The sequence below is a fragment of the Seriola dumerili genome, unplaced genomic scaffold, assembly GCF_002260705.1.
Source record: "Seriola dumerili isolate Sdu_G_001 unplaced genomic scaffold, Sdu_1.0 BDQW01000230.1, whole genome shotgun sequence".
NCBI lineage: Eukaryota > Metazoa > Chordata > Actinopteri > Carangiformes > Carangidae > Seriola > Seriola dumerili.
The window spans coordinates 3,511,619-3,583,284 of NW_019174485.1; the positions used below are offsets into that span (position 1 = coordinate 3,511,619).

Here is a 71,666-nt window from a genome sequence, read left to right on the forward strand (position 1 = left end):
TGAGTCACTGTCTGTCAGCACAGACCTTACATAACACTAAAGCAGTTACTTTGGAAACTGGGTCAGGCATCATCATTGTGTTGATGTAACAACAAGTTTGCAGTTCAAAGTAAAAAAGTAGTGATTATTATTGAAATGTTTTGTGCTTTTTAGCTTTAATAGCAGTGTCATAAGTGTTTTTCAGTTCAACGCAAAATAATCCTCTTCATTTTATTTTTACACGTCACTCATTGCTGTTATTTAACTCTAACGTGCATGCACATATGTGTGCACATTCATACACTAGGTAAGATGTATTGATCACACCTGTTCTTTGGTCCAGACTGTCTAGGAAAAGTTTGCAGATTGTTACTGCATATCTGCATTTGTTTTTTGCGTCTCTCTCGGGTTGACATTTTGGTGGAGGATGTTCAATCCATCAAACTTTCAATTAACTTTTAACTAAGCATGGTGGACTTGTCCTAAGTCTACCCTCTCTGGGATTCATTCTAGACAAGAATGATGTATGTGATGTGATGATGTGGCAAGAGGGAGAGCTACAGCTGAGACTGTCAATGGAAACGAGCAAGTTTGCTGCGTGACAAAGCTCACAAGTCCTGTATTGAAACTGTATAAATGTTTGCTAATTAACAATAATAATATGATAGAAAAAATTATTTGTAATTTTTTTCAGGTATTAGAGCACAAAACATGCCTAATGGACATGAACATGGACATTAGTACATGTTTGCAGCTCTGCCTGGAATAAAAGCTTAATGAGATAACGCGTCTATATCATAAAGACAACTTTGCCTTTCCAACATTATCTCATGGTGCTGGCTCCAAGGTAGAAACAACGCTACATCAGCCTCTATTCCTGGCCTCTGCAATCAGCCTCTCTATTACTGGTATCATCGAGTGTCGGGGATGAATGAAGAGATCTCTGAGTGTGTGTCTCTTGGGGGTGGGGGTGGGGGGTTATAGAGAGAAAGAAAGTGGGAAGCCAGAGTGGGTAAAACAGAAAAAGCTTTATACAGGAAGAGTCAGTGACAGAGGGGTGTAGATGCATACACAAACAAAAAGAAGATAATAGAGCAGTGCTGTCATGCCTGGCAGTTTGAGGAACATTAGAAATCAGGCATGCTAATGGACTACATAAAATACTCACTGCGATGAGGGAGGGAGGGAGGGAGAGAGTTTCTGTTTGTCAGCACGAAGTCAAAACCCATACAGAAGAGCTTCCTGGCGATTAACCTCCCAACTAATCAACTGCACTTTAGGGAGACTGGTGGGCACAGATGGCGGCTTCTGACTTCCTCTTAGAGACAACTGTTATTAAGTAACTGGCTATAATTGCATCGCTGATATGAATCTGTTGTCTCCATTCCACGTTTCTCTGAGTAACATGAACTGTTGTAGGTAAAACCTATAGAGTTAGAGTGTACGGTGCCCATGAAATAAATAAAATTGCATTCATGTTTTCGTGTGTGGGTCTGGAACAGTTCAGATACAGCTGTCAGTGAGTCATAAATGCGAAGATAGCAGGGCAGTAACTTTCCTGCCTCCCCGCAGCGTGTGGATTTGCCAGTTTACCCTTGCAAGATAAAACTTTAAGATAGTCTACTGATGCTTTATTTTCTCTGGCTCTGGTGGATTACAGCTATGATATTAAACATACTTTCTCTCTTATCTCTGAAATGTTGATAGCTTTTGGTTTTATTTGAGACTTCTGCTGATAAAATTCAACATGTCTTTTCAGAGAGTGTCTTAGTTAACACTGGGTATTCCTCAGACCCTTGTTTGAACAGTTTTTATTAGAAATACTTTTCAACCAAAGAAAAAGTTCCTACAAAAATTGTTGATTGCAAGATCTGTGGATTATTATAATGATTATGATAATGACACTTGATCAAACAAGCCTCGGTTTCATAATCAATAACCAAACTGTTTGAAATTGAGTATTCACAGCATATGAGAACAGTGTGACCTGCTGATCAACATCAAGTAAACAGGACTAATCAGTTTACAGTACAGTCATTTAAAGTCTCTGAAAGTTGGTGTGCAGTCTTACCTAGTGTTGTTAGTTATCAGTTATTGAGTTATTCATCAACATTGTTTCATGTTTTTTGACTGTTGTTTCACAGCTTTTTCACTGGTTTTAGTAATAATCTAATAAACTGCAGTTTACATTTCCTAACTCAGGAACTCTAGACACACTCTTACCTGCAGTTGCAACTAATTTTATTTCTTTGGTCGTTGGTCTGTGAAAGACAAACTAACAAACAAAAGATTTTTTTCATTGGTATCTGTTTAGCCAATGGTGATAACCACAAACATTTCCCAATGGGAAATTGGTCTTGAACTTTTGGACCTCACTGTATATGTAACTGTATATTGTGTAAATCTGTGAGATATATTAAGTCAGGATTTAGGATAAGGCCTTTACTTTTATATGATTATAATTTTGTGTTCAGTGGCTGTGGCCTGTTTATAACACAGTCCTGTATTTGTGGTTATACATGTACAATATACTGTATATCTGTATATACTGCACATATATACGTATGTGTGTAACAGGTTTTTCAAAATACTTGCCTCTGAAGAAGGGGATTATACAAATTCCTCTCTTATAATGCACTCACTTTTTTATGAGCACTTTCTGAACAAAGCAAATCCTACCATGTAATTTTTCTTCAGATCTGACATGCTCAACCTTCGTCTCTGGTTTCCCCAGTCTCATATGTTGTGTGGGAAAAAAAATTATTTCAATAATTTTTTTGTTTAATTTAGTATGATCATGAAACTAAAGCTAGATATTGATACTATATATTAGTGGTAAAATAGTAAAATACAAAATGAGAAGTCTTATTATATCACTTCTGTTTGCATTATGTCAATAACCAGGCTCCACAGAGAAATCCCTTGATGGTCATTACTCCAGTGCATAGCCAACCCATTCTGTTCACCAGCTTTGATGGGGATTTCTCACTTACACTGGAGTTGTGCTGGACGACTTTCTCTTTTTCCTTTTATCTCCTTTTGTACATTTGTCATTTTGGGGACTGCAGAGCAGCTGTTGGAAGAGTTGCTGAGTTCACTCACTTTCATTGTTTAGGCCAATTTGTACTAATGGCTATTTGAGCAGCCTGTAATGCCAACAGCTTCCTGGAATGAGACATGTTGAACCATATGGCCGCTGTGCCCTCCCTGTCACTGTCAGACCTGCATTGGGTTCACCATGTGTGTGTGTGTGTGTGTGTGTGTGTGCGTGCATGATTGGCTGTTTTCCCCTAAATGCTTTACCCATCTGTTGTCTTCACTTTGAACAAGATGCTAATGTGATTTCAAGACACTCGAGACAACCATATTAATTCATTTTCATTGTTAATAAAAGATGACTGAACTGTTGTCAACACATTTTAATTGAACGGTTTTCAGTATTGGAATTTAAACAGAAATGAGCGGAGAGCAAGAGATTCTCACATCTATTATTTAGTCCTCATAGCCTCCCTACTCTGTCAATATTTAACAGTCAGTTGCCCCATAAATATTGAACTTATTTATTTGACTCAATAATAGGACATACAATCATTTATCATATTAAAACTTTGTCTTTCTCTGTCTTGCTTTAGACCTGTGTGCATGGTACTGATGTTACCAAGAAACATGTATAAAAACAGTAGAGATCATCTGTTATTTTAAAAGTAGAAGTTCAGAGCTAATCACTGTATTTTGTTGAACCTGAGGCCCTGAAATGATCCCATGCGAGTTCAACTCAATTATAACAGTGATAACTTCATCTTAAAATATTGACATTAGGCACTTTGTGTACATAATTCTTAGTTGGGAAAGTGTGAACGTGGCTTTTGTTTTTCTTTTCTGTGCTTTTCATCTCATACTGAATTAATTGCTTGACAAAATGGAACAATGTTTATATGGAAACGTGTTTATTATTTTACCTGACTTTTTAAAATCATCAAATATATTTAAAAATATATCATTTTAAATATATCTCTTCTGCTTTTTTCAAATCAATCTTTCAACCTTCAAGTAGGGAATCCTGTGCAGGCTTGGTTCACTATCATTGTCAGCCACGTGCTTGGTGTAAAAACAGAATTGCTAGGGGTGAGTGACCGTAAACCAGCATGGAAGTCATATGACAGGTTTTACAGTGTGGTCCAGGCACATAGACATATAATAATGAAATTTCCTGCGTGAATTGATGGGAGCATGTGGAAGCTGGGAATATAGGATAGCACTCTTATTTGGGGTTTATATACACTGAGTGAAGATGAAAACATATATTGACTACTGTTGCAAGGATGTTATTTGTGATCTTTTGTTTCCTGAACAGTCTCTTGAACCACAGGGCTCCTTTTGGCACTCGCGTTCAACCACCTGTCGTAGTGGATATGGGCTTGGACTGGATTTTTACTCACAACACATTTTTTGGATCATCAATACTATATTTTGATTTTCTTTCAGTATATCAATTTTTGCTGATTCCCCACAATACTCTAAAAATAAAACAGGAAATCCTAATGCTAGCCTAAGCATTGCTCAAGGGGCAGTGAAGTAATTTAAAAGAATTATTGGGTGGTGAGAAGGGAGCTGTGCTGCTATTGGTTAGATAGTGAATGAGTGTGACAGCACAGCTGGGTTTGATTGGTATTTGTAAGAACGGCAGCAGTGACAGATGGTAAAATGCGATGCTTGCTTTGGGCAGAGACGGAGGAGAGTAGGAGTGAGGTAAGAATGGAGAGAGAGAGAGAGAGAGGGTGAGAGGGTGATACTGAAAGGAAGGAAGGACAGAAGGACTGAAGGAGGGGTTGTGGTAATCATTGCTACGTCACCATGTACACCAATATAGCTCCGATGTTGCTGACCACTGTTGGGGAAGACTCATTTTAGGTGTTCCTTACTGCAGCTACTCATGAATAGTGAGGCTGTGGTCCATAATGCTTCATTTATATGTTTATATTTGGAACTGCAGAATTTCATGAAGAAAAATGATAGACTCTTCATGTGTCACCAGGCAGCACAGCAGCAGCATTGCCAGTGAAAAAGAAATTTACTGTCTACACCCAGGCAGCAGCTATAAATAACTATTTCAGAGCAGCAGGAAAAATGGCTGCTCGGGCTCAGTCGTCAAAGCCAATACAATCCTCACCCACTCCTCATATTACTTCACCTCTGAGTCTTGTGACGCTTCCTCTGCTTTAATTCCTGCCTCACAAATATTTCTGCAATCCAACTTAAACGACACTAACATGCTAACGAAAAGAATCTTTCTTTCTGTTTTTTTTTTTTACCTGATTTGGGCTCACCATGTAATACTCCCACTAATGTAGTTCACTCTCCCTCAGTTTTTTAACGGACAAGGACCTTTTTTGTAACAGGAGCTATAGCTGCTGTAAGTTTAGACTTTCCCTGCAGCTTGTGCAGTCGCCATCCTTCTTTTTGCCCGCAGCAACTTTGACAAGCCAGATGGATCTCTGATGTCACTCTGTCCTAAGTCCAAGCAAGCTGTTCAGAGATTCAGTCACCTGGCCCCGAGCTCTCAGCACCCATTTTGACACTCAATGTCAGCGGATCCCAGGTAACTGAGGGGCTTTTCTAAGCTCTTGTCAGCACTCTCTCATCAAAGCTGACCACAGAACACCTGATAAGAAAAGATAGGCAAGTGTTGATAATCTGTCAGAAAAATGGTAGTGTTGGAATTTATGGTTTACATTTGAAGGCTTTGCTAGTTTACTTTAGAAAAGTGCATCATGCAGTTTCTTGAGTCTTTCTTCTTTTCATCTTTCAAGGTTCCTATGATATTTTATTTCTTAGCAAATGACTGAAGCAGCTGTCACTCTCAAGTCCTAAAGTGGGCACTATGTCAGCAGAACCTTAACGACTAATTGCAGTTTTCCTGCTAGGGGACATTTTTGAAGGATTGCTCGCTCCACAGTTGGGAGGCAGCTGTCAAGTCAGAAGGTTTCTTTTGACCTGTATGTTTCTCTTTGACCCCAGTATCCCATGTTACACCATCTCAATGGGTGAAACAAGATCATCTACAGCTACCATTAGAGAGATGTGGGGAGAAATGTTTCTCTAGCATAAACCTCTCGGGGTTTAGTTGCACGTCTCTTGGCTGAACGTGTGCTTGTGCGTGACTCAAGCAGTGACTTAATGTCAGGCATGTGCACTTACAGGTTTATTTGACAGTGAATGGCCAAAGCCGGGTACATGCGGTTCTAGTTACCTCACAAACTTTCGTTTACCTTGTGATATCACTTCATAAAACCCGTGACTGATCCACAGTATAAATCCGACCATTTTACAAGCATCATCAGAGAAACACTGTATGAATCAAAGTGATGCATTACTGTGGACAGGCCAGTCTAATGGGGGTCGTGATGAGGCCAGACCCTATGTCTCTGTGGCCAGGATACCTCACCCATTGCTAGGGTGCCATAAATCAGGAACCACTCCCCCCCTGCAACTGTGCCAAATGTGGAGTAAAGCAAGCTGACCCTGCATCCTCACCCATACCTCGCCCCATGCAAGCGTCTCTCATGGCATGATGGTGGCTATGTGTTGACTTTGCAGGTCACAGCTACGTGTCTGATTTGTTGAAAAGTTAAATTAAGGCTCTGGCATGTCAATAACAGTTTATGCCATATTGGGAAGAGTAAGGGTTACATGGTCTCCTTCTGATTAGTGCCTTGAGTCACATATTCTGAAGTTCATGCATATGTCCATTTGTCTCTGTGTATTAATGAAAGTGTCCACATTTGCTTGTGAGCATTTGTTGTCTGTCTGTATGGCGGTTTAATCAGGGTTTTGTCAACTCTGTATAAGGAATTCAATTCAAAGTATTTCTCAAGCACTTTCATCTTATTCCAAAAGTGACATTACATTATGAGTCACTGTATGACAATAACTCTCTGCTAATGTAAACATTGTGACTCCCATTCTAGCAGGTTGGAATAGGACCTGCTGATTAAAATGAATACAGTGCCCTCATACGGCAAGCCAACACATCCCTGTCAGACCTCCTGGGGCCAGTTATGGCAGCATATGGCACCACCTAGTGGGCCATGGAAAAAGTGTTTCATAAGACGTGTGTGTGTGTGTGTGTGTGTGTGTGTGTGTGTGTGTGTGTGTGTGTGTGTGTGTCACTTAAAGGGAAGTTTCTACAGCTTCATAGAAAGAAAGTAGGAAGAAGTTGAGAGCTTTTTGGTTTTAGGTTTTACGAGTTACTTTTCTGCATCTAAGATTTCAGATTTTCAAAGCTCTATTTCCAGCTGTAGTTTTGAAACAAAAACTCCCACGAGCACTAACCACCACCTACACTACTTGCATTTACAGTTGCTCACCCAACGAGGATGGTGCTAAAACAGAGCATCCAGCATCACAAAACATTTCTGCTACAAAAGCTTAAACAACTGTTAGGACCTGTTAATTTCTCAAGTGAAATTAAAAAACTAAGCACAAACTAAAAAATATATATATGTATATATATATGTCAAAAAAGGATTGCATGGTACAGTAACAAACAGTATTATTCATTGCATTTAGATAAAAAAGATATCTTATTGGTCTCAATGTCAGAAATGTATTTATAAAAATATACCCTGGCGTACATAATTGTTTAATAATTATAATTATAATGATGATGCTGGTCATACAAGTTTCTACATTAGTATTAGTATTGGAGCATAAAATTGGGCCTGATGGTTGTCGTTATTGATGTAACCGTACACCTTTCTCTATGTTTAAATTAGTTCACTGCATTAGTGGGCATAATAATGCTGATGATAATAATGATGATGAAGATGATGATAGCAATAATAATGATAAGAAGAAAAAGAATGATTATGATAAGAAGAGGAAGATGAAGGAGGACATACTCAGATGATATCCCTTTTGATGATCATATAGCACATATGGTCGCGGTACAGGATAAAAAGTGACTTTTTTCACTCTTTCCTGTCTGGGTGTGACGCTAACAGATGGACTGACAGTAAATCTGTCAGTGTGATGCCTCTTTGAAAATTAAATTCTTGTGTGCTTAGATAAAGCACTCATTTACAGCTGCTAAAAATCTACAGATAGAGCTCTATAGAAGAAGGCAGAAAAGAAAAATAATAGATACAGTAGATGAAGTTGTAGACTTATATATATTATGCTGTAAGATTATTTTATTGTGTGGTACTGTTTTACAGTGTATACTTTTTTTTATTGTTGTCTGCAATGGCACTGTTTAGAGAGGGGAGATAATGAGAAGAAAAAGGTAATAGAACATATAATAGAAATCCTATCAGTACTTTTATAAAATTAAAGTTAAAACAGGGAAGAAATTAATGACACATTTATGCAAACATATTACATTATTATATTTTCATATAAAAACTATAAAACTGAATATAATAAAGAATATTATTATAATATATATAATATAATGTTAGGAACACAAAAACAAGTAGGTACTGTTGTTGCAGCGTGTCTCAAACTTGCTGTCCTCCGTCTGTCAGCATCCTTTGGAAAAAGCAGAAACAGCTCTGCATATGTTCATATCATTGCATAAGAAATAAAAGAAATGTGTTTGTACAAAAATATAACCATAATAACCATTTTATAGCTCCAGCTTCTAATGCATCACCTGTGATATTTAAAATTATTCCCCTGTTTTTTTTAAGGATTTTACTTGCACTACTATTTTAAATGTTGTTGAACATTCAAAAAGTATCTTGTGTAGTCATTCGCACAGAAGAGTCAATTTAAAAAAAAAAAATTATTTAACAATAAGCCAGCATATTGTTAAATAATTAATTTTTTTAAATTCCTCTTAATAAATACCCTTTTTTGTTTGACTGTGTTTGCATTTACATCTTTTCTGCTTCATCAAGCAGTTTTAATTTTTTTTGTTTAGTTAGATTTAAGATGTCCTAAATATTGATAATGATTTGACATTTTAGAAGCACAGCAAAAAACACATTCCATCTCCCCAGTGTTGAGTGCCCCCGTCCCACCGGTGGATGTGCCGACTGCCACCCCCCCACCCCCACCCCACTTCTTCACTCCACTTCACTAGTAATAGTAAATAATCGTCAAGTCAACTTTATTTCTAGAACACATTTAAACACAGCTTGAGCTGACCAAAGTGCTGTACAAAGGACATTAAAATAATTAAAAACACAAGAAAGCATACTAAATATAACACTATAATACTAACAAAAACAAGAAAACAACCATAGTGCATCGCTAATTATACACACACACACACACACACACACACACACACACACATGGATACCCCATGAGTTTTGTCCTTAATAAAGATTGAATTGAACTGAATATATATACATATATTATCTCTATATATATGTTTGTGTGAGGACATTTTAGAAGCACATCAAGGTCTGAACTAATGAGGAAATTTTTCAATTTAAAATGGATTTGCACTTTGATGTCACATCAGTTTTTTACTGTAGTTATTTAAACCTACAAGGAGGAATGCCAGTTTATTATTATTATTCATATTTAGATAAATTTGTGCCAGTCACCAAGGTACTATTCTCCTTTTGGCAGCATAGTTGGTGATATCAGAGCATCTCACAGGAAGAAAAGAGGCCATTTATAGATTATAAACAGTTCCAGAGAGCTGCAAAATCCATTGCTCGAAGCTGTCTGCCAGTCACCAGGCACACTGAAAATGAAAATCTCTAAGAGTCCATTATAACCCATGTTGTCTCATAGAGTAAATGGGCTTAATGGCTGGCAGGTAGCATATTCTTCAGTGTTCTTTAAAGAAAATTAATTTTATATAGTTTTGAAAGGAGTGGCAGAACATTTGATTTAATATTTTATGTGAGTCAAAAGATGGATGTGGTAGTTGGTCAGTAGTAATCAGATATTTAGTTGTTTTCTACTCTCCTCCTCTACCCCCGTCCTCACACACACATGCTGAGCACTTGTGACTTTTCATCACATGTGTCTCTTCTGCCTGTCCGGTTAAGACAGGGAAGCAGCGTCACTCACATAGGCAAAAGACCACTAGCAGTGATGTTATGCTAGTGTACATGTGCTAGCACTAGTCGTCATGTTAAAGGGAAGAGACATATGTCAGTTTCAGCTGCTGGGCAGAGGTCAGACTATAGAGAAGCAGTGCAGTGTAGTGTCAGAGGTGTAACTTGGACCTCCGCTTCCTGTCTTTTCAAGGTTTGTGTGTTTCTTCCAATACCACCAGGTGTGCTTTTCAATATAAGCCTGTAGTAGTGTAGTGAATGTGGTAGTAAGTCTGTACAGCTGTACTGTGTTGGGGCTCTGCATAGAGGCAGGATTTATGGTTGTCTGTGGAATTGCAGTGTGTTTGGACGCTGTGGGATATTTTGTTGGATGTTTCTCTGGACTCAGTACAGGGCTTTTCTGTAGAGTCCACTGGACTTGAATCCTTCCTCTAATTTGTTACTTCCTCCGATGAAGCTCTGTGGACTGATTAGACCCATGTGGCGTTTTTGTTATGACTACGGACCTGTTTTTGATCTTTGTGAAAGTGAGGACAATGGGGCTCAGCCTTGGACTGTCAAATCAGAATGCGTTCGTTTTTTGGAGCTGTCTGAAAAATTTTGAAACAGTTTGCCAAAAGTATTTTCATAATTTATACTGTGTTGTTAGGCCACTTGGTTTACATTTGCAGAAATGTGTAAAAGAACTTGCTGAACTCTCATATTGGTTGTGATGTTTGTCAGTGTTAATGCATATTTAACTTTAAAGCTGAAGGTCTGCCATGTTTTCAATGTGTTTTTTTTAAGTACATGGTAGGAAACAGTTATCCATTAATTTCAGCCGATTTTGACATCAGCTGTTCGTGACCCACATTTAGACCGTAGAAAATCCCAGTCAGATAATTATGTTTTTTTGTGAAATGAATGATACAGCACTGAATTACACCTGTCTTTGATAATTGTCAGTTGTTGTCAGTCATTAACAATAGTTGTTTTGTTGATTGTGGAGTTATGGACGTGTATTGAGAGGTGAGGTGAGTTTTACGAAAATTTTATACTAACTAAGTTTTTTTTTTTTTAAAACATCATTTACTTCTTATGCCTTATATTATTGATATTGACTTACTATTGATATTATATTTCTCAAGTACTCTGGGTTGTTTACAGTGTACAGTGTGATCACCATTCTCTGGAAAGCCATAATTTAAAATACAATAAGAAATGGAGGGTTTTTTAAAGAGATAATAATGGATAATTTGCACACATCATGATGTAGTGTCATGCTTGTAGAGTTCTTTGTTGAGCAGGAAAAGAAAGCATGTGTTGAGCAGAGTTCCTGTTGGACACTTGGACTATCACACTTTCTCGTCAGGCTTTGCACCTGACATTAGGCTTGGCGCTGGATGAGAAATCCTTACCTCAGGAGCAGATGGGAGTAGAAGGCCATTTCAAATATTGCAGCCATTTCTCCATGTCATGTGATTATTTGTTCAACAGATTCATAAAATATTAGGTGTGTTTTCACAAACACACGACTGACAGGAGCCAGGACAGTATCACTTATAAGCAATTCTTGCTACGTTCACAATCCCTCATGTTGTTTTATTAGATAAGTCTGTAAAATCTGGCCAAAGTTTTAAAAAATAGTATCTGACAGGCAGAATTAGCCAGAGATGTCAGGTGGCGGAAGAGGAAAGTAGAAAGAATAAAATTTATGTTTCAGAATCTATTCTGAAACTGTCCTTCACCTTACACTCCGTTAAAGCCTCTGATTGACAGGTGTGTCCTACATTAAAGCCAGAATAGGTTTTAAAGTAAGTCATCACTTCTTCTTCACTTTAAATACACACAAACTTTGTTTTTAAATATGCTCAATAAATAATTTGACTTGGCTCATATTATCTTTATTTTTAAGCCTCATGAACATGTTTCTTTATCTTTAAGCTTTGTTTACCTTATTCCTTTTTATTTGTGAAACAAAACAGAAATATGTTGAAGTATGTAAATTTGGAAATCTGTTAACATGCATGAGTTTTTAAAGTGACTACAAGTCTATTCTTAAGACTGAGCTAATACTGTCTGTTGGAATAGAAGCTCTGTCGTGACATGACTGAGTGTGACACTTTTTTCAGCTGTCAAAGGTACAATATAGACCTTAATCCAAGCTCTATTAGGTATTTTCCGCAAAGAGTTTATAAAATTTATTCACCCTTAAGACAGTTCTTTAGTATAGAAGAAAAGTAGAATATCTGCTTTTGCTTATGTGTTTTAAATTATGTGACTCTAAACATGTTAAAATAAGTTTGTTTCCTTCGTCAAAAACTGAGTTAATTGCTCCTGACAGGTTCCATTCTTCAGTAATAGTTTTTTGTCTGCTGCCAAAACCTAATAGCAGCCCTGGTTCCCTGCATCACAAGAATTAGCAAATATCTGATGTATAATATGTTTTTTTGATTGCTCAACAATTGACATGTCAGTGACGACGATTAATAACAAGATGTTTGTATTCCCAGTTGGGGTAAAAAGAGTCCGTTTTACATAAATAACACTTTGCTACGCTGCTCTTTGCTCTAATGCAGAGACTAAACAATGCTCATGATTTAGCAGATCTTTGGTGTGTTTGAAGAAGAGTCAGTTTCACCCAGTGTCTGAATCATTGGGTTTATCAATTTGTAATTTACATTGTTGTGTTATTTACACCTTACATTATACATACATCATATCATAAATTAACAGAATGATAAACACATCCCATGTGTGTGTCGTGGGAGGTGTCCTGGTAGTGTGGCTGTGAGGGCTGTTTCAAAGTAACATCATTAAATCACAGTGAAGTGTCTTCATTATTACATTTGCAAGCTTTTCTCTCTTGTCATCCCTGTGTGACTCTTTTAAAGTCTTCCCTTTCACACCTGGTTGAGGTTTGTTTGACACCTATATTCTCTATCGTCATCACAAGACTGGTCTGAAGTGTCTAGCACACTCTGCCAGCTGCCCAAGAGTCCATATTAGTCTATTAAGGACACTGTGTCTCGGGATGGCAGAGGCCAACTCTTGTATTTATAGCTTTGAGTCATAAGTTGGAATGGTGTAAGTGTATCTCTCCATCAACATGCTTGTTCGCTTAAGAGTGTGTACAATCGGCAGCAAAACTGGAGTTTGTCAATTGTTCAAAATGCATCAGGTATCATAAGTACATTTGCTACATCTTAGATTGTCATATGTGATTTTGCACAAGTATGGGCCTATTTTAACTTTTTGTTGATCTATCTATCACAGATGCATAAAACCTAAACCATGCAAAAATACCCATGTTGTCCTTTAACTTATTTCTTAAATAAAACTTTTCTGAACAAAAGTAGAAAGTGCCTTACAGTGCAAACTTAGGAAAATGAGGTTTAGTCTAAAATGTCTACCAGATGTTTGATCTAAAACACTTAAACTCAATCACATACATATATATAATTTGAAATAATACTTTTTAAGCTTTCAGCTTTTATACCAGTAATACTTTTAGTGACTGAAGTTGCCATAAATTACATTTTCATAAAACATGCTACAGCATTATCTATTATATTTCAAATTAGTGGGGCAACAGTGTGAAAGTGATGACGTGGTGAAAAATGGTTTTAAAGAATTTGAAATTAAAAAGCGTAATTTTCTTTGTAATCAGCAGCTTCAGCAGATTTGATTTCCACTGTTGCCCTAAGTTTTAACTGGTGAGCAGCCTGTCTGCGTCAGAGTTGACTGGACAAATATTATGGTAGTAAGCCATAACACTGAGTATGACTATTAAATGAAACAGGTATACCAAAAATAAAGGTATATTGGTGCAACTATGTCATTGTGATGTAGAGTTGCAGACATAGAACCAGTTGTTGGAAAATTAGATTCTTCTTCTGTGACAGAATTACACCTGTACTGTTAAGCTGAAATTGCACAACATTCAAAAGCCTTGACTCAATATATTGTTGTAACAATAACATTGAGTTTCTTAAGTCAGTATACAGTATATAAGTCTTTGTATTTTCAGTCATCTCAAAATGCAAAACAAACGTACATAGTTTCATTGCGTTTTCGTGCTCTAGCTCAAGAGTGTGATGCCAGTTTATGATGTGGCAGTGAAATCACAAGACCAATGACAACTAAAAAAGCCAGCCGGGAGAGTGACCTGGAGGTTCAGTTGCATAAATTCATTTTTATGTCTCTTGAACTTCTTTGTATTTTAAAGGGACAACCACAACCTGCTTTATAATATATATTGTTTTTGAAGGATCTGTGTAAACATGAGTACAAATAACCATAATGTGTCAGTATCTCCATGTGCAAAAGTTTATGGCTGACAAATCTCTGTCTAACAATTTAGAATTTCACCCTGCATAATCGGATTGGTCTGTCACCTTTCATCAGGGTTGGTAGGAGCAGTGGCTAGATAGAGGGGTGTCAGGTGCTTAACATAGATGATGTGATGAGTAGTTGAGTAGACTAAGTTTAGACAGCATGTGAGAGCATTCATCAAAAATTGAAAGGACAGACCAGTCAAACAGGGTCATGGCACCAGTGGGCGATGTGGTTTTAAGTGGTTCTATTACAGCAGTTTGTGTTGTAGGAAGCTGGTGTGCAGTACAGTATACCAGTAGGAAAATAGAGGCTTGGGCCACTAACCTTTTGATATCTGAACCATGCCCTATACAGCTGTCTCTCTGTTACTTTAACTACTCTTTCTTTATTCAAGAAATTTAAATTATGTCATACCATCTGTCCGTGGTAGAAATACTGTGAAAGATTAAATCCATTATTTTCCACTCTGGCGAAAAGTCATTGAAATGATCAGAATTGCTCCTGTTATATAATCTTGAGACATCTTGTTACGATGTCCCATGATAGCTCTCGTTTACACAGAAAGCTAGCAAGAGCAACAAGACTGAATAGTGGAGCAGACACAGAGAGTCTGTTCACGGTAAATGGACCAGTGTAATGACACAACGTAGGTGGTATCAGGAGGCTACTGGCTGCTTATGTCTACGGTTCCCTGACTTAGCGGGTGATTTTTCTTGTCAGTAAACTGGAAAATCATTTCTGCGAAACCAGGAAACAGACAGACGGGTTTCAGTATTTGTTTTACAATTACATCATGCCCTCCATATTCACATCATTCCCAGTTCAGTATACCTAAACCATTGTCCCGGGTTTTATTGCATTGGGTGGTGGTTGATAGATTTACCAGAGCAGGTGTAGGAAAAAATAAATAATATAATATAAGATATTATGGGCGTATTGCAAGTGGAAATAATGAACATTTGCTTTTTCCTTGCTACTTTCATCAGCCATACCACCAAAGGATAGGTTGAAGAACAACTTCATCAGCAAACTGCTGTGTAAAACATCTTGGCACTGATTACTTTCTTTTGTTTTATCCTAAACCCAGCAGCACTGACAGCCAGCTGATGGCTGTGCCCAACTGCCCACCATCTGCCGGTTGATCAGTTTGATTCAACGTGTTTGCTTATGCTAGCTGTGGAAACAGTTGTGTTAATATGAGGAGCTGAAACTGAAACTGAAACAGCCAATCAACAAGAATAGGAAAACAATGGTGCACTGAGTAAATGTCTATTTGAAATACCAGTAATTTATCTTTTTCTGTAGTTTGATGGTTAGTGAAAGTAGCTAATTTAACAGACTCATATGCCAATTAACCCTTTTCTACTGTACAGAAGTGATTGTTGTTGGTGGTTTGTGACATACATAAAATTGTCTGCACAGCCACAGTTTTTCCATTAGCAGTCAATAATTCTATTGTACCAATAGTTGAAAATGGTGTGGAGTTAAATGTGAGCAGGACAATGTTATTTCCTTCGATTGAATGTTCAGGAAAAGTTTTGCTACTTTAAATACAAGTCACATTTGAGACTGATATAACATTCACAATAACGGCCATGCATTGCCCTTCTGTGCCAGTTGCAGTAGGCAGCATTAAGTGTATCCAATCAGTGTTTAAAAGTTCGAATAGACATTTGCTCTTCCTCCACAACCCACGCTTCCATAACATACATAGCTTGTATTTATGTGGCAACACCCAATCTCATTGACATTGGTGGCTGCTGGCATTGTTCCTGCATTCATGTTTCCTCCAACTCCATTGGAGGGTTGCAGAGAACTCGTTGCTGTATATCCAACTTACATTCCTGAGCTGGCAAGTCAGAGTGTCTGAGCGTCTGCAGACTCAATTGACATTATGTCATTTATAATAAGAAGTAGTGAGAAGCCACTGGCTCTGATTTAGAGTCTGTTAAAAGTGCCTAGTCTGAATCCCACCTCCTTGCTTATGATCACACAAAACCTCTCAGCTATTGTGTGGCAACTAGCAAGTGATTCAAGTGGATTAGTCCTTTGAGATTCATGAAGTATGTGATGTTTTTGTTTCCTGCAGCATCAGTGCGATACCTGTGGACAGCACCGATAAGAAAGGCCTCCAGGTGGGTGGCCAGTTGCCAGGCAGTGTGCAGGCGGTCCCTGCGCAGCAGAACCAGCAGCTCCTCCTGACTCCAGCCAGCCTCCAGCTTGCTCAGCTCCAGGCCCAGCTCACCCTCCATCGCCTCAAACTGGCTCAGGGGGGCAACACAGCCACTGCCGCCACTGTTCTCAATCAGGTTCTTTCCAATGTCGCCATGTCCCAACCCCTGTTCAATCAGCTACGGACTTCGACTATGGTTGGGAATCCACAGGGTGCCTTCCCCACGGGAGTGCTAGGATTTCCCTCTTCAAATTCAGCCTTGGGGGCCTTAGTGGGTGCGGGATACCACCAAAACCCAGGGAATGTAAGACTGAACCATCCTGGTGGAGGGGGCACAGTGGGCCAACAGGGTGCGGAGTATGGTAAAAAGTCAGGTTCAGCTTACCCCTCTGATACTGACAGGCGTCTTCAGTACAACTTAGTTGGAGGGACATCTGCAGCATCAGCCACTGCTAGTGATGAACATTACACAGTGATAAACACTCAGGCAAAGAACATGAACAATGTTGGTTTTCAGAGAGATTTCTATGGGCAGGATATACAGGGGCAACAAGCTGGATTTAGTGTCAATGAGCAGAACATAAATGTTTATAACTCCCCTGGGCAGAAGGAGCAATGGAAAGGCCCCAGTAGCATGAGTCACACTGGAAAGATGGATATGGTTTCTAATGCTGCCACTGTGTGGACAGCAGCTGGGCAGCCAATTCGTTCCCAAACAGAACTATATAACCCAGAGGAGCCAACCCCTGACCCCAAGTTCAATCACAGTAGTGGGGGTTCCTCGTTGGGTTCAAGTGGCACACAGGGATTTGGGGGCTACCAGCCCCTGCATGGAAGTGAGGAAACCAGAACACTTCAGCCCTATCAAGTCAATGATTACCATGCTGTCACACCCACTCAACTGCCACACCAGTGTAGCATCTGTGACAAGAAGGTTTACAACCTCAAGGTGAGTCAACTGATCAGTCAAAACATAAATGCATGCTTCTTTTGCAAATGTTATTGTACACCACAAACTATTTTTTACTATTTTTCAAACTATTATTCACCACATGTGAACATTTGTCAGCTCATACCTTAATGATAGACAACAGAGAATTAAACAAGCAGGCAACCCAGTTTCACTAACTAACTAATCCAAGATGTTGTCTCTTTAATTGCTTTCAGCCATGAGCTTATACAAGGGGTATGTAAGAGCTATCAGGGGGGTGGGCAAGCAGTGAGCTTCCAGTGTGTCCAAGCTGTTTGAGTCTAAGTTTGGACGGTGTGTTTGTGTGTGTGTGTGTGTGTGTTTGTGTGTGTATTTGTGTGTATGTGTGTGTTTCTAGGACTGGGACCAGCACGTGAAGGGGAAACTACACCTGCAGAATCGAACATTGTACACAAACGAAAGGTGAGTGATTTGCAACTCTAAAATTCACTAGACAGAGTTTAAATTGGGTTGTGATCGCAACATGTGCTCCCCCATGTCCTTTTATTACCCTGCAAGAACTTCAGATATTCACAAAACTAGTGGCTTCACACAGTCTATTCAGTTGTCAAAAATTGAAGTAAGATGTTTGCTTTTACAATTATCTCTTACCATGGTTTGGTAATTTCCTCATTCTCTTACCAGCTGTGTTTAAGTGTGATTTTTTTTTTTTTTTTTTAGATTAACAATATATTGATCATTCCAGAGCAAATCTCTCTTGAGTGTAGGAAGCAATTTATTTTCCTTTTCCTTGCTCTATATACAGCTGTCTTAATGTTTCTATGAATATGAGCTCTGTCACAAGATATGAGTGAGCAAGGCAGGGGAGCGGCAGCTAAAATCAGCCTTCTATGATTGTTGCAGCTCCGCCGTGGTATCAGCTGGAGCTGTTCACTACGCTGTCAGCAGGCCTCCTGATGGAGGTCTGAAATCCGGAGGGACAAACTCCATGGTCTACTCTGCTGCAAGTCAAGGTAGGATAACCCATTCGTCACCACCACCTACCAAGTGTACCTTTTTGCTGGAGATGTTAGAGTGATGTTTTTCTGATGGCTGGAATATGTGAAACGGAGTGATAGATGGAGGTCAGGGAGTATTTTTAGTTGGGTGAGAGTACTAGGCAACATGTTTTTATAACTTGACGCAGTCTATTTTGATATATTGACTTATAATAAAGTGTTTTGAAATCCAAAATATCAAGACCACAGCACTAACCCAAACCTTCATTCATACTTGTTGGGGGTTTATGACTTTTAATGCACATATTATAACTGCAAACCCACAAAGCTTATGATCTGTGTTGTGCTTTTCTACACATAAACAAACTGAGCACCTGTTCTCTATCATAGCAATCCTATCTCTCCACTGTATTACATATCCCTGTGTATAATTACTTTAAGACATACATCTGTGGGTGGTCCAGACAGCAAAAAACCCTCATTGTTCACAGTTTCCATGGAGTGGGTCTTTTAGCAGCCTCAAGTTGGAGAGATGGTCTCTCACTCTGAGAACCATGGTTACACATGTAACCTTTCAATAGCTGCATTTACATGCACACGCTTTTTTTCCCATTCTGATTGAAATCATTCCGACTGAAGATTTCGGGTTTACTGTTCACATGGGATATGATTTACTATGGTCTAGTGTTTACATGCACCGGTGCATTTAATCAGAACAGCTGTGTGACATGCACAGAAGTGGTGAATACATCGTCCATTTGTCTTCCTCATTGGCTGTATTAAAACAAACTCTCTGTAGAGGGCCAAATCAGCTTTGGAGCCGCCATTTTTGGGAAGTGGAGAAACGTAAGCCCCCACGCATTTATGTCACGGCAGAGGGCATGCGCAGAAAGAATGCAGTCAGAAATCATTTACGTGGTACAATTTTTATTCTGATTGGTTTATGAAAAGGTTTAATCTATCCCCCTCCAACCACTATAGAGCATTTTAATTCTTTTGGGGCTTTTAAATTGATAATAATCTGAATGTTAGTCTCCATGGAAACATATCTGTTGGGTCTTTGTCCTCCAGTTAAGTATTCAGTGTTTAGAAATAAAATAAGAGGTGTCTTCTACTGTTAATAATGTACATTTTACAGAAATCCTGAAGCCATACTATTATAATTACAGTGCATTCAGCTAATTGTAAGTCTAGAAAAACATGTCAGTACAGTTTAAATAAACCTTGATTTAACATTTGGATGTATATTATGGAGGTACCCAAACCTTTAAAAGGAGTTTTCTAATTGTCCATTGTAAACACTAAACCACTGCTGGAACAAGCCATAGGGTATAACTGAGAAACTGAGTGTGCATTCACATCACAGGTCAGTATCACCGCCCTCCCCATCCATCAGCTCTGAGAACTTGTTTTGAACCCTTTTCTTTCAACCTAGTGTTTTCAAATAAAAGTAAGAATTTGATTGAGACATTTCATTAGCAATATTTATAACATTGAACTAATGTAACTTTTCCCCCAGATTTGCTCTATTATATGAGGACAATTTCAAATTGTTTCCACAGATGTATCCTCAGGAGCCAATACATCATACTTGCCAGCTGCAGCCATGAAGACTTATCCCATGTCAGACACAGGATTTGCCTCACACCAGCCAGAGTCAAAGGTCAGACAAATGTTTGGATTTTTTCACAGAATCATTAGAGTCTGATCTTGGCATGTAAATCAAATTTTGTGACAAGTTCTGAAGAATGTTAGCGACAAAGGAACCTCTGTCACTCTCGAATTTAATTATTCTATTTAATTAAAAAGTGATTTGTAATGTTTGACCCGTGTCTATGACTCTTGTAATAATATACTTGGGGGGGGGGGCAGTTTTCATTAGTACTCTTCAGTGCAGAGTAATAGGGTCAGACTGAGCGGGTATGTTATCATATTTTATCTCTGTTTAGGTTTTCACTGAATTTTCCTGTACACTGCATTTCTTCCATGTATCTTAAAAGACGCTGCTCTGTAGTAAGAACACGTATGTAAGGTGTGTAATGAATGGATGCCAAATGTGTTTTGTGTAATGAATGGACCCGGATCCCCTTGTTGACAGCTGCTGGGGCCCAACAGCAGGCTTTGTCCGGGCTTGACAACTCTTTTCCAGTGAACTGGATAGCCAGGCAAAGTGTGTAATTAAATACTGGCTAGAAACTAGGTGTTGAGATTTTTCATTAATCCTTAGATTACTACTTCAGGATTACCCAGCCCCTGGATACAATTTAAGCTGTGAAATATGGATATAACAGAAAAACCTCTGTATATAGGAACATTTTGTTTAGCAGTGAACATTTATGAAAATATTCATACTTTGTTTTGAACTTTTTTTCCTTTTATTCCTACTTGCATTAACAGATTCAGTTCATTTTAGGCAGGAAATATATTTCACAATTCTACTGTAAAAATTTGTTAGGACCAGACACAACTCAGCTGTGTCTGCCTTTCAGAACAGAAACGGTTTCATGTTAGCTAAAGCAGCAAGTTCTGTACAGACCGATGCGCCAACTACGTCACACGCATGTAACTGCGTAGCGAACTGCATTTCAAAAATCTTATTTTAATTTTACTTACAGACATAATCAAGCCGATGTATAATCACTATGGCTGAAATGTAGAACTTTTGTGGACACTGAAGAATTGATTAGGCTGCATGGTTGTGTCAAGACTTTGAGTCACAGTAAAAAAGAAAGAGATGAAAATGTGCACAACAGCACAGCAACAACAAATTATGGAGACCTACTTTATATAACAACAACTACAACCTGGAAAGACGCTGAAAATTTACCACTTGGATTACAGCAGAGGGTGCAAACTGTGGAGGGTTTCCAATAATGAAGCATAAGTAAATGTTAATCCCTTCACTTTGTCTTTGGCTTCAATTAATAAGGAATATTCATAAGAGCTTATCTGTCAATATTTGCAGCCCAACAGTTAGTTTGTCTGTCCAGAAATGTTGGCTCTTGACTAGAGTTGAAAAACGGCAGCTGTCGATAAGCGCCCATCAAGAGGGCAGGTCTCTTAAAAAGCACAGTGCAGATAGTGAGCGAGGTGAAAGGCGTCCCAGCAAACCTGGAGAAAGCTTAGTCTGGTGCCCAGCACATAGATTTTGGCAATATATTGATTATTTGTCTTAGCTGCTATTTTTTAAACTCTTGTAACATACCCTACCGCCCCTTGAATTTCAATGTCCAGAAAATACACTGAATAATGTGCATCTGTATCTACTTGCACCAGCTTTTATATGAAGCACATTAATCTCACTGCTCAAATGTAAGATTCTATTTTTAATGTTGCGTTACTAAAATAAACATTATTCCATGTTTAGACATCTTGGGATTTTCACAGAAATGTAAAACAAAACTCAGCAGAGTACACATATAATAATTACTACAACCATTTATACAGGTAAAATAAAGCTCAGCAGTAAAGTGAAAATAAGATATAAAGAAATGTGTTTAAGATCTGAGATAGGGGGCTGTAACAGATTCTGTAGTTCTTGTTTAAATTATATCCCTTCTTCCATTCCAACAAATGTTTTGTGTGGCTTCGCTTTTTCATGTCAACCATTTGTTGTTCTCTTCCTGGCACTATTTAACAGGAGCCTGAACTCAGTTATGTGAAAGTCATGGTTGGTTGGTTATTGACAAAGGGTTTTATTGGATCAGTGGAAAAATATTTATAGGCTGTGCTACATGAGCTAATGTTAGTTGCTATAAACACACACCTGTCCAAGCAGAACAGGTGGAGTTTTATTGTTTGAGGTTTGAGCAGAGCACTCACACAAAAGTGCACGCACAAACACACGCAATGATAATTTGTGAACTTTTATTTGTACGTGTGAAAATTAAAATGTAAACAAATATAACATATAACATTTGTAGAAACAGACTCTAGAAATCAAACTAGAAGAAAACTCCTTTGGTAAAGTAAAATTGAACATGAATTTCAATGAAACTGATTTTTGATCGAAATAAAGAAAACCAACAATTACTATAGACCTGTACATGGAGGCTCACATACATATGCCTAAGCACATACATGCAAGCTTGCACATATGCATGCTTGCACATACACAGACGTTCCTTAGTTTGGACTGCACTGTCCAGTAGCCCAGTTTTTAAGTAACACAGTAGCTTCATGTGAAAACAGAACTCAAACAGAGATAAACACAGGATTACAGCTAACTGCTGTAAGGAGCACAGACCTAAAGACCCCTGGGTCACACCCCCGGGTAGCGGTGTAAAGTTTCAGACTGGTGAGAGACTGGTAAAATGATCTGAGGAATCGGCGTGCAAGCACTCTGTGTAGGAACGTGGGGAAAAACTGTGAAACCAAACTGACCATCTTCCTGGATCCTCCAACATGTATCCTGCTTTGTACAAATAAACAGGCATGTCCTTAGGACAGATTCCAGCTTATGTCAATCAGCATGCTGTCAGTGAAAGCACCATGTGAAATGGTTGTTATCCTTTACACCATCTGGCTCTGAGTTGCCAGGTCATGCTGTTGTCATAACACATATGGCTGAACACACTGTGGCAGGTAAAGCCATTAACTTTGACTGTAAGCTGTAGTCTAGGGGTGTAAACTGTTTAATCAGAAGATTTATGAAAAAATACATCAAAGGAAAAAAAAACTGTAAATTATCATAACTGTTTTCTTCAGGTTAAATTGAGAATAACAACTGTAAAGTCAAATAATTTATAGATGAGAAACTGTAATAAACTCATAAGGGTACAAGGTACAAGGTGTATTTCAATCACAATTAATTCCCAGTTAAATTAAAATACTTTTGACAATTATTTGGAGCTGACCCAGCAGATTGGCTTAGTAGATTGGTTTGTGAGTGTGCAGTTACATAGCATAACTGCACTTCTGGTTTGCGGTCAACAGAAACAGCTACTGTTTGAAGCCTGAGCCAACCTCGACAGTGATATCAATGCTGTGGTCAAACTGTCTGGGCTTTCAGACATAGACAAGGTTTTACAGGTCAGACATTAGTGAACATAGTGAGCAAAGAAGGAGACTCTTGTTCTTTCTAATATTCCAAAGACATAAACAGCCTATTTCTGGATCTGTTTATTGAGCCCAACCTGCATTGACCTTTATATATTCTGGTGGTGGCAGTGGCATTGGCACAGAGCTGTTAATAGAATTATCACTCCTGCATCTGAAGTTGTTAATGTCATCTTGCTGGCCAGAAACCGTTAAGTTGTGGCATAACAATCCAGTAATCTGGCTCATCTAAAGCCAAATCATCCAGGTCTCTTGTTTGTTATTGAATGAGCAGTAACATAGCTTTTCCACAATTTGTGAATAGAAATACCAGTCCAAAATCTAGAGCGTCCAATTTGTAAGGGACAAAAGCACCTTTTAAAAAGAAAGTATGAGTCCTCAATTTATTAACTACTTCACCATTTCGGTCTCAAGTCATCATTCAGGATTTTGTGATATAGAATCACATGCTATTAATAGATTATTTGTGATCAGTGTTTCATGTGTTCTCTGAATATGGATACAGTTGCCTCTGATTATGTTTCGACATGCATAGTGCAAAGTGACTTTGAGATCGTAAAAGTTTCCTCCTCCCACTTATACATTCATACTTCATGGCTATTGGACCCAGTGTGAAGTGTATGTTAGTGTTGGGTTTTCCCTGAACAAATTCCCTGTAAAAACAGAGACCCTGGCTGCTGGTCTGAGGTGGAATTAGGACTCCCAGTCTGTCCCGCACATGGGACTGTCCATCAGGTCTGTCAGCCCGAGAAGCAGGAAGAGGAGGAGGGGCACAGGGAAAACTGCAGTTGCAGCATAATGGTAGCAGAAATAAGACGCCGTCATATAACAAGCTGAATTTACAACTGCTTTCTGCAGCGATGTTAAAGGAACACGAGGTATCAAATGGTATGTGCAAAGACTAGTTTGATGATGAATGTACTGTAGATAGACAGAGCAAATTGTCAGTGGTTGTTGCCTTTGTGTTTTTAAGGTGATATGTAGATATTTAGGGGAGCAAATGAGAAAGGTGAAACAACCACTAAAAGGGAGTCATGCAGCTCATCAGAACAGTAAAGATGCACACTGCTCTTCTTTTCCACATGTTTCTGAATCACAACGTCCAGAGTCCCTGCTACAGTGGAGCAAGTTCTTTAGATTATTTTTGTCAGCTTCATCGTATGTCTGTTCTTTAAATTCCACTTTCGGCAGAGACAGATGTTGAAAAAAATTGTTGGTGGTGAGTCAAAATAGGGAAAGATGGAGCTAAAGATTGCTGAGATTTTAGGATAAATAGTTAAGCAGGGAGTTGGAAAAAAGAGGCACTAATAATTGAGCTGGAAATGAAAATGGAGACATAAAAGCTGAAAGAGAAAGAACCAAAGACTTAAACTGTTAACTTTATTTGTTATAATGCAATAAAGCTATAAAAGTAAATTATGACAGTAATAAGGGATAGATAGATTGATTGATAGATTGTCAGAAATAAATAAAACATGGCTACTTAATATAACAATTTGGTTTTACAGTATCTAAAACCAAAATGGATGATTTTACTTTCACCTTCTCGGTACTATATCTCTGCAGCCTTCTGTGTCTCCATGAAAAAGGCTCGACTCATTCCCGTGTTACTCATCTACATATTTCCTTTAAGATAAAAAAGGGGGAAAGACAAATGGATATTGAGCAGCGCAGGTGTCAAATATGTGAAATGTCTGGTGCCAGTCAGCTGACAAGTCTCTAAATCCAAACAAGAAAACTTCCATTATCACTGCTGCTCTACTGCCAATTAACTATTAATAGATGCAATGAGTTGGGCTGTATCAAGGAGGGAACATGACATGACATCCTGCATGATAGTGTTGCATTGATGTTAGACAGACTAGTTTCCTACAGTATTCTTGACTGAGATTTTTGTAATTCTCCTTTTTTTTGTTATAAGTCCAACAGTTAGATGAGAAGCTAAATATTGATTTCGAGGGTTAAGCCTATCTTCGTATTATTACTGATAACTCTGTCAAAAGTGGTGGTGTTTAAAACAATGCTCATGGTTGTTCAAAGTTTGTCTTGACTTTTTTTTTTTTTTATTTGCAGCCATTTCCACCCAGAAAAGCAACCGCAGGGCGTGTCGTTCACATCTGCAACCTCCCTGAAGGCAGCTGCACAGAGAATGATGTCATCAACCTGGGACTACCCTTTGGCAAAGTCACCAACTACATCCTCATGCGCTCTACCCATCAGGTACAATACATTTGGTCAATTATTTGTTATTCATATTTATATAGCAATAGCAAAATGTAAAGTCTGACCCACATTATTTTTATAATGACAAAATATAAAATTGTGGTGATGAACCTACAGAGAATTATCACCTGAATCTGCAGCTCACCATGGCTTTATAGTGCTTTATAGCCAGTTTCAGCTCGTTGTTTAAAACTAGACAATGAGCTGTTGTCGTTTTCAGCCTCTGCAGGCTGTTGTACAAGTTGTTGCTGTTGTCAGAGAAAAACCTCTAAAAACCCACTGTACACTATCTGCTCAGCACAGAAAGATAGACAGACACAGTTAGAGAATATATAGTGGAGCATTTAGCAGCTGAAGAGCCAGATATTTAACTCAAGAGTTGATAGAGACCAAAACATAGCTAAAAGAGAGCGGACATTGGCTTTCGAGGTGAACAGAAATGTGACTCCAAATGAACTACAATGCTGCTCTGTAACTGCTGGATTTGTAAATAAGCAACTGTTTGCTAACATGTTTGCCACATCAACTTAAAAGGTCATGATATGTCAATGTTCTGTTTCTGCTGCCTCCAAGTGGACAAAAATCAGTCATTGCAGGTTTAAATCAAACTAATGCTGTAAAATTCAGGCAGTTTAGTTTGTATGGTTTGATTGCATCCTAACTGAATCTCAAAATCATCTTAATAGTCCTTATGTATTTGCACAGATTTCTGTCCTGATGTGCTCTAATTGCTGTGACCAAATTACCAATGTGCATGTTTATGATTATCAACAGCTTTTTTCAGCTGTAACTGTTATGTGGTCTCACGTACTTTGCCATAGCTTGCTGGCGGTTTAACTGCCAGTATATGACAGCTCACTCAGGTTCAGAGGTTTCATTTATCAGAAGTGAACCGCACCATTAATATCACCCATATCAAATTCAAGGCATTCATACTAAAATCATGGTATTGGTTACGGAGACTAAAGCAACTGTTCTGGTGATTTATTATAGTAATGAAACTTGATGCCTTGTGATAATAATTTTCAAAGATTCGCTTGCATGCAGTTTGACAGATATGAAATACTGTATGTTATACATCCTGCATGAAAGAACATATAACTGTCAGGAGGGCATTATTGTTTACAGCAAATTTCTCTTTTCCCATCAGGCATTTCTGGAGATGGCATATGTTGAAGCAGCTCAGGCCATGGTTCAATACTACCAACTTACTCCAGCTATGATTAGCAATCAGAAACTTCTCATACGAATGTCTAAGAGGTACAAGGAGCTGCAACTCAAGGTAAGACTGAAAAACAAAGTGAACAGTGTCATGTCCCTGAGGGGTCACTATATCATAACAGCAGCTGCTGTTTTAGGTGATGACTAAAAAACCTTTTTCCTGTTTAGAAACCAGGTAAAGATGTTCAAACGATCATCCAGGATATCAACTCTCAGCGGGAGAGGGATGAGATGCAAGAACTTGAACAGTAAAGCAACTTTTAATTCTCCTTTCAGTCACAAATGGTTGATTTTGTGTCACTGAGTTCTTTGAAGCACCAATAGAAATTCAGTGATAGGAAAATGTCATAGATATTTACTTAATTTGAATCAGTGCAACATTTCTGAACAAAAAAATTCCAGCACAGTTTTACACAGAGCAGTTTTAGAAGATTCCACTGTGTAATCTGCCTATCATCTGTCTGCAGCTACATACCAGAGAGAGCACGCTCCCGTAGCCCTATCAGCCGCTCTCTGAGTCCTCATTCCCATAGCCCTAGTTTTACATCATGCAGCTCAGCTCACAGTCCCCAGGGGGCACCATGCAGAGGTCCAGAGAGGAGCAACGGCTTCGGCCCCTGCCGGGGCTCTTGGGATTGGTCATCACACTTAAGAAGGGGTGAGGACGAAAGGGAGAGGGATGACCCATGGAGGAATGGGGGAAGCGTGGATGACGATCGGCCTAACGGACGGGGAGCTGACCGTCGAAAGGCCTACCAGAAACCCATGGATCATATCAGCTCGAGATCTGCAGATGAGCGAGGAGGAGGTGAAGATCGGATGAGGGGCAACAGAGACTGGCACCCACGAGGCAGCCCTCAGGGGATGTCCTTTAACACTTACAGGAACATGGAGGACGACTTCTACATGAAAGAACAAATGTACAAGTCAGACAAGCCGCCCAGACCTCCGTACCAAAGGCATGACACAAAGCCAAAGAGGAGGGATGGTGGTGACTACCATGGTAGGCCAAGGCATTCTGAGTTTGAGATGAGTGAGGAACCACTTTGCAGAACACCAGAAGAAAAGAGACAGAGTTCGCCGGGCAGGGGCAGGAGCAAAAAGACAAGCAGGAGGCACACCACTGCAGAAAAACACGAGAGAGAGAATGCTACTGAAAATACCGTGAGTAACTTTTGTAAAAGTACACTATTGTTGTATACCTGCTTTATGTGACACGTTCTTCTAGCAACTAAGTCAATTCTTTTCTCAGGATCGCCAGTCAAAAGAAAAATCGGTTTCACCTCAGCAAAACAATAAACCAAAAGAGGCTACTGAATGTAGTAAAGATAGAGAGACTGTAAGTAAACACTTTGATCTGTATGGAGTCAGACTCTTATTTAACCCTTAAGTGTAAACGTATTTGTACCCTCTTAACAAGTCTTTTCTTGATCTATTTCCCCAGGAGAAAGAGTGGGAAAGTGGAGTTGACACTGATGAGGAGTGTTGGTATCCTAAGAACATGGAGGAACTGGTCACTGTTGATGAAGTGGGAGGCGAAGATGATTCCATTATTGAGCCAGACCTTCCTGAGCTTGAAGAGTACGTGTCCTGCCCCAAAGAGTCTGCCCAGGAAGACGCAGTTGAGAAGCATGAATCACCACCTGCGCAACCCTTGGAGGAGCAGGAGACATTTAACAAGAAGTCTAACCAGGGAGAGTCCCGCGGGGCTGCTGGAGACCAGGCTGAAACATCTGTAACTGAGAAAGCAGAGAATGTTTTAACTGAAACCAGTCATGAAGAACAGAAACCCAGCCAAGTGACTCCTGAGCTGCCAACCACTAACCTTAGCGACTTCCCCAGTGAGGAGTTCAAGGCTGCACTGGAGGAGGCATGTTTAGAGGATAAAGTAACCAACTGTGGGCCATCCGAAGAGCCAACGGAAAATCACAGAGTATTAGAGGACAGCAAGACCCAGGAAGTAGGACAGGTCACGGAAATAATCACAAATGGGGCACAACTCAAGGATGGCATTCTTAAAAAAGGTACTTTATATGAGAAATCTTTGTAGCTTTGTAAAAACTATACAGATTTCTTTTCAGGATGGTCAATTAATTGTTACACAAACATGCTTCAGGATAAACCACAAAGAAAGCCTCTTTTGAAGTGTTCTTAATGTCCATCACTGGCCTGACTCATGGAACAGATGTCACATTTTTTTCCTCTAGCATGCCAATTCAAACAAATGTTCCACCTTTTATATGTTATGAACCTATTAATAGCATCAATATTGATTAATCAAGGCAGCCAGTACCGCGTAAGAGCGTTTTTATTTCGTTATAGGCATAATAAAATAAAATCAGTGAATCAGTAAATTAAAAACAGCTGTGGTATTCCTATATAGTCCTCATGGATCCTACTTGAAAAAATATTTGTCTAGTAAATTTCTCCAAGTGGTGATTACAGAGAGTCTCAGCGACAGGTGCGCGGGATCAAACACTCTTAACTAGAGAACAAATGGCAAAAATCCTGCACACTGTCCATCACTTGTACTCACTTAAAGAACAACTTTTCGGTCCTCAGCCCCTCATGAGGCAAAATTCAATTCAGTTGTCTTTAGCCTGCTGAAGACAGTTTGGTCGGTTGCTGTCCGCTCTGTTTCTGTACTGTTAACAAACAGCTGGCTCTGGGGACCGAGGCGTCCAAACTGAGGTCAGAGTTGATGTGGATTAAATGGATCGTTACTTCAAAACCGCTTACACGCCGCTCATGTCTCTTTTTATGTGAATTCCCAATGGGCTCTACTTCATAAAATGTGATTCCTTTTCTATATTCATTGAGTGGTAGTAAATCTTCTTTTCTGATAATTTAACTGCCCCAAAATTTTATGTTGGAGTGAGCCCCATCCCTCCACCAAGCTCAAATCAGTTCGCTGCATTTGTGTAATCCTGTTGACAAATAAACAGACTGTGATAAAAATATACTGTCGGGAAAAGTAAGTATAATTTCTAAGGGGGTTTTGTGCATCCTGCCTTTCTCATAAGTTGTTTGCCTTTCACAGAGATGGAGGCCCCCTCACCATCTCGTGAGCAAGACAAAGCTGTCAGTGAACACAGCATCCCTTTGGGTAAGCATAACACATTTTATTACTATTATGAGTGAGTGTTGGAGAATAGAGAATTATTGATGATGTTAAAACATAGTCAGTATGGTTCCTATTTTGTCAGCAAATTTCATCTTACATGAAATAGACTGAGCATTACAATAATGATGAAAATTGATTGGGGTTTCTCTGGCTGTAGTGATCCCAGCAGTCCTCGGGCTGGTCTATATATAAACGTTGTCACCGACAAGTCTTGAGCCTGTGGTCTTAGTCCTAAAGATACAGTGTTATCATGTACACCATTAATAAGTGCACTGACAACCTGGTGCATTAGCACTCTAATTGACTGGAATTGCTTGGCCACTTGCTGACCTATTTCCGTGAGCAGGTTGTGAAATGCACCCCGGAGAGATGAGTATTTATATTATCATTGGGGCTAGAATGACATGGCCAAGCACATGGCCGGTGTTGGACCTGCTGCATGGAGACTTACATAAGCTCTGATGCAGTGTGGCAACAATAGACCACAGTACAGACTCAAGAGCTGTGTGTGCCGTGAGCTGTGTTGCTATTTCTGTTGTATGATACCCCAAGAGTGAGTGTGTCTGTCCAGAGCAAACTGTGTCCATTGATACCATGGCTGAGACAAATATAAAACGCTGAAGAGTCGTCTGGTTGTTGTTGTTGTCATGTTGTTCATTTTTTATTGTCACATTGATCTGGAAAGGGAATACTGACAGCCAGGTGTGTGTTGTTGAAATGTGCTCACCAGAACAGTGTGTTCATGAAGGACTGAAATATCATGCATAATTGATCTTCCTGTCTAATTTCATGCAATCAAGATAAAGTAATTGTACTGTGTGTGTATATTAATACACACAAAGTACACACATAGAGTCAATCACATTGACCCCATGTTGTGGTTGAAATATAGAGCAGAGCGGTGAAGTGAAAGGTACATCCAGAGAGGTCACATTATTCAGCCTGCCGTTGACAGAGGCATTGTTTGGTTTAAATAAATAAGACGTGAAAAAATGTGAATGAATGAGAAAAACAGATTTACAGTAAATAAAAGAAACTGGGTTTTCTTTACTTTCCTTTACTTTGGTTTAAAATGGTTCGTTTTCATTTCCAAAGTAAGACAAAAATTGTATCATTGAATCAAATGGATTCCAGTGTCGCTTTAAGTTCTACTCACTGGAAATACCCTTTGTGAGTTCCCTCATGTGTCGTACTGATTTCTGGGTTTGAATTCTAATTGTTGTGTTCACTGTCTAATAGGAGTGGAGTTCATTGTGCCAAGGACCGGCTTCTACTGTAAACTCTGTGGATTGTTCTATACCAGTGAGGAGAATGCAAAGACGATACACTGCCGCAGCACTGTACACTACAGGAACCTACAGGTACACACTGCACAGTGACACACCAGTCCTGCAGCTGACAATGATGACGAGGGCAAGTTTGAGTTAAACAGTTTCCTGAATTATATGAGCATGCCGACCCTCAGTATATGAGTGTCTGCGTCACTCCTTTTATTCTTGTGGGTGGTGTGTCAAAAATTGAAATCTATATGCCTCCACTCTCGACTGTACTGAGGGCACTGCTGGTGGCAAAACTCAAGAGATTACACCACCTGTTTCTGGGTTGGTGAGCAATCTCTGTGTTTCATACTCAATATGTACAGTCCATTCAACAGTTCATTTAGTTTAATCAGTGACCAGTCAATAGGCAGAAATTTTATAGTATTATTCATATGATAATTGATCATTGATTAACACTCATTAATCAAGGAAAAACACTGGTTCCAGGTTCTTAAATTTCAAGCTTTATATGACTTTAAATTGAATGTCTTTGTGCTTTGTTCTGTTGGTTGAACAAAACAATTTAAAAACATCTTGGACTGTGGTGTGTTTTAAAAAAAAAAACAACTATTTTCTGACATTTTAGAGTGTAAATGGTTAATTGAAAAAATAATTGATAGATTAATCAGAAATGAAAACACATGAATGCAGTCAGATCACAGCAATATATAGCAGCCATATATACCCAGCACACACACATGCCTGTAAACTTGCAACTGTATTAGGTTTCTGATTATTGGCCATTCAGCACCAAGCCATCTTGCATTTCTCTCGTCCCCGGCAGCTGAGCCAAGCCAGATGAGCGGCAATTCCCTAACATTTGATGGATTACATTCCAAGAGGAAAAAAACAGTTTTAAACAGTTGTGCTGTCTGTCAAAGCCCTGTGTGTGTGTCTGTCTGTGTCTGTCCGTGTCTGTCTGTGTGTGTGTGTGTGTGTCTGTGTCTGTCTGTGTGTGTGTGTGTCTGTCTGTCTGTCTGTGTGTGTGTGTGTGTGTCTGTGTCTGTCTGTGTGTGTGTGTGTCTGTCTGTCTGTCTGTGTGTGTGTGTGTGTGTCTGTGTCTGTCTGTGTGTGTGTGTGTCTGTCTGTCTGTCTGTGTGTGTGTGTGTGTGTCTGTGTCTGTCTGTGTGTGTGTGTGTCTGTCTGTCTGTCTGTGTGTGTGTGTGTGTGTCTGTGTCTGTCTGTGTGTGTGTGTGTCTGTCTGTCTGTCTGTGTGTGTGTGTGTGTGTCTGTGTCTGTCTGTGTGTGTGTGTGTCTGTCTGTCTGTCTGTGTGTGTGTGTGTGTGTCTGTGTCTGTCTGTGTGTGTGTGTGTCTGTCTGTCTGTCTGTGTGTGTGTGTGTGTGTCTGTGTCTGTCTGTGTGTGTGTGTGTCTGTCTGTCTGTCTGTGTGTGTGTGTGTGTGTCTGTGTCTGTCTGTGTGTGTGTGTGTCTGTCTGTCTGTCTGTGTGTGTGTGTGTGTGTCTGTGTCTGTCTGTGTGTGTGTGTGTGTCTGTCTGTCTGTCTGTGTCTGTCCGTGTGTGTCTCTGTCTGTCTGTCTGTGTCTGTGTGTGTGTCCTGGTGCTTAATAGTTTTACTTTACTCATTCTTCTGACCATAGTTTTAATTTTATTAGTTTTAATTTATTTACTCATCTACACAGGTGAACCTCAACATTGTTTCTACATTTTAAAAGGATTAACTGTATCTCATTTAGCAGGCATTCTACAGCCATGCAAGTTTCTATGTCCATTATTATAACAAATTCAAACCTAGAATTATCTTTCTATGTTGGCTCTGACAGTTGTTTTAAAATCAAATATATATCATTTCTATTTAGTTTCAGTTTAAAATCAAATTGTCTTCTTTAACTGATTTTTGAAAAAAAAGTAAACTAAACCAAACCAAACCATTATTGAGCCAGAACCTATTCTCCAATATTGAACTGAAACTCGTGGACATGGTTTTACCAACATGACCTTTTGGGGGCTAATGCATATATTTTTCAGACTGAAGCTGGTAATTGCTGATATTAAATGCAGATACCTAATACACACATTTAACAGATTATAATTTGTCACTTCATAATTGTATTTGTTGAAAATCATACCAAAAAGTATTTGCACTCTTGGTGACTGCGGTTCTCATCACTAACATTTTTGAAAACCTCTTAAAAAAAAATTTGAAGTAGCCAAAAGTGTTTTGTAAAATCATGCAATTATCTCCACGATTTTGGACGTGGAAAAGACGAACCAGATAGTTGTTTGTCTACAATGGTGATATTTGAGATTCTGCTTTCTTGTCCTTTTCTCTCTTGAAAAAGGCGGTGGTCCACTGGTTCTAATTTGGAGAAAACACTTAATCTTATAAAAGACCTTTTCTAATTATTCACAATGTCTGTTACATTTTGTATTGTTGTATAAAATATATTTACATATATTTTGGATTATAGATTTTAACTTTTTCTTTTCTCCCACGCAGAAATATCTATCTCAGCTGGCAGAGGAAAGTCTGTTGGACACACTTTCTGAACCCTCAGCTGCACAGTGACATAAGCTAGACCTCTCACCTTTTGGAAAGATTCTTGTACGTGTGATGTTGGTGCCAGGCTATGGTCAACTACAGCATAGATAATGTGACACATGAAAGATAGAGTATGTGGACAATTGCACTGGTTTTGATATTTTGGGGGGAGGGACGACTGGATGTCTAGAATGGCATTGATAATCCCAGCCAAAGATGCTCTCAATTTTGTACATACCTAAAGTGTCATGTATAGTGAGGCTACAATATTTAATTTCAATTTGTTGCTTTTTGGCTTATCAATTTTCTTACTGTTTATTTTATTTGGTTGTGTGTGAACTATTTTTTTATTTTTTGGAATGGAAATGTATTTGCATTGAAGTCTATTTAGTGAAAAGACTTATATAGTATGGGTTTATGTTAGTCTATTTTCTGAGTTTAAATCGATTATTCTCATGAGATAACCTCATTTTTAATTTGATCTGTACATTGTCCTAGCAACAATGACACATTTATAGCTGCAAAATGACTTGAAACATCAGTCAAAGAACCTTATTACTCAGTTAAAAAGCTGAGGCAGACTCTCAGGTTTGTTGTATTTGTTGAACAGATTTCGATGTATAGCACGATAAACAACATTTACATTTTTATTTATATCTGGGGCTTTAAAGGCTCTTGCCATTTTTATTTAATTCTGTGCCAGTTTGTGCAATACATTATCTGTCAGGTAAAATGTTCATCATTTGGACAAATAATGATGCAACTATGCAGTCGATCTTTAATTTATTGAAGTTTTACGTCAGATTTAATTCATAAGAAAATCTCAGTCATATCTGCCAACATATAATGCCTTAAATATTGAAGACCTTAAACTGGACCATGTGTTTAATTTATCACAGTTAAACATGCAGTGTTTCATGTTACAGTGATTTGTTTCAGAAGGATTGTAAAGCCAAACTCTGTTTTTGTATACTGTGAATATTGATCCTGTGACATTAATGATAGTGTCGTTTTCATATGATTTTTCATGTGATTTTTTTTTTGATGGAAAAAAATCTTGAATAAATGTTTCAAATACTTGAGTTGCCTCATCAATATTTCAACAAATACTAATCATGTCGTAGTGCCTGGAACTAGTTTCAGAAGGTATTTCTGCTTCTCCCTCAACCGAGCACTGTGTATTGTCTAACATAGTGTGTATGCAATGTGGTATAATGATTATACAGTCATGAACACCCCCACAGACAGAGTAAAGTACACCATCCATTTTCTCTACCAGCTTGTAATAGGACTTTGAAAGGACTGTAGTAAAAGAGCGCCCCCAAGTGTTGTGGCAGAAAACATCTGTGTGCAAACCTAAATCCGAAGGTGTAAATACTTGTGTAAAAAAATCAGTTTGGATGGACAATTAACATTGATCGTGCCCAAATTATGAATAATATATTTCCACTGTCATACATTTAGTCTGCTTACCCGCACAGTCTGCACATTATAACATCACATTATAATCGGAAGTGAAATAACTTCAGGATGGTCAACATTGACCAAAAAAAAGGCAAAAAATCATTATAAATACTTGACAATTAATAATGATAGTCACAATCATCATCATCATCAACTTTAATTAACCAGTGTGTTGTAGTTGATGGCATAAACAATAACCTAATAATAGGGTGCAGTTCTACAGTACCAACGATAGGGGGCAGCCCTTCATAAACAACGCAGACCCCACAGAACATGCGAGAAGAAAATCCCGTGTTGCATTTTCATTGGTTCTTTGTTTTAAAAACCCACGTCCCTCCAGCCAATCAAAGAAGAAAAACACGGAGCTACGTGCCCGAGTTGCTGGGTAGGTGAAACAAAAACAGTGTTCGTGTCGGAGTTAGAAGCTCGGACACAACAGACGGTCAGTGATTTGACAGTGAGTTATTTAATCGACAGGGAAAAGGAGATAGAAATGCATGTTGTATATAACAGTGTTGTTAAGGATTTAACGATTTTATCGTTATGGCTTGAAGGTGTACACCGAGCTAGCGTAGTTTGGTTTTATCTTCCACTGACGTTTGGGTCTCTACAACAGATAAATTGCGAGTCAGCGATGTATAAGAACGACCAAACAAATTGTAAACTGCATATTTTGACTTTGAATAGAGGAAGTAACCGTCTTATATGTGCATTTAGATGCCCTGCAGTTTGGTCCTTTGACGCAGCTCCTTCCTTTGACAGTGAACATTCAAGCTAACGCAGCGTCAGCCATTGTTTATCAACACTGTGACTTTGAATGAATAGGGGGAGGGGAAGCTGTTGCGTTGCAGCAAGTCTGGGCATATTATCAACGCATGTCTGCTTATTAAATTTCTGTTTTTTCTTCTATATTGCAGGTATCATTTGAAACTATTTTTTTGCACGTTGTGCTGCTGCAAAATCTATTTTCTACTGTTAAACATGGCAACTGATTGCGAGGCCTGGCTGAACGCAAACCCTGTTGGTAAGTGTAAGTCTGTCACAGCGATTTAAATGTTCCATCAGCTGTATCTGATGTGGAGCACTGGTACTATTTTCACTGCCTGCAGGTTTAGTGATGTTGCATTTGGCATTGATTTTATTCTGCTGCTCATCCTACAGTTAGTGAGTGACTACAGATAGAAATAGATTATTAGTATAGTTTCTTTTGACATAAACTATCTTATCTTGTATTTACACATGGTTCACACAAACAAGTATAAATGTTTGTATCAGTTTTAGTCTCCTTGATCTGTTCTGCACATAAAAGCTCATTGTCTGGTAGCTCAAACATAAGCCCTTGCTTGTAATCCAACAGAGGCTGAGGACCTGAGTGACTCGTTTGCATCTGGAGACGAAGACAATGGCAGATCGGCTATTGCCAACAAAAACATAAACAATGAGGTCAATGGCAACTGGCTGTCCTCGTCAAGCAACAGCATCCATGAGGCACGCCTAAAGGCGAAGGCCAAGCGGAGGCTGAGAAAGAACTCCTCCAGGGACTCAGGCAGGGGGGACTCCCTCAGTGATAATGGGGACGTTGTCAGGGGAACCTCTGCGGCACCCACCAGCCCCAAGAGCAAGCTGCTGGACAGAAAATCCCGACTGGGAAAGGGCAGAGGCCTACCAAAGAAAGGTAAGAGGACTTGACATTTTGAGTCAGTGCAGTTAACAGTAGGATAATTTTGTGCTATCATGTTACCTGTCTACACCAAGTAGACCAAATGTATCAGTTTCTCTTGAATTTCAAAGGGTAACCTTTTGCTGGTCATTACCACAGGCGAGTAAAAGTTAATTGAAGAGCCACTGGTGTTGGTGCCCAGTACTTCAAAAGGAAGAATGCCTTCATCACTGTGTGACCTACTGTTGTCATCACCTGGTGGCTTTCCATCTTGTAGCCATAAACCAATTAGCTTGTAAACAAATGGCTGGGTGATCTTGAGCAGTGCATGCTCATTTAAAAGCATGGTTTTCTTTTCGTGCCATCTGCTCAGCCAAGCTTTTCTGGAAATTTCCATTAGAAGTTAAATCATTGTGTTAAGTTTAAGTGGTGTTGGTGTTAGTTACACGAGGTTTAGGGATCATTTGTTTGCCTGTGTTTGATTTTGATGTGTCATCTCTCATTGTGTTGTTGTTAGACGATCAGTGTGCCAGGGCACAGTGATAGCTATAGATATAGATTTTGTTATTGTGTGTGACACCACTGATAAAGCATCAGGCATTCAGCTGAAAATGTTGCATAATGCATTTCTGTGATTCCTTATCCAATATTTATATCAAGCCATAGATAGCTCTTATGACCCGCTTTCTCCTTTGCCTCAAATTGTCTTTTGTACCCAACACCAACACATCAGAAAGGTATAAGTGTGTCAACATCTTGTGATAGTCGAGCTGTCTATCACTGCGGGTCTTCATTCAGTGATGTAAGCACACAGTGTCTAGTTATATGTCCCTGCAGAAGGAAGTACAGTTTAGTTACTTTGCTTTTCCCAGGGGCAGTAAAACTGGAGCAAATGTAGTTTCTCTTGGCATCCGTTTTTCTGGTTACATAACAGAGCTGTCATGCCAGTGGTGCCCTGTAATTTGAGCTGTGAGCTCTCCTGCATAAAAAGTTCATGCATTGCAGTTTTGAAAGACAAATAGAGTGGATGTGCAGAATCTTTCTGGTGAGCGCAAACTAGTGGATACCATGTTTTAACGCTGAAGTAGGACGGGTTCTCACAACTAGTGTGGCCTGTGCTAAATACAGTGGTATGTTATATGTGACATACTGGGTGGGACTAATGGGGGTTTTAATGCATGACACACAAGCTGCTTTGGTATTGGGCTTCTTAAACTGTCTGCAATCTGTTAGTGGTGGCCCAGCAGATGTTTGTTTGTGTAACATGTACAAAGGTCTCACCTCCCTAAATAGAGGGATTATATCTCAGCATGTTGGGTCCTTGGGTTAAAAAAATTTGCATGGGGATTGGTAGAGATCACACACAAAGATAATGATCCATATTAACATTGGTAACATTACAACTATAGTATTAGTATAATAGTATAAAGTATGTTATAAACTATAGCTGAGAGTTCCTGTTTGAAAGAAGGAAGTCAGATTGTGTGTGCGTGTGTGTGCGTGAACTGTACCAAAACTTGAAAACAAATCGGTGAGACTTGACTCTATAAGGCCTATAATGGAAAAATGAAAATGAATTGGATGAAAAAAGTATCATGCATATTTGAAAACAATCTGGATGTCTCTGATGTTTGTAGCTGAAGACAACAAAATAGCTTATGGAGCCCCAGCCCTCTAACGGCACAGGGGCAGTCAGGCTCTTAGTGAGTGAATTCAAAAAATTTGTTGAGGATTTGTATTGGTCTAGTTTTTAGTGGGCATTTGGGCATTTTAGCCTAAGTCATTCATAAGAAGGAATTCAACGAAAAGCTTTTTAATCTGACGGATGTTAAAACATGTTTTGATGAAATGCAAGATATTTTATTGGTATAGATCAACACTATCTTTCTGTTTCTGTTTCTCAAAACTTGTACATTTGATACACTACACTACAGCTTGATACGTGACTTAACGCTTGTATATCAGGGACATCATGTGAAGAGCCTCTAATGCTCCCTAAAGCTGCTACTTCACTTTCTTTCCTTAGTAACCATGAATTGTGAACTTTGTGTGAAACAGAGGTTACCAAGATATGTAGGCCATGAAAAAGACACCGCCATATTGCTTTAACATGATTGCTTGTGAAGTTGTCAGATGTCATGTATTGCATTGTCACTGACCTTTGTCCGCAGGTGGGGCTGGAGGCAAAGGCGTCTGGGGCCGATCTGGTGAAGTTTATGAGCCGGAGGCGGTAGATGAGAAAGACCCCAACTATGATGAAGCTCAGGTAATAACTGTTGTGTTTTTGAGTGTTTTGATCAGCACTATCACTTATAAAATCCAATACAGAGGCAATTAACATTTCTTATGTGGAGCTTATGTTTAATTTTGTGGATCTTGTGTGGTAATTTTTTAAGGTGTAGATTGTAGCACTGCTGTATTAAATTGAATCACATTGTATGTATGTATTTTCTATCAGAGGATAAAATAAGAAAAAAAATGTATTAATGTAGCACTGGCAAAAACACTAGACCTGGAACATGATTGTGTTTTGACAGGAAAACTGTGTGTATGAGACTGTGGTCCCCCCACTGGATGAGAGGGACTTTGAGAAGACAGTCACCCCCATAGTGCAAGAGTACTTTGAACATGGCGACACAAATGAAGTAGCAGTAAGTGGCACATCATCATGCAGGAAACGGCCTGTGAAAAGTAAAATTCATTTAGAGACCATACACTTGCGTGAAGACATCAATCCATGCCAAGTTAACACCTCTTTCCATATCCAGGAGCTGCTCGCAGAACTGAACCTGGGGCCCATGCGGAGTGAGGTGCCCTCACTGGCTGTGTCTCTGGCCCTGGAGGCCAAAGCCAGTCACCGAGAGCTCACCTCCAGGCTGCTGGCTGACTTATGTGGGCCTGTTCTGTCCCGCAGCGACATGGAAAACTCCTTCGACAAACTGCTCCAAGAGCTGCCCGACCTGGTCCTGGACACACCTGGAGCCCCACAAGTGAGTGCAGATAAGTGTGTGTGTACACCTGTAGCTCAGTTAGCAGCTTATTGAATGTGAGTGTGTGACAGCGCTGAATATAAAGCTTAAAATTACCTTAATTTATAATTAGGATTCAGGATGGCTCTTTACTTCAAAAATTCAATCTATGATCCAGAATGAAGTGATTTTCACTCAGGTTTGTCAGATGATCTGGGTCAGTTGGTCTGATAAACAATTGTTTATATTTAATGCAGTCAATAAAGGAAGAACCTGGAGCTACAGTAAATCCATGTCATGTTTATGTTTTAAGATATTTCAACATTTTGTTACCATCAAGAAAATTTAGACAAACTGATCTGCACAACCTTGGTTCACATATGACAGACCCTTTACAGTAAACACAAAAGACTCTTTAGACTCTCAGCTGAAGTTTCTGTTTGAGGTTGCATGTTTGAGTTTTCACAGTCTGTGGTGGAGCACAGGGGAATAACGCTGTGGTTTGATTTGTTGGTGTGTAGGAGAGAGTTGGTGTGTGTGTTTGAGCTCTTTCCTTTTCAGTCTGCACAGACATGAGATCTCTGGCCATTGTCTGTCTGTGCTCACAAAATGCAAGCTCAGCGAAGGACGCTCAAAGGGTTATTGGTCATCCTCCCCCTCACACCCCTCCTCTCACTGTCTCATTCAGTCCCACTAGTCAATTCTGTCCCTCTCACAGTTCTATGTGGGTTTAAATGGGTGTTATGGCTCTGTCCTGCCCCCACCTGCCTCCCTTCACCCTTTCACTCTCTTTCTCAGTTTCCCATACACACACTCCTCTCTTTCTTTTCATATGCCTGCCAGTCTAGCCACAGCCACAGATTAGATGAGACGGAGCTGCCTGTTGTCTGTACAGAAACAATGACCAGTGATGAGCGCAGGCTTTGTGGGGGCCAGAAGAGCAAAGCCAGCTCTTTCGTTTCTCTAAATCATGCGCTTACACTACTGTAAACAAACACACACACGTGCCCCTGAGGCCACTGTCAGTCGCCGGTCATGTCAGTGTTTTTGTAGGGCCTCTAGTTCTTCAAACTGAAAGAATTTTGTATTTGTGACCTAGTAATCTGTAATAGCAGTATTGCAGGACTTCATTCAGTTCAGTTCATTTTTTAAGCAAATTTTAAACAAAACTGAAATATACTTCAACATTTTGAAAGAAGTGGTAATCAGTTTAAGTTTAATGGTTTCTCATCATACCTTTTTTCCTCCTGCAAGGGGATGCTATTCTTCAAAATAATGGAAAATTAATTGATTATGTTAATCAGATTTTCACTTGACTTAAAGGTTTAATGTGCAACTTTTTTGCATTGAAACGTACAAAAAAACAGCTAGACCTAAGTCATATATTTTGAGTTCTGTACTTGTATTATCCCAAATGTTTCCAGTACTTTTCAAACTCAGAGAAGTGTGTGATTTTAATCATGGTAATAGTCCATTTCATCTGGTTGCCTGTTGTGGTTGTCTGCCAGAAGTGGCCAAAATTGAGTTCTTATCCAGTTTTAAGCCACATTTTTATAATACACTTTTTTGATCTTACAATTTCTCACAATATATTTTAATCAGATGAAGGATTTTAGTCATTGGACTTCTGGATCTGAAGTTATCAGAGACAAGCTGAGCAAACGTTAGCAGAAGCTCGGCTCCTAGCCCCTCCCTGACTTCCTGTTTTCGATGCTCAAGAAACACTGATTTTCTAATGTGGAATCTATGCTGCCTGTAAAAACCTCCTGACTAATGAACTAATGGGAATCCCAACCATTAGAAACTGACTGCAATGACTGGCAATGGTGATGAAGATAACTCCCATGATCCCATGCTACTTCACAACATCACCAAACTCCATAATTCTTTATTGTTTTGATATAGTGACCCATAGTGGCAGAAAATGACATATCATGTGTTTAATACCAAAATATACACCAAAAATATACTCAAAATGTATACAAAATGGTGCTGTGCAATTTGTTTGGCTTTGTTTCCATTTTTCCCTCTTTTGTGCTTCTCTTCCAGTTGGTGGGCCAATTTATTGCACGTGCTGTTAGTGACCAGATATTGTCCAAAGGCTATATCGAGGGTTACAAAGGCAGAGTTGACTGTGAATACACAAGGTATGTGATTGTTGGCAAGGCTGTGCTACTTGTGATTATAATTTCCTGTTTCAAACTCTTATCATGAAAATCTCTTATGTCAGGGTTTTAAGTGTCTGCATGAGATGTTAATGACTGCTAAAAGATAAGAGGGGATTCAGTCAATAATAATATGCAGAAGCTTTCTTATATGTACAACTGTTATATCATTGAATACAGATTATTTATTTATTTATTTATTTATTTTTATTATTATTAAGAATATGTTCACAATTTTCAAATCTGTTAAACAATAGCCAGGTGCCCATTTGAATGTGGAAACAGGCTTTTCTGGCTTTAATCATTCCTCCTGTTCATACTGGAAATTAAGCATCCTAATACATGTTGAATGTAAATGATGGGGAACAATTTCCACCTTCCTCTTCTGTGTAAAAATGTTTTCCAATGTTTCTGTTTATTTTGTTATGTAAGCTAACCCTTGAGAAGTCCGAGTTAAACAAAACAAGTGAATATTTAACAAAGTTACTGTCTTTTGAGTATCTTTGTGTTTCCCTGTTAAGCTGCAGTGGAGGGCTAGTAAAAAAAAAGGTAAGTTTGCACTAAAAAGACAGTAACTTTGGAAGATATCCACTTAATTTGTCTAAAGCTAGTGTTATACTTTCCAAAAACGCAAGGGTCTGTTAGGATTCGTGTGATGTAAATTTTGTAATCACAGGGTGTACAGGAGGCTCTGTGTGGACATCTGTGTACCCACCAATTTGTTGTGCCCACACAGACTTGTCTGCACAGCTATTATGCTACCAGGGCGCCAACTGTGCATGCGCTCTTCCAAGTGGACTAGAAAGAAAAATAATAATAAGAACTACACGTCCATGGTGTCTGCAGCTGTCCATGTGCGAATCCGCAAAGGAGCATAATTGAGGCCTAACTCAGCGAGCCAGTCTTGTTTTAGTTTCAGATAAATTATTCAGTACATTTTTGCGTGGAAAGAGGGCTGTGGGTTTTGTTTCCAATCTCTTACATTGAAAGTGCATTAGGAAGAGATCTTTTAATGGCCAGTATGAACAGGAGGAATGATTACACAAAAAAAAACACTGTTTCAATGCTCAAATCTAACGGTTGTTTTAAGACAAACTTGAGGAATTGTGACACTATCCTTTATAGAGAGTGGTCACTTCAGGAAGGAAGGGAGAGAGCAGGAGAATCTGAACTTAACTTGCACGTAAACAAGAGTGGAATGCTTTAAAGGTAAAGGAAACAGAATCAAGAGTCACCACACCTAAAGTGCCTTTCAAGAAATATAACAATGCAGTGAACAAAAGTTTATTTGTAACAAATACAAACAACAGTGAAACCTTTTGCATATTAGAGCAGAAGCAGCCTGATCACTTGCAGGCGGGGGAGAGGGGATAGTAATGACAATGAAAGTTGGTGTTGCAGTGTGACAAGTTTGCCCCACAAACCTTGCTTGTTTTATATCTTCCAGGGAAGCACTGGATCGGGCAGCTGTGCTGCTGAAGATGAATATGGGTGGACTGCGCATAGACAACCAGTGGGGGACAGGTGGGGGCCAGAGACCTGTCATACAGCTCATCAAAGAGGTAATTTTACATATTGTAGCTCAGACTTAAGAAGACACAGGTGGGAGACCAGGTCTTTGTGAGCACTAGTCAAGTATTCTGTGTTAATATCTTATTTAAATTTTTAATTTTTGAGTTATTTAAAATGTTCTGTTATATAAAGCTTTAAGTGATTGAAAACATTCACCATCTTGAGAAATGCAATGTAGATAAAGAGGAAGTTTTGGTCGCTGGGAACATTGTAAACAGGTCCACACAAATACGTTTTCATTTAAAAACGAAAATGATCTCGGTCCGGATGAGCTCTTTAGCTCTGTGTTCAGAAATAAACTCTGGTCATACTAACACCTAAAAATGCATATCACATGACCATTCACGTACACTCAGCATGTGCGTGCCTGTGTAAACAGGATATTGCAGATTGTCTTCTCTGCAGCTCATTGCTTAGTTGCAGAAAATACTGCAAACAAGGAACAGAAATGGCGATGCATGGACCAACGATGAGGTGGAGATGTTACTGAAAGTAGCACATGAGTATAAGGCAGTCATGGCGGCGGAAAACATAGATTGTGAGTCGTGGATCTCTTTTTCCAGAAAAGGGACGCATAATAGGAGCATGATGAATCAGGGAAGGATACACGACGGAGAAGACTGAATCAGGGAGTGATGTGGGTGTCTATGTCATCGTTTCTAAAAGTCTCTTTCTCTGCAAATCTAGACTAAAATGCAGTCCTTGCATTTTCAAACTAAAATGGGGCCAGCAGCGTTTTCAAAAGTCTCTGTGTTAGGGCCTCAAAAACTCCAGAGTAGTGTGACATAAATGTAGCAAAAGTGATGAGTTTTTAAAACTAAAATGTATTAGTGTGAATGTAGTCTGAAAAAGTCTTTTTCTCACAAACACTGCTCTAAATTTGATCAGTGCAACATCCCTTGAGGAAAACAGTTTTCAGTTCTCTTTTTCTCAAACGCCCAAGAACATCTGATTGTTGCTTTTCAACTCTTTGTAAGAACAAAAAATACTGTAGGTTAATAGTTGTTATTACCTGTTTTGTTTACCCTACCAGATGAACCTCCTGCTGAAGGAGTACATCCTATCTGGAGACAGTAAAGAGGCTGAAAGATGCCTGAGAGATCTGGAGGTCCCCCATTTCCACCATGAGTTTGTGTATGAGGTAAATACTGTGCTGCACTTGATATCAACAACACAAGCTGGCGTGCAGGAGGCCAAAGTAAAATTGTGAAATATTGCAAAATGGTTTCAAGCCAATCCGTCATCTGAAATATCTTGTTTTAGTTTATCTTTTTTAGCTTAGTTTTTTTTTTTTCATTTTCATTCATCTTTCATTGAGGAGTGTGAACATCTTGTGCCATGTGGTCTAAACTAAAATCTGTAGATAAATCAATATGTGTTTTGCACTGCAGTATGTGCTTCTAGTAGCTACTAGCAAAGGTTTTGAGCACTAATACGGTCATAAGAATATTGTGCAATTTCCTGCAGGCGATAGTGATGGTGTTGGAGTCTAAAGGAGAGAAAACATTCAAAATGGTCATGCGGCTACTCAAGTTGCTCTCTGTGTCCTCCATCATCACTGTGGACCAAATGAGAAGGGTAAGGTGCCACCTGGTGTCTGACGTATGTACTGCACAAAACAATTTCACCTAGAAGCAGCTCATTTGTTTGCTCTCCCTTTGAGATAGTGTTTTATAAACAGTGTTTTCTTTTCTTTTAAAGGGCTATGAAAGAGTTTATATGGACATTGCTGAAATCAACATCGATGTCCCTCGTGCATACTTCATCCTGGAGCAATTTGTTGATAAGAGCCTCAGTATGGGAATAATTGATGTAAAGTTAAGAGATCTTTGTCCCTGTCGGTAAGTGCAATAGTTTTCTCAGATACAAACCTTACATTTATCTCTGTAGGGAGATGTATTTTTTTTACTTTAATAATTTTTTTTTTTAATGCGATCTGTCTCTCGCCAGGGGCCGAAAGAGATTTGTCAGCGAGGGAGATGGTGGTGTTGTCAAAGTCGAAAGCTACTGAGGAATCCTTTTTATGTACCAGGAAAGAAGAGGATGAGGATAAAGCTACTTTTTTACATGCATATTTTTCAAAATACTTGGGTACAATTTTTTCCCTTCTAACAGTCAAGAGAATGTACATTTCTGAAATTGAGGTGGGCTAAAAAAAAAAAAAAAAACTGCACTTTCAATTGAGACTGAAGATCACTTTCTCTAAGGTGTTTCAATATAAACATTTACATAAGCTAACCCTTAAAGTGCCACACCTCTCAGTGTCAGTCATTCCATGTTGTTTTGTACAGTATTTTCTTGATTTCACTGCCACTCCTTTTGTGTTTTCTAGAAAGCAGTGTTTGTACAGAGATGACTGGTTTGTGTCAAGAGCTTTATAAAGGGGTATAAAAATAAATAAATAAAAGGGAGCATGTTGGTTCAATGCAATACTGGCTCCCTAACTAGCTGCTGTTTCTATGCTGTGCTTGTCTTATTTTTTTCTTTTTACCCTTTAAATCACACAAAGATGTCATTACTGAAGGTATCGATACACGAGTACAGTGCAAAAACAAATACCAGTCGTGTAACTTCATAAAGTGGTGTTTAGAGTGTTTATTTTTATATCTGAGCAATACTGGTGTGTGAAATGTACCATGTATTGCTCCTTGTTTGTTCATTAAACCACTATTAAATAATGCAAGACTGTTTTGTGAATGTCACAATATTAACACATGCTATTAACCAGGGTTGCAACTAAGCTCTTGGCTCTGAAAGGGCAATTGCACTACCCTGCGTTGACACAAAAAGGAGGCGGTTAACTAACATTTTGTTATATGAATTGAAGCCATATTGCAGGGGTTATAAATGAAATGTCTGTAGAAGCACACAGGTCTCAGTAGTCAACCATGCTCGAAAAGCTGGCAAGCAATAAACTTAATCCCTATTGATTACATGCAGTAAATCATTCAACAATGCTTATACAGGAAGAAGAGCTGAATAGTGGTTAAGCTTAGATGACTACTTTTACCACTTTCTTAACTCGTCTGCTCTATGAAGCCAAACATCAATTACTTCATGTTGCATGTCACTGTCCATAAAAATACTTGATCGATTAGTGCTTGAAAACACTATATTTGTGCCATCCATCTAAAGGAATTTTGTGCCACTCTGGCTGCTTCTGCTGTTGCAAAACCTCCATTGGGCGTCTACTGTGACTGCTCTTTCATTGCCAGTTCCTGCTGTTTGACGGCCTCTTGAGCCTCCATCTGCATCTTCTCCAGTTTCTCTAGGGTGACTGATTTGAGTGGGAGAAGCTTTGGCTTACACAGAACCATGGTAGGGACATCTTCCATGGAAAGCTGCCCTGTGGAAATAAAAATCAATTCAGCATGAATTCTCACATTTCTATAACTAATCTTGATTTAAATACAAAGAGAAAAGAAGAGTTGGAATTAGTTGGCTATCTTTCACAAAAACCTCCAGCACATTAACAGTGAGAAATGTTCTATCTACAGTTGAACTTTTAATAAATACTAGATCTGCAAGAGCATCACTGCCAAAACTGCAACCCCGAGGAAGTGGGGCCCAAGGTCACATCTGTAGGCTTGTTAAATCTGTGGGCTCTTGGTTGTGGTCAATTGCTTGCCAATATTTTTAATTTCTGTTGCACTGGTGGTTAGTTTTTACCAAATAGACTCACTGCATGAAACATCTGGACGTTTTACACAGCTGGTGCATTGCCCCTGAACGACCTGTACACATTAAAAAGCATTACACTTTTGACACTAAAAATCCATTGATATCCAGCTATGGTACTTGTCCTAATTATGTAAGTGTTTATATTGCAACAATGTCAATGATGCTGCTCTGTAAGAGACTAAAGAAGGAGCACACAGCACAGAGCACCCACTGACTAATTTTGCAGGCTTTTGCAGATTTCTGAACAGTTCACATGTTGTATTGGGCTCCACAAACAGCCTTTTGTTTGAAACTACTGCTGTCCAAAGACCTAATTGCTGCAGTACAAACCTTGTTTAGGCAAAACTTCTCTGAATATTGACTTGACTTCTGGCATTGTGTCTTCCCGAATGCCCGCTGAAAGGTAAACACATTAGTTTATTACTTTTTAACAGAATTTCAGCAAAAATTGATGAAAACAAAGTATTATGGACAATGTACTTGAGGAATTGCATAGGGCAAAAACCCTGACACCGTTGGATCGTGAAGAAAGCTGCTGTTAATAACAAATATAGCTGGGTATCTTCTCAGCTGATAATGAATGGTGATCTGACTCATGAACTACTCACGAGAGTAAGCAATTTGATAGAGACTGTATTTAAGCCGGATCTGTGGCACAAGCTTAGTATGAACTTTAGCATATTTACATGCAGCCAATAGAGGTTCAGTAACAGAGACGATATGATCACCCTGAAGGAAAAACATTTATAATCAGTTCCTTTTGTGTTGCATTTGTTACATATGGCTGTTGCAATGTTGAATGTTCACGTTTTTATTATATTCGGTATCAATTTACACACGATTGTTTTAATGTAACGTTAACGTTTAACCTAACGTAACCATGATCCTTGTTGGAATAACTTAAAAGATTGGGAGTAAAAATAGTTTTTACAATAGCTAGATTCAGCTAACGCTAGCCATGTTTAGCACGTAAAAGACACAACCTCGGCTAGCTACAGGCCCAGATCTTCTTTCTTTCAGCGAACTAACGACCAACTATAGCTACTACTTAAGTCAATGCACTGCGATATATCGTTCCTGTCGTGTGTGACCACGTCGAATCAAAAGCAGATCTTATAAAATCCATTCTTTAATAACCTACCTTTAGCACCAGGCAAAGATTACAGCGGTTGTCAAGCCAACGCGTCCGCGAGAATCACGTGACCTTCTTCTTCTTCGCTTTACCTCTCAAGCGACGCTTTACTGACATCTGCAGAACAACTCAAAATTATGACTAATTTTTGTTTTTTCTGCTGCCAATTTTTTTCAAAGTAAGAGTTTTTGCAGAATTGTTGCAGTAGTATTGTTGACGTGAATGTAGTTAGATATATACAACAAATTCAGCAGACACTCAGTTAAGGTTATCACAACGACAGTGTCATCATTTAAAACTTTGCTTTCAAAGTGTGTCTTTGAAGTCTTTTTGCTGCCACTATGCACTTGAGAAGTTTTAATTTGAATTTAAGCATCTTTAGTGTTTTGATGTATTTGAAGACAATGTATATCCAGGAATATTTGATTGTTTCAAAGTCTCGTGATAACAGTGGTTAGGCGTGCGAATGACGCAGTTTGGTGTCAGGAGAGGGAGGGGAACAGAGCAGCAGTGTAGGAAAAGAGGAGGAAGCAGCAAGGATGGCGGAGTCACACCTCTGAAGGTAAAACAGTTATATTATCACAATAACAGTGGACGTTTCATTCCTCGCGCAGCACGGTAACGCATCACTCCAAAGTTAACACACTCCTCTGTCTCTTGTTACGGCGTGAATAAGGCCAAAGTGTCATTTTGCGATGGCGAGTACGAACGCACTCTTTTGTTCAGCTTCGGAATGGCCGCTGTTTTTCAGAGTGTTTTCTTTTTTTCCTCGGCTAATATTCAGCACGGGCACCGCGCTTAGATACTATGATGCAGTTAGTTGGCACCTTGTATGCCTTCAGTGGCCGCTGTGAGATACAAGGCACCTCCACCGGCTGTGCTCCTCGGGTGTCTGCTGCCCGATTGCGCTCAGCTGGCTGCAGCAGACGTTTCCTCTCTCGGTTGGACTCACGGCGGACGGGTCGGTCCGCGTCCGACAGCCGCTCTGCTCGGGCCTACACACAGTTAGCCGTGCTTCAGATAAGGCTAACCGATGGGTGTGAGTAAATGTGTCAGGGGAAACCTCCACACCCTTTGCACCTTCTGATACGTACTATAATAGCCGTTTGTTTTAATACTTCATCCCGACCGTGACGGTACTCTTGTGGTTTGATTGCTCGCTGAAATACAGCTAGCTGGTGGGTTAACTTGTCCGCTAGCTGACGTTAGCAAGTTAGCAGTCTGGCATAACTGACGTTTGCTTTGCTGTTGACGTTTAGCTTAGCTGCTTTTATTTCCTGCCTTGTTGTCAGTCGTTTTCGCAGGCTTAGCCCTTGTATTTTTCTCGTTTTGAGTATTGGTCGCTGGCGATATGCAGTGTTGATATTTTATCCCAGTCAGTTTGAAGGCTGGCTTGGCTAACATAAGACATTTTCAGCCTACGTGAGTTGGCTAACGACCATTAGTTAGCTAGTTGATGATTGGTTAACAGTCAAACCGTAACGTGTAACATCAAGACTGTCCGCTTCAAGGTAGGCTATGTCACACCAGTGACCATGCACTATCGCCAGCCCTGGTATGTTTAACTCAGGTGTTCATATTATGTAAATTGATTAATCTCGGAAGGCGACTTGACTTTCCGACCTGGTACCGTTTTGTCGGTAATCTGTTTCCAAGGATTTGTCATTGGCGTAGCCATCAAGCTAGCTGCGTCCCGTGGAGTGCTGTGTAGCAGCAGTAGCTGATAGCTGCCACCTCACCTCTGTTTTGCTATTTAACCTCTCATATTAACGCTACACAGATACCCATTTAAACTGACAAGCCCAGATGATTTCTGGTTTGTTGATTCTTTTGCTTGAGCAGTAGCGTACTGTCAAGCAGTAACACAGGAGCTGGGTTTTAGATATATTTCCTGACTCTAAATCTGTAGGGCATTTTGTCATATCTCAGCACTTCGTTACATTTGTTATACACACGTGCTTGATTGTATTCTCTGATTAGCTAATGTTGATGCATTTCTAATTTGACACAAAATGCACTGTAATGGATAAACAAAAGCTGGAGAACATTAGACACTTCTGCTTAGGCCTAAATGCACTGGCATTATCAGATGGGTTCAAGATATCCTTAATGGAAATTTCATTAGTCTCTATATGGGTTGCATGTGCCATGAAGTCCAAGTGTTAAGTAGCACTTAATGGTGGTGGGGTTAGTATTGATGGACATGCAGTAGATTTTTGTCAAGGTTGTATACCAGTTGATCTTTATATTTACATCTACTAAATGGCTAGTCCTAACTCAGTGGAACTCACAACATGTGTGCAAGTTTTGTTACCTGTAAATTTAACATTATCCCATAGCTTTGGCAAATGTACAACTGACATGTTTAAAATGATTTCCCCCACACCTGTGTGGTAGACCGTTGTGAAGGCCAGTGTAAGGACTTTAAACAGACACTGAGTGCCCATCAATAGTGCAGTTTTCTGATCAAAAAGACATTTAATTGCATGGCCACAAAGTGATTACACCGTTTTGTGCTCAACTAATGGATTATTTACATCTCTGTATATCCCTTTTTCTTTTGCTCAGACTGTTAAGGCAAACCAGTCATTGCATTTATGAACAACAAGTGCACACTTTCTTAAGCCTGCCAGGGATGGAAAAGTTACTGAATCTCACAAACCCCTGGTTCTGTGGTTTACTAACATAGTTATTACCCACACTTTTTTCTTCTTCCTTTTGTTCATGTGAAGTCAGGGCTTCCTCGGTCACCTAAATATTGAACCTCTGTGCTGCTTTTGCAGAAACCACTGCATTCATTTGAAAGATGCAGCTAACCTCTTAGTTATGGTTAATATTTTGTTTGCACAATCTGGACAAAGAAAGATAACAAGTTTTGCATGAGCTACTAAGCTTGTTATCTTTGATTAAAAATGAAATTATGGATATGATAATTAAAAATTACATTATAAATTGTAATAAAATAACTAGGGAATGAAATACTCCAGTTAGATATTAAACTCCTCATCTGGTCTCATTTGGTCTTTCATTAGGTTTGACAAGCAAACATTAATCTTTAAATATAGAAATGAATCAATACAGATAAGGTTTACATTCAATTTGTTATAAACAGAATGATATACCAGGGCAGAGACATAGACATTACAACCATAAAAGGAAGTTGCTTGCACAGTTTGGTTTAGATGGCCCCAGCAATTGGGTTGGTCTGGCTATTCTCATTTTATGTTAATAATTATTTTGTGAACATGTATACATATTACATCCAGTGTTAGACGTTCATCTCCTTATTTATGACAGGACAGAGCCTTTTTTATTTACAGAACTCATTCTATCATGTAAGGGGTGCTACTATTGACCCAGCATTTCTTTTACCTAAAAGGTCATATGACCTGTTGTTGTGGGGACTTCATGCTTTGAAGGCCACTTCTAAAGATTAGTCTCAGCAGTCCTAACCTTTTCACTTAGCTCTGATCCTGAGCCAAACCTGCCTCTCTTTTTGCAACAGCTTAGCTTGTACTAGTGCTGGAGAGCTTTAGACAGTCACTAAGGTACAACAGCAACCGAGACTAAACAGAGGAAGGCCGCCAGAGACTTTCAGGCTCAGTCTGTCATATAAAGCTCCAAGAGGTTGTGTGTTTCATCTGGCTGCCTTTTGAGACGTAAATATTCAATGTGATTGTTGCATCACAGACTTTAAGGGAAGGCTAAATAGCTAAATGCATGTTTAGGTGGGGCTGTAGGCTTAAAGTAATGTCAACACCCGCTCGGCCATGTTTGTTTAGTAGGAGTAAGTTAGTGTGAGGTTATGCTTAGTACATTCAACAGATTTGCGTGGACTGGCACATTCAGTACCACTTATCTCATGGTACTGACAACCCACCAAACCTGTGGAAGTATTTTTTTTTTTTTTTTTTCTGACGCAATGTATGAGGTAGAATATTGTTAAGGCTCCTTTTAATTCTATTTCTTTATTCTTTTTACACATTTAGCCCACAGTAGACCCAGCTTAAAATAAAATTTTATTTAAATGCATTGGTAGTGTTTTTTTATAGTACCTGTGGTATTATAACATCTATTGCAAGAGCAGTGTCAGTTAGGATTTGGTGTGGTGGGCTCTTTTTCAGGCTCATTTTGTTCCCAGCATTAAAAAGTTTTTCAACTAACGGCAGTTCTTTAGAGGTGGGGTTTTTCTGCAAAATGTCACTGACACAGAGGCGAAACAAGGATATTGCCAACTGTGTGTTCCTGCATACATCTCTTTCCCCTGCATGTCGGCAGTCCAATGTATTTGAAATCACTGACTTCTGCATCAATTTCAAAGGATTGAAATTGAATTGGGCTTTAAAATCAGAAACCTATGGGTGGACCACTCACCTGTTGAAATTCAAAATGCTGAAAATGTTTAAGTGTGAAAATGAAATTGTAAATGTGAATGAATTTTTTTTCTCTCCCCAAAAAGCAAATCTTCGAGGGATTAAAAAGAACCTTGATGACCTTTGCAGCCTGAGAGAACTTCTATCTGAAGGTCCTGGGATTGTATGCCGTTCAGACACTTAAGCATGTGGCCCATGGATGCCACAATCCAGCTACTTCAAAGGATTTTTTCTCCCATGGCATTTTAACAAAGGGACAAAGTATCAAAAGTATCTAAAAAACCTCTGGATCACAAGGCCTTTATTTCAAGGATAATAATAAATGTGTGGGCCTGCACAGGGATGTTTTCTTTAAAAGCCTCCTTGGTTGTCTGTGTCCCTTTTTTCCCAAATAAGTAACCTGACAAGAGAGACTCCCATGAGCAACTCTGCAGGAGGCCCGATAACGTCGACATGAGTAGTACTTTAGGCAAAGAAAAAGATTCAAAAGAAAAGGACCCAAAAGGTGGTCCAGCGGGGAAAGAAAGGGAAAAGGAGGCCAAGGCTCTGACTGGCTTGGTCAAGGATGGTGGTAAAGAAACGAAGACCAAAGGGAAAGATGCCAAAGAAGGAAAGAAGGACACCAGCAGCTCAACACCAGGTGTTGCCTTCTCCGTTGACAATACGATAAAGCGGCCAAACCCAGCACCAGGTACACGCAAGAAGTCCAGTAATGCTGAGGTGATCAAAGAACTTAACAAGTGTCGAGAGGAGAACTCAATGAGACTGGACCTATCTAAAAGGTCCATTCATATGCTTCCCACCTCCATTAAGGAGTTGACACAGCTGGCTGAACTCTACTTATACAGCAACAAGCTGCAGAGCCTGCCGGCTGAGGTGGGTTGCCTATCAGGCCTGGTCACTTTGGCCCTGAGCGAGAACTCCCTGACCAGTTTGCCTGACTCCCTGGACTCCCTTAAGAAGCTTCGAATGCTCGACCTCCGGCACAACAAGCTGAGAGAGATACCACCTGTCGTCTACCGGCTGACATCTCTAACCACGCTGTACCTGCGGTTCAACCGTATCACAACAGTAGAGAAGGACATCCGAAACCTATCCAAGCTCACTATGCTCAGCATCCGTGAGAACAAGATTAAACAGCTGCCCGCAGAGATAGGTGAGTATAATGGATGTGTAAAGACAGTACAAATTCCCCAAATTGATGTAGGGCAAGAAGCAAATCGTTCAGTGGCCACAAGTTATTTTGGTAGATAGTGGGCTACCATTGGGTTTACAACATTTCACTACTGTTAATTTTCATCCAGAGATTAGGTCATCTTGTGCTCATAATGTTATTCTAATGTCAATCATTCTCACGCTATGCTGGACCATGAATCCAGCTGGCCATAGTAAGAGAGAGTACTGACTATGAAATTTATGATTCTGTGAGTGGGGAATATGAAAAATTTGTTGGTGGCTGTATTACTGACTGTGGGTTACTAAAGGCACTTTCATCTTCACTTTCATCAACTAAATTTCTGAATTTTGCATGCATCTTTCTGTAGGGGAGCTATGCAACCTTATTACTCTGGATGTTGCCCATAACCAGTTGGAACACCTACCGAAGGAGATTGGGAATTGCACACAGATAACCAACCTTGACTTGCAGCACAATGAGCTCTTGGACCTCCCAGAGACTATAGGTAACTTCAGCATATTTTAGGACTCAAAAGCAAAGGTATTGTGTATCTGTCAATGCATAATGTATGTTTTTTGTCTTATTCTACCAGCCTGATTCCAGCTAATTCTTATGAAATTTACAAAGGTAAAAATATAACAGTAAAATTTTTGGTTTTGTTTCAGGGAATCTGGCGAGCATAAATCGCTTAGGTCTGAGATATAATAGATTATCAGCTATTCCGAGATCATTAGCCAGGTGTCGAGAACTGGAGGAGTTAAACCTTGAAAATAACAACATTTCAGTGTTGCCAGAGGTAAGTAGAATTTGGCATGTAATCTCAAATATAAATGCAGACTAATACTGAATAATGGAAATAATTAGTTTCAGAATTGTTTTCTATTTAGTTTTACATCAGTTGTTTCCTGCAGTGCTTTGAAAATGGAAACATCAAACATGAAATTAATTTTGAAACCTCAACTCTTCTGTACCTGTGCTCTAAAATTGATATATGCATACATACATACACACACACACGCACATATATTCATGTTAAATTCACTTAAGCATTGGTACTTTAGCCACAATTTTTTACACCAAAATCACAGTCTTTAATCACAGGTATTTTTGCACTGCAGACTGTGCAGAAACTCAGGTTTATCTTGAATACTTGTTTAACATGCATATAGCTTATCCACTTAAATTCCTTTTTATGTCTTAGGGCTACTAATACACACTGTGTACAAATCATAGCCTTTAGTGAGTCCTGTCCTGATCATATTGTCTGTCATTTCTCTTTTTCTGTACTTGATCAGGGCCTGCTTTCAAGTTTGGTCAATCTGACAAGTCTAACACTGGCAAGGAACTGTTTCCAGTCTTACCCTGTCGGTGGACCATCCCAGTTCTCAACCATCTACTCCCTCAACATGGAGCACAACCGTATCAACAAGATCCCCTTTGGTATCTTCTCCAGGGCCAAAGTGTTAAGCAAGCTTAACATGAAGGTATGAACATGTGTATGATCATCACAAGATATCTTGATGGTGATCTGAGGAGGTAACTGTCTTTAGCATGTTGGAACTGTTCAATATAACTGAGTCAGCACTGTAAAGGTGGATATAATTGTACACTTCAACAGAACAAGGTCCTATGATGCATCTTTTATTTAAAAAAAGTTAAGCTGTAGACACTTTTTTTTTTTTTTTTTTTAAACAGCTGTCCTTGAGGGTTAGGCAAAAATCTTTTTGGCATGGTGAGAAGTAGTAGTGGAAATAAAAAATAAATAAATTTAGCACACGGGTAGCTGCATCCACTGGTATATGTTAAATGTTAATTTTACCGCTTAAGTTCAACATCATAGAGTGAAGCTATAGTGAGAGAACAATTATTGATCTTATTTTTCCCAACCATTGTTCAAAGCTAAGACTGTTGAAAAGAGCACCTCCATTGAAGTTTGTATTGGCCTCTAACCAGGCATGTACTGACAGGCATTAAAAAGTCCTTAACTTGTTACATTGATGTATGTCTACACTGGATGTAGTTTGGATTTAAATCTCCATTGGAAACATTTTATCCTGGCGCCAGGCGTAGCTGACATTGTCCACTGGTCTGCTCAGTCTCATGAACAGCACTGTCCTTGTGTTGACCCTGTGAATTGTCAGTTATTTTGCTAATAATGGTATTCCATTATCTCCCTCAGGACAACCAGTTAACGTCTCTGCCGTTGGACTTTGGCACATGGACTAGTATGGTCGAGCTTAACCTGGCCACTAATCAGTTGACGAAGATCCCTGAGGACGTCTGTGGACTAGTCTCTCTGGAGGTGAGTATTCAATACACACAGTGTATAGTAGAATTGAAATTAAATAAGTAAATTGTACATTTTGTGTAATCAATATGTGAGAATAGAAGTGACGGGAGATGTTATGTCTACACGTTAAGGCCCTTATGTTGTGAGTGAATCTTTGAGGCTAATGGCTGATGTAATAAACATGGATAGCAGTAGAATTTTGCTTAACAACTCTGACTCAAAGTTGTAAGTTTTGAGTTATTTGGGTCATTATTACTGAACCAACCCTTTTTCCTCAAAACTATAGTGACCTAAATGTTGGTTGAAGATAGGGTGCTGCAAATATGGCTGAAAAGTAAAACATTTTCTAAAGATGTTTCAGTCAGTATTGTTTCCGATTTCTTCATTGATTTTTTTTTTTTTTTTTTGACATCCTTTGAAAACAATGTGATAATACCGCTAATACAGGAGTGATTGCTGTATTGCTTTGGAAAAAAAGATCAGATCAAAAAGATGCCAAAGTTTCACTTAAGAATTTTCATTGTCTTCACAGGTGTTAATATTGTCCAATAACCTTCTCAAAAAGTTACCACATGGTATTGGGAACTTGAGAAAGCTACGAGAGCTTGACTTGGAGGAAAACAAGTTGGAATCTCTACCTAATGAAATTGCTTATCTCAAAGATTTACAGGTAAGTTTTCCAGACATGCAGTTCTCTCCCGTGCTACTTGTGGCTCTTTGTTGTTGGATTTTTACAGAGTTTTGTTTGAGAGAATCTGGTTTGTTTGTGTTGCCATTGGGAACAACAACTATTAGAAAGACTGGGACACATTCCATAATATTTTTATCCACATTTACTTCTCACTACCCAGGTCTTTGTTGCATCTTGTTACTTTTCATGGTATTTGATAAGGCTCATTTTCAGTTTGTAGCTTAGGACTGAGATGCCTGTAAGTGGATTTGAAAAATTCCAGTGGTAGTATTATAAAAGGCACCGCAGAAAGCAGCGATGGATGTCTTTAACAATCCAGTAAATAAAGGTGTTTTTTGCTTTTGATATATTTTCGGTTATTTTGTTGCTCAAATTAACAGATCAGGAATTACAAACAAGAACTAATGAGAACCTGAATCAATGACCAAAATCAGAATTGGTATCAGTTTAATGTAAATGATACATAATCCCTGAAGCTGATGGAGTGGAAAGATACTCAAAGTTATGTTATGTCATTGCAACAACCTAAGGAATCAAGAGCCATGTCTTTCTGTGATATGCAAATTATTTCAGCTTTAAGGAACACGTTACTGGACATGCTGTCTACCCTTTAGATAATCATCCACAGTTAGCCTCTGCGAGGAGTGGACAATGCTACTGCATATAACTCGATGATAAATGACTTGACTGACAACCAGAGAGATCCTTTTCACTGTATGTTTGGTAACTGGGAATATTGGTCACATCCTGTCTTGCTGAGTTTTTTTTTTTTACTTTTATGCAATATTCAGACTTTCACCATGTCTACCATGTAAATGAATTTTTATCACTGAGTAACAAGTCCTTCCAAAAACATCCTGTCCTCTCACTCTCTGTATTAGAAATTGGTGTTGACAAATAATCAGCTGACTACGTTACCCAGAGGCATCGGCCATCTCACCAACCTGACTCATCTGGGATTGGGGGAGAACCTGCTGCAACACCTTCCTGAGGAGATTGGTAAATACTAATTTCATCAGCTACTGTACTGTATCAGTGACATGCTCAGGGCTTCACACACTATCAAAATAATGTCCGTGAGTGATGGTGGGGAACCAGAACTGATCCAGGGACATTTCCCTGTGAGTGACTTGATTCTGTGTCTAGAAATGGAAAGTCAGAAAACTTGACTGATTGTTTAAAAACACAACTTTGACTTTTGGCACATAATGTTGTTACTTTAAAACACCTTGTATCATTAAACTAGAGACTAAAACATTTTTTCACATAGTCCAAAACAAGTAAGTTGTTGCTTTTTTTATTTTAAGTGTTGTTTCCTGATAAAAGCTAAACTTAACCATCAGGATTTAAGAGCTTAACAGTTGACAGTATGTCCGTCCTCTGACCCTTCCTCCAAGTGATTGGACCAACCCCGGCTAGGCTGGTTACTGCTGAAGTTAAGCCAGAGATTAAAATAGTTGGAGGAAGGAGCTAAAGGTGGTTGTATTTTTAGAGTATTCAGACTGGGCACAGAATTGAATGATACCTGTTGCATTGTCGCTAGTAATTTGCTAATTTTTTAAGATTTGTGTCCTTACTGACTATCTTGAGATGTACCCGAGACTAGATGAAGGTCACGGTGGTCTCTTCGGCATCACTTCCCCTCGGCTGGTGCCATAGTTGAACTTCTTTCAGATCTCATCCACACATCTTTATCATGTCTTTCCAGGGGTGGAATAAATAATTGATACAGCAATATAGAGAATTAGAGCTAACATGATTAGACAGAAAATTAATCACAAACTATTCTAATTAACAATTGTCGTCTTTTTTAAAGCAAAAATACCAAACAGTGAGGAGTTGCTGCTTTCTATTGTTATATGAAATAGTAAATATTATACTTAGTACATAGTACATCATGTTGGATCCTCAGAATTTTGATGTCCATCCCCCACCCCACATCTTTTTTCCCCTCATATCATAGACTTAATGATAAATTATGAAAAAGGGCAGAATAATCAATAGTGAAAATAATCATTATTTGCAGATCTGAGAAACTACATATGTGTAATTCTGTTGTGATGTATTAAGATACAGTGAGATCCAAAAGTCGGAGATTACTTTCCTTTTCAAGTGAATGGGAATTACTATTCCCAACTAACAATAACTTCCTCAAAGTTCATGTTTAAAATGATCAAATTTCAGGAAAATGTAGTGTAACCATAGAATTGAGTCTCGAGAATCTTGTTGACATGACAGCATCAGCATCAGCATCAGCATCAGCATCAGCATCAGCTGCAGTTAACACCTTAACTAACACTAGCTGATGTCTGTCCTCAGGTACACTGGAGAACCTGGAGGAACTGTACCTCAACGACAACCCCAACCTGCACAGCCTCCCGTTCGAGCTGGCCCTCTGCAGCAAGCTGTCTATCATGAGCATCGAGAACTGTCCCCTCAGCCACCTGCCACCCCAGATTGTTGCGGGAGGCCCCTCCTTCATCATCCAGTTCCTCAAGATGCAGGGTCCATACCGTGCCATGGTCTGAGCCAAGAGCAGCTCAATCCCAGTCCTACTTGACTCCAAACCCTCCACTTGCTCTGCACCCTCTCGCCTGCCGGCCCCCATTACGTGTACCATGCACTGTAAAGAAAACAGACTCGCCACAATCAGTGTCAGGGGCAAAAGAAAGGAGGAGGAAGAAAAGGAAAACTTTTCTTTCACCTTCCTTGGGCAGAAACGAGGTGAATTTTGGAGACTTGACTTCTGTGTTACTCCAGAGTTTATCACGGTCATTTTAGGACCCCAGCCACCCCCCTGCTCATCTTTCATTCCGAATCATACAAGAGGAAAATATTTCCATCTCTTTGCCAAAACTGAAGATATATAAAGTTATATATATTGAGTAACTGTGAGCTAAGTGGCAAGTCTTTTAACCATATAAACCATGCTCCCATTGCCAATGTATTTACAGTAATTACAAGCATCTATTATGTGAGCAAGGATACAATTGTATGCAAAAACAAACAAAAAAAGTCTTTTGAACTTCACATTTACTGCTGCTGCCGTAATTTTAACTGTCATCTTTTCTTTATTCCCTTTTTTTTTTTATCATCTTCCTTGAGATAACTTATGATAATTGCTTCTTGACCATAGAGAACAAAGGTCTAATGATGGTGTGTTTATAATTTTTTTTTTTTTTAATTTTTAAAAATTTTTTTTTTTTTTTTTTTTTCCTTTTTTTTTTTTTTTTTTTTTTTTTTTTTTTTTAAACTGTGCCTATGTTTAGAGTGATCCAGTGGTTCATTTCTAAACACAATTGTCCATGATAATACAAAGATATAAATTATTTCAATTATTCTTTTTTATTACTGCTGTTTTTTTTTTTGTTTTTTTGTTGTTTTACTTTTGCTCTTGCATTAATCTGTTAAAGCAGGCGATATCAGTTGTAAAATAGGGTGATTGGAGATCTTTTTAACAAATAGCAGCAGTAGTTGTTCAACATTAAGCTAGTAATGTATACATATGAGAAATGCCAATCATACATGCTTGGCGACAAAAAATGAAGCAAGTTGGACTTGAATGGGTGTCGCTCCGACCCCCGTCTATATTGCTTTTGTGTGACAAAAAGGTATTGAAAAAAGTCAAACATGGTGATGGGATAAATGATAGGAGATGCTTTTATATATGTAAACAAATCCTGGTTGTTGCCTTGAGTGCAATTTTTAGTTATGTTTACTTGTTTGATATTACCTTCAGTGTTGGGCTGCATAGCTGTCATCCAGTTGATCATTGACCAACATATCAAGCGTTTTTAAAAAGACGTTATTTGGGTCTCTGGAGCAAGTGGTGAGTGTATCAGAGCTTCAAACAAGGTTTCATAATAAAACATTGACAGGTAAATTCTTCTTGACACTTCTTTTTTTGTTACTACCTTTAATTTTTCTGCAGTCTTTTTTTGTTTGTTTTTTAACAGGGCCTACCAAGAATCTTAATCACATGATGGAAAATGTTCCCTTGATTTAGATAATTTTTTTAATATCTCCTTTTGTCCCACACTGTCCTTGCAATGCTGCTGCTCTTATGCACTTTTTTAAAAGACATTGGCATCCTCTATATTAAGACAAAAACACAGTAGCCTCTCATTGGTTATTTTGAATGGGGGCATTTTTGTTTCATAAATAAGTATTTTATCCGTTCAACAGTTTATCAATTAAATATAAATGTTGAGTTTCACGGGGCTCAGAATATACTAGTAATTTTCTTTGGGGAGGTTTTATCCTGTCAAACTGTAAAAGGGTTTGTGTGGCTATGATATGGTTTAAAATTCCCATATCCTGCTTTTTCCATCGCAAGTAAAATGGCTTATTGCAGTTCAGATCAGCATTGTTTATTTGAAATCTATTTACATTGAGTGGTTTTTTTTTGGGGGGTTTTTTTCCTAAATGATGAAATGTATATTCAGTTAGTATTATTTCAAGTGACTGTACATTAAAAGTCCCAACAAAAGGTAATCAAACCAAACATTTTTTTTTCATTTTTTAAAATGTGTTGCATCCCAACTCTATATTCAATCATGATTCTGTTTTGTATTGAAATGTGTGGGTCTACTATTTCTTTGCAGCAGCTTGGTGTGTTTTGTGTGGGCTGTGATCCGGTCTCCTCCACAGGAGGCCTGAGTGATGAGAGCACCACAGCTCACCTCTGCGTGGGGTCGGGTATGGGGGGAAACAATGTACCGCTGCTTCTAATTTACCAGCAGAACCTGTTGCTGCTTTTCGTGGACTGAAACATATGCTGTACAAGACGGGAGGGGAGGAGCTGGGGAGGGCAGGAGGTGGGAAACGATCCACTCCCAACACTGATACAGACTTCACTCGAAAAACCTGACGAGGGACAAATCCACTGACCTTTTCGATTTGGCCCGGTGGTTTTCTCACAGATCAAATCGTTTGGACACAACGATGAGACAACACAACAAGGTGCATATTTGAGCTTAACGCAGTTACAGTACAAGACTGTCAGAAAAAGACAAAAAAAAATTGTAAAAAGGGCTTTCTGTGTTCATGCTCAACAACACACCGGAGGCATTGCATTCCTGGGTTTTATATAAAAGCTTTGGAAGTTTCTTTTTTTGTGTATTTTATTTACTTTTAGCTGTAAACAATTGTGTGAAAAATGCCTTCAATGAGTACTCAAGGGTGAGATGTGCATTAGGTATGCAGCAAGAGTGCTGTGACCCATTTTTACATTCAGTCTCTCTGTTTTTACTTTGTTCTTGTGCCATTCTGCAAGGTTGAGAATGCCAGTGTATGAAGACGCAGAGGAGGATGGGGGGGTGGGGGGCAGAAACTGAACTGGGCTAATTGACCAGAGAGCATTTATCAGATCCTGGAATGTAGTTTTGATGTGCTGTGGAGGAGATGGAGATCACCGACTGGCCCGTTCAGTTAAAGGTGTGACCTGTTGTTGGATCAAAGTGATGACGATGTATTACATAGTGGTGCATCCAAAATAATCGGAGTATAATTGGTGTTTATTTTTCTATTGTCTGTGATTTTAGGCCATGGAGAGCATCGCAGAATCAAAGTCATTTTGCACCTTTTGCTTTTCTTTTTTCTTTTTTTTTTTTTTTCCTCCTGGATCATTCAGCTTGTCTTTTTCTTGCCTGGTTATTTTGTACAGGAAACAAGCATGTTGAACACATATTTGACATGATTTGGCTGGGTCAGAATCGGGCGTTTTTGCATAGAGGACTTCGAAATAGTGGCTCTTTGGTGTATCTGCAAATGCTCCCTTTTTGTATATTGCAAAGGGTATCGAAGCATTGTGTGGCAATGCTTATCCTACTTAATCTACATTGACAAGCAGCCTTAATGGTCTTTTTTTATGTGTTTGTTTGGCTATTCCTTGTGTCTATGGCCACTGACTGTACTTGATGACAAGCAACTGGTCGTTACAATGTAAATTTGGGTCTAGTTTCTTTCTGTCTTATTTTTCCTTTTACTCTGTACAGTAATCTGATGTTACGGTAGACTCAGTATTACAAAATCTGTAATGTGATGAGAGTTTTACAAAAAGACAAAGAGTGCAATGGAAGATAATGCCATTATGCTACCAAGTGGATGTGCATTAGCTTGCGTCTCACTTGTCTTTGGCATTAAAGGGGAATTCCACCAAAACTGACTTGCATTGTTATTCTGCAACGGCAGATCCTTTTTTTCCAACTTTTTCAACCTTTTTTTTCTCTTTTTCATAAATTTTTCTTCACAAGTCATATCAGATTTGAGTCATGAGATTGTAAGATCGGGGGAAATAAAATTATGTGACATCAACTTTGATAGTCTGAGATCGTTGATAACTGAAGACATACTTTTTTTTCTTACCACATCTATATATAAAAAATGCAGTTTTGGAAAGGAAGGAAAAATACTTTGTCTTGAGAAAAGACACAAACACAACTTAAAGTTTTTTTGTTTTTTTTATAGTTAGCTTGATGTTGTCGGATCACTTGTTCCGTCATCTTGAGCGCACATAACCACATAAATACCCACTTTTTTCTGATTAAACCAATCCAGCTTTGGTGGAATGGCCCTTTAATGTGAAGCTGCCTGCTCTCTCCCACTGCGTACCTACCTGAAACCCTGAATCCCACCCACAAGAACTCCCACACACACCCCACTATACTATCTCCATACATTTACTTGACTGCCTTATGCGCACCAAGCAGAACCTTTATGACCGTTTGATTTCATCAACAGAGACAGATAATCACTTTTCTTTATTTCTTCCATTAACGTCAGTAAAGGGATCTGGGTCCACGGATTGTTGAAGCAAAGCTTTCGGGTCAGTTGTCTCTTGACTGGATGAGCAGATGCAGACATGACTACCTCTATGTGAGTCTCCATTGCTAACCACAGTGACCAAGATCCAGTCTGAGGTGTTTCTACCTGTGTACATACTGTACAAAGCTGCAGGTTGACAGCAGGAACTTGGATTTGGACCAGCAATTCAACAACAATTTGTTTTTATTTTGGTTAGATGCCTTTACTGAGTATTATTTGGCAAATGAAAAAGAGGAAAAAATACACTGACTTATGTGCTTGGTTGTAAATGACAAACTTTATCAATGCCGCCCCATTGTAAGACAGTTATCCTGAATCCAACTAGTTGCAGAGTGCTACTTTGCAAATGAGTGAAAATGACCATGTTTGGTGATGTTCTGTATGTACATACATCTTTTTAACTGTAATAAACCGATAAATATTTACAAATTTATGATGTTGTTGTTGTAGTAATTATTCATTTTGATGATCATCGAAGCTTTTTGTCATAATTCACAGAGTAGTACTTTTGTTGTTCAAAATCAACAAATTTATGTGATGTTGGCATGCAAGCGGGGCAGCTGACCGACATCTCTTGGACAGGTGTTACCACTGACTTGTGTCTGAGCCGAACCTGTTCCTGGAAATATTGTTGTGAATCAGTGTTTTTCCTGCACAGTTACAAAAATATCATTCAGAGAACAAACTTGCAAACACTACTGAGAACCATATGCAGAAGTAAACACATGATTGCTCCTGTCCTGCCTGTTTGTATTTTCCATCCAACATTTTTCACATATAATTTACAGCTTTTGTCATTTAGATCAATGAGAAAATGAATATAAATATAAATAAAAAAAAACTTGTATTTGACAGTTAAGCTGTTTTGAAGGTGTAGTCTAAAATGTGTGTTGTTGCTCTTCTCTTCATCCCAACTTGATCACATTGTTGAAATAACAGCAAAACCTTTTCATAGTCAATCCTGCTCCATTTATTGATTTAAGTTTCCGTGGTTAGTTTCCTATCACTCACAATACAGAATGTGTAAAGAAAGATTGTTTAAAGGGCAGTACGCCACCGGTATACTTTAAATAAATGTGTTTATATTTATTTCTGTTGCTACTTTATTTCTCAGCAGTGGCCTGAGCTGTGTCTCTGCTCCAGTGCAGCACCGCCCCCTGCTGGTGAATTAAAGTAGTTAATAGTTCTCTAATATTCAGAGCCTCACCCGCCACGGAGCATGATGACTACTGTAACACTGCCACCTGAAAGTCAGTGATGTCACAGGCAAATGAACACAGTCCATCATCTTGTCTTGATTCACTGAACTGTTGAGTTGCGGACCGCCCCCCCCCCCCCCCCCCCTTTTTTTTTTTTTTTTTTTTTTTACAACGAACTTACCTGGAAAAACAACAAAAGTATGTTACTATGTTACAAGCCTGAGCGCACTGGCCTCCCCATCTTCTCTGACTTGTCATATCTCTCTGTAAGCAACGTTTTTATTATTATTGTTATTATTCATTTTCCCACGGACGCGTCCGCCTGAAGCTGGGAGGCTCTTGCAGGAGACGACAGGTGTCACTGTATCCTTGCGCTTTGTCTGCGCCCTCATGCATCAACAGGCGCCAAGACAAGAAGATGTTTACCCAAAAACAGCCAGCCAGTGCAGCGGACATACGGCTGCTGTTATTTTACCAGCCTGGACAGACAGGATTATCACGCTGAAATGAGGCGCGCGCATGTGTGTGTGTGTGTGTGTGTGTGTGTGGAGAGTGAGAGAGAGACAGATAGAGAGAACGCTGTCTCACAGGTGGGCGCTTTAAATATTCATCTCCAGGTAAAAGCCTTTCACACACAGCTTTCAGATACTTTGTGGTTCCTGAACTCAGCTGGTAGATGGATATCAAATAATCCACCAGGTTTTATGTTATGCAAAGTGAAAATGTATGTCAGTAACACTCAGGTTTTGAAAATCCTCCTCAGGGTCAGGTGACACGCCTCCGTTTCCTGCAGGAACAGGTGTGTGTGTGATCCTCCACAAACTTCAATTATTTCGTTTTGAAGTGTAAAACGAACTAAAAGCTTAGAGGTAATGCTGTTTTTCAGATAATAAGTTTCCTGGAAAGAGAAGTTACAGGAAAAAAAATTCCTTGAAAGAAAAGCTCCATTTAAGCCCAAGTAAATTCATCTATTGGAATTTGTCCTATGTGTGTTGAGCTGTATGTTTAATTGTAGACAAATTTCATGTTTATGCATATTTAACTAACCTCTACTGACTAAAAAATGTATTGGAATTAATTAAGTGGAAGAGATTGCATCTAACATCTAAAAGTGATTTTTAAATGGTCTTTTTTTCAAATCATTCACATCATAATTTCAAAAGAAACTTCTGCATACTCACAGCAGAAATTGAATAAATGTAATATTAAAGGAATATTCAGTTCATAATCAAGGCCAGACAGAAAAAGGCACAACTTAGATTAAATACTACTTTGAAAAAACAAGTTGTAAAATTGTACCACTGATCCTCTGAGGACTTATCTTTTCTCTTTTGAGTTTGTTCCCGACCTATATTTTTAATATTTTTATTTCATAGACAGCAGTATAAACACCGGCAGTAAACACCATCAAGTCATTGTCGAATTTGTGTGTGAGTAGCAGAAACTACATTAAAACAGAAGTAGTGGGCACCATGCTGAGTCTTGTACTGAATGTGACCACGGTGATGACGAGGAGTGTACGCTGTGTCCTCCCCAGTTTCTCAAGAATGTCCCCTTCTAGTTGAACCTCCCTGAGTGAGTTTTAATTTTACCACAGAAGAGAAACACAAACAGTCGATTGAACTGTGTAAGTGAGAGTCACAGCCTTTGTGGTGAGAAGGAGCTCCAGTTCCAGGAAATTTGGAAAATTACAAATCCCCTGATGGTTGAAATCTAAAGAAATGTCGTTTCCTTTTTGTCTATTTGCTGGAAACAACCATCAGTGTTATCCATCTACAAAAGAAGAATTAGAATTAGAGTTGGATTGTGATTTCAAAGTGATATTGGCTACAAGCAAAACCATTTAACTTGATCACAGGTAAGCTACAGAAAACTTTCCTATAAATGATGAAACTGAATCTTTTTGTACATTTTTTGTAACACCTAGCAGTAATATTTAACTCAATACGTATTTATTTAGTGAGTTTTAAATCACATTCAGTTTTATAGTGACTTGTAAAAGTGTAAATCTCCTGCCGCTTACTGCTGGTCAGTCAAATTGAAAACTCAGTCCAGTTTTCAGCTAATAAACAAGACAGTTGAACTGTTAAACCTCGACTATCACCTGCCGCATCTTAATTATGTGGGGAAATTAAACAAGATGGAGCTATTCGTGGACATGATGTACACATCACATGACAGCTAAATATGATCTAGTTAAACAGCACTGGGCAGATCAGTGTTGACTCCACTGATTTCACTAAATACACATCATGCTGTGCATGTGAAACTGTTTACACACAGAGGAGGCCGGTGTAGCTTTAGAAATGTAGCCCTACGTACAGTTATATACTTCATGTGATGAACAGTAAAGAAATGTTACAGCTCCCCACCAGATAGTCTAAAAGCGGGTTGGACCTACAGGCCAACAACAATCATTCAAAATACACACTGTGGGAAGCTTCCAGACTCCCCAACAAGAGATTACATTTTTTTAGATGTAGACCTCAGCACAGTGAGGGTGAAATATAACCTGCGCCTGCTTGTATCGCTGCTACCAAGTCACACCTGTAAACACCACAGCACCCTCTCAGATGTTTCCTTTGGGCAAACCTCCCTCACATACAGGTCTGCGAATCAGTCTGAGGTCTGCTCCAGACCATGTCTGGGGACTCCCACCTGTGTTACACATGAAGTGTAAAAGGTGGATAGATAAATTAAGTTTGGACAAAGTAATAAAAAGCCTCTGCTGATATCCAGGTGGTGTGGCTCTGGTTGCTGCTTAGCAACGGAGTCCAGCAGCTGCACTGCAAAAAATGTCTGTCCCAACAGTAGTTTGATCTTTAAATAGTAAAGTCAAGGAAAAAGACAAAAGCCAACTTGTGCCCCCCCCCCCCCCAAGTAATTTTCTCATCTTAATAAAATAGATACTGACAGTTCACCTCATTGTCAGAAAATGAAAACTGATTCCAGTTTTCCAGTTCTGAGCTGAGGAAGTTAAAGTTGAAATATAAAAAACATTTTTTAATGCTCTCCAGCTTACCTATTTTCAAATAGACTGACTAACTTTAAATAAGGCTTAAGCTGATGACACTGAACAGTGCGCAGCAACTGACTGATGAATGGTCACATATACTGTAACTGGACAAAAAATTCAGACATACTTTATTTTTTTCACTTAGAAACTAACTTCCTGATGATGTTTGAAAAAAACCTATTGTAAAATAAAAGCTCTGCTGTTCTCATTTGACTTTGATGATGAATTTCTCTGTTGAACTTTTATTCCCCTAATTAGTTTCAGACTACTTATTACTACACTGGAACTGTATTTGTCTTTTCCAGTCCTTAACCGATTTTATTTTCCTGTGTTCTTAAATGTTGCTCTACCGCATTTCTTCACCTTATGTAAACTTGCCTCTGTGTTTGAAAGGTGCTATGCAAATATACTTACCTTGATCATGTAAATAGCTCTCGGTGATTCTCTCGGTGTTCACTTCTTCTATAGACATAATGGCAGAAGCACCTACAATATGACAGAAAAAACTAAAGCAAAACACCGACAACACCAACTATAACCTCAGAAAGGACCACTTTACTGAACACTAACACTGTCAACATGATGTAATTGATGCAATTAATTTTTTTCATCAAAATGTTTTATCATCATAATTATATATGTATTGTTTTTTATTATATATGTATATTTATTTATTATTATTATGTAGCCTATGATGTACGTATGTATGTAAACGTGTGTATACATGTTGATTTATACGCGTATAGTTAATATAACAAGCAACTTACATCACATTGTTTTACTGTAGCTGTGTGTGTAGCTGTTATTTTGTTCAGGAGCTGTACCTCTATGTCTTGTATGTCTTGTATGTCCACGTGTGCATGGACACATTTACATGGCTTCGTTTTTTCATTCTTGTCCTGCTTTTAATCCCCGTCACTGTTCTACTTCCAGCTGATGTTATTGCCTTCAGTGTCCCATGTTATCAGACCCACATGTCTGTCGGTGTTGACACTCGGTGGACGCACAGTGACCCGGTGAGCGGGACACTTTTTGCAGCGTGCGGGCTATAAAGAGAGGGAGTGGCGCACTGGTTAACACTGAGGAGAGAGACTCCACACGCAGACAGCAGCACGGCAGCGCCCGGGATAACATGATTAGCTCTCTATTAGGTCCGCTCCTGAGCACAACTAGATGCAGTACAGGGATCATAGTGTGTCCAGAGAGAGGAGACACAGAGGAAAGAGTTGACGCCTCAGCTGCCACATGGATCTTCTCTGCTTCCTATTGATCTGCCTAAAGAAGTTACCCACTGACAGTTTTTTTCATGCCCGTGCGTCTCTGGCACTGGAGAGGTTGTGTCACCGCTGGTTGCCCCAGGTAAGATTATTTCACACTTCAAATGCCTTCTTTTCTTAGTGTTTTTAAGGGAGAGAGCTGATATAATGCTTGAGCTCATTATAATAGTCATAACATAAAAGACACGTTATAAGTGTCAATGTAAAGTGTAAGTATGTAGCACCGACAGATCTAATTTCTCCTCTTGTTTCCTCATATTTTCAGATGAACTGACAGCACTTTAAATAATTAGTGCTTACTCTTGTGGAGGCAGTGCACGATGAAAGAGAGAAATCCGGCTGGGAAAGCTTCAGAGGAGTGATTCAGTTCCTGCCTTTCTCAGCCCTGCTCTGTCCTTCCTGGTGGATGATATTTGTTAACCTCTTCTGAACCCAGGAAGTGGGCCAATCTGCTCCAATGGAGTTTAACAACGAGACCAACCTGACTCTTCCAAAGGTGGCCTCTTACAGCCTCCAGATGTCCCTGCCGCTCACTGTGCTGGTGGGGCTCATGATCCTGCTGACAGTGTTTGGTAACGTGCTGGTGGTCATAGCTGTGTTTACAAGCCGAGCCCTGAGGGCTCCGCAGAACTTATTCTTGGTGTCTCTGGCATCAGCGGACATTTTGGTGGCTACCCTCGTGATGCCATTCTCCTTGGCCAATGAGCTCATGGGATACTGGTACTTTGGCGAGGTGTGGTGTGAAATATATCTGGCACTTGATGTTCTTTTCTGCACCGCCTCCATTGCCCACCTCTGTGCCATCAGCTTAGACCGCTACTGGTCCATCACGCAGGCCATCGAGTACAACCTAAAGAGGACGCCGCGCCGAATTAAGTGCATCATCTTCATCGTGTGGGTCATTGCAGCAGTTATCTCTTTCCCGCCACTAATCACCATGGAGAAAGAAAACAACGAGAAGGACCGCGTGTGTAGGATCAATACTGATAAGTGGTACGTCATCTCCTCCTGCATTGGCTCCTTCTTCCTCCCCTGTGTCATCATGGTGCTGGTCTACGTGCGAATCTACCAGATTGCTAAAAAGAGGACACGGGCCCCTCCAGGAGACAGGAAGCAGAAGGAGATGCCAAAGACGCCCACCATCGCTGCTGCCAACCCAAAGGAGAACGGCGTGGGTGCCGATGACCGCCTCTGCCATGAGAAACTGAATGGCGAGCAGGACATCGAGCTGAAGAAGGAAGTGGTGGAAGGAGAAGGAGGAGCAGATGAGGAGAAAGGAGAGGTCAACGGGGTGGACATTGATGAGTCGTCGTCGTCTGACCACAAAGTGAACAATCCCTGCTCAATCAAAAAGAAATCGGCCAAGGGGAAAACCAAACTGAGCCAAATCAAACCGGGGGACAATGACGTCCAAAGGCGGGCGCCGAGCACCAAAGGCAGCCGCTGGAAGGGCCGCCAGAACCGGGAAAAGCGATTCACCTTCGTCCTTGCCGTGGTCATTGGAGTGTTTGTCATCTGTTGGTTTCCCTTTTTCTTCACGTACATGCTAATGACGTTGTGTGAGTCCTGCCCTGTACCCGACACCTTGTTCAAGTTCTTCTTCTGGTTCGGTTATTGCAACAGTGCGCTGAACCCCATCATTTACACCATCTTCAACAATGACTTTAGGAGGTCATTTAAAAAGATACTGTGCAGGAGGGACACCAGAAGATATGTATGACAGACTCCATCTTCATGTACATACTTTTTTTTTCTACTGTTGTACATAAATTGTAAAGTACATAGACCATTGTGCATGGATCACTGGCTTGTGAATGCTCTAGGTGTAACTGCTTGAAAAGGCTTTCCCAGGATGAGCTTTACGTGCGGCATCTTCTTTTCAGAACATCCACCACCCACAGCCTCGACACCGACCACGATCACACACAGAGAGGTCTGAACTGAACAGAACACCACAGTGAAACCATGTTTTTATTGTAAATGTTATTTTTATTTTTATAAAAGAAACAAACATTGTGAAGTCCATGATATGTGTTGTAATTTACCACAGTATGCTATATAAAATAACCTGTCTGAATATTTGTCTCTATTTTGATTTTGGTGGTGATGATGATGATGATGATGATGATGATGATGACAAAGTGTGGGAAAAATGTCAGCTCTTTAAAGAATAAAACCCATTACCTGAACTGGTCTCAAGGCTCCAAAGCAAGCTAAAGCATCAGGTTGGTGACTTTATCTCATTTTGTATGTTACACTGTGCTGTGACACACATATCCACACACTCATGCACACACACACACACACACAAACA

The 71,666-nt window shown here is 39.3% G+C and overlaps 4 protein-coding genes across 5 annotated transcripts; all 4 read left to right on the top strand.

Annotated features, from left to right (window-relative positions):
* The first annotated feature begins 9,743 nt into the window (after window positions 1–9,743).
* Window positions 9,744–34,905, top strand: rbm20 (RNA binding motif protein 20). The gene is made up of 15 exons (XM_022755799.1): window positions 9,744–9,754; window positions 10,944–11,006; window positions 16,405–17,437; window positions 17,817–17,881; window positions 18,323–18,432; window positions 19,980–20,080; window positions 25,549–25,695; window positions 26,849–26,980; window positions 27,088–27,167; window positions 27,387–28,083; window positions 28,172–28,258; window positions 28,364–28,943; window positions 29,960–30,025; window positions 31,283–31,404; window positions 33,820–34,905. Exons 1-15 carry the CDS (start codon window positions 9,744–9,746, stop codon window positions 33,886–33,888), a joined length of 3,363 nt encoding a protein of 1,120 aa, XP_022611520.1. The 3' UTR covers window positions 33,889–34,905.
* An 800-nt stretch (window positions 34,906–35,705) lies between these two features.
* pdcd4 (programmed cell death 4) lies at window positions 35,706–46,369 on the top strand. Of its 2 annotated transcripts, none has more exons than XM_022755723.1 (12): window positions 35,706–35,767; window positions 36,243–36,349; window positions 36,683–37,000; window positions 39,157–39,251; window positions 39,523–39,636; window positions 39,754–39,975; window positions 42,004–42,101; window positions 43,567–43,681; window positions 44,725–44,832; window positions 45,159–45,269; window positions 45,393–45,532; window positions 45,642–46,369. In XM_022755723.1, exons 2-12 carry the CDS (start codon window positions 36,307–36,309, stop codon window positions 45,700–45,702), a joined length of 1,425 nt encoding a protein of 474 aa, XP_022611444.1. In that variant the 5' UTR covers window positions 35,706–35,767; window positions 36,243–36,306; the 3' UTR covers window positions 45,703–46,369. The 2 variants fall into 2 exon arrangements, with proteins under 2 accessions (XP_022611444.1, XP_022611445.1); XM_022755724.1 differs by having other exon boundaries at window positions 35,708–35,782.
* Window positions 46,370–49,032: 2,663 nt separating this feature from the next.
* shoc2 (SHOC2, leucine rich repeat scaffold protein) lies at window positions 49,033–60,223 on the top strand. Its single transcript, XM_022755569.1, has 9 exons — window positions 49,033–49,066; window positions 52,964–54,033; window positions 54,422–54,559; window positions 54,720–54,850; window positions 55,350–55,538; window positions 56,234–56,356; window positions 56,877–57,014; window positions 57,917–58,034; window positions 59,355–60,223. Exons 2-9 carry the CDS (start codon window positions 53,331–53,333, stop codon window positions 59,561–59,563), a joined length of 1,749 nt encoding a protein of 582 aa, XP_022611290.1. The 5' UTR covers window positions 49,033–49,066; window positions 52,964–53,330; the 3' UTR covers window positions 59,564–60,223.
* Window positions 60,224–69,174: 8,951 nt separating this feature from the next.
* On the top strand, window positions 69,175–71,481 carry adra2a (adrenoceptor alpha 2A). The gene is made up of 2 exons (XM_022755613.1): window positions 69,175–69,434; window positions 69,618–71,481. The coding sequence occupies exon 2, from the start codon at window positions 69,810–69,812 to the stop codon at window positions 71,070–71,072; it is 1,263 nt and encodes a 420-aa protein (XP_022611334.1). The 5' UTR covers window positions 69,175–69,434; window positions 69,618–69,809; the 3' UTR covers window positions 71,073–71,481.
* Window positions 71,482–71,666: the final 185 nt, after the last annotated feature.

Bases quoted from the DNA above. Each gene is read 5' to 3' on its own strand.
- rbm20 (XM_022755799.1), top strand. The intron at 11,007-16,404 runs GTGAGGTGAGTT...TGTTTCCTGCAG, and splicing joins TTATGGACGTGTATTGAGAG to CATCAGTGCGATACCTGTGG. The intron at 17,438-17,816 runs GTGAGTCAACTG...GTGTGTTTCTAG, and splicing joins AGAAGGTTTACAACCTCAAG to GACTGGGACCAGCACGTGAA.
- adra2a (XM_022755613.1), top strand. From the start codon at position 69,810: ATGGAGTTTAACAACGAGACCAACCTGACTCTTCCAAAGGTGGCCTCT.
- pdcd4 (XM_022755723.1), top strand. From the start codon at position 36,307: ATGGCAACTGATTGCGAGGCCTGGCTGAACGCAAACCCTGTTG. The intron at 42,102-43,566 runs GTATGTGATTGT...TATATCTTCCAG, and splicing joins GTTGACTGTGAATACACAAG to GGAAGCACTGGATCGGGCAG. The intron at 45,270-45,392 runs GTAAGGTGCCAC...TTTCTTTTAAAG, and splicing joins CTGTGGACCAAATGAGAAGG to GGCTATGAAAGAGTTTATAT.
- shoc2 (XM_022755569.1), top strand. From the start codon at position 53,331: ATGAGTAGTACTTTAGGCAAAGAAAAAGATTCAAAAGAAAAGGACCCA. The intron at 54,851-55,349 runs GTAAGTAGAATT...GTACTTGATCAG, and splicing joins ACATTTCAGTGTTGCCAGAG to GGCCTGCTTTCAAGTTTGGT. The intron at 58,035-59,354 runs GTAAATACTAAT...GTCTGTCCTCAG, and splicing joins ACACCTTCCTGAGGAGATTG to GTACACTGGAGAACCTGGAG.